The 72,089-nt window shown below is 47.2% G+C and overlaps 1 protein-coding gene and 1 long non-coding RNA gene across 2 annotated transcripts; both read right to left on the bottom strand.

The window, feature by feature from the left end:
* Positions 1-29,324: 29,324 nt before the first annotated feature.
* LOC142259174 (uncharacterized) lies at positions 29,325-29,992 on the bottom strand. Its single transcript, XR_012727934.1, has 3 exons — positions 29,879-29,992; positions 29,617-29,760; positions 29,325-29,462 (listed from the first exon to the last, which is right to left on the bottom strand). It is a non-coding gene; the product is annotated as an uncharacterized LOC142259174 (long non-coding RNA).
* A 9,517-nt stretch (positions 29,993-39,509) lies between these two features.
* On the bottom strand, positions 39,510-51,659 carry LOC142259171 (uncharacterized). The gene is made up of 4 exons (XM_075331676.1): positions 51,551-51,659; positions 51,370-51,467; positions 51,083-51,173; positions 39,510-42,481 (listed from the first exon to the last, which is right to left on the bottom strand). The coding sequence occupies exons 1-4, from the start codon at positions 51,633-51,635 to the stop codon at positions 41,613-41,615; spliced, it is 1,143 nt and encodes a 380-aa protein (XP_075187791.1). The 5' UTR covers positions 51,636-51,659; the 3' UTR covers positions 39,510-41,612.
* Positions 51,660-72,089: the final 20,430 nt, after the last annotated feature.

Below are 72,089 nucleotides of genomic sequence, written 5' to 3'. Positions count from 1 at the left end.
AATGCGGAGTCGTTGGGGTCACGGAATTCGTGACGCACATCCGGCCGCATTAGCGATGCCGTTGCGTGTGACACCGATAAGCGATTTTGCATCGTTGCAAAAACGTGCAAAATCGCTAATCGGCGACATGGGGGTCCATTCTTAAAAATCGTTACTGCAGCAGTAACAAAGTTGTTCCTCGTTCCTGCGGCAGCACACATCGCTGCGTGTGACGCCGCAGGAACGAGGAAGCTCCCCTTACCTGCCTCCCGGCTGCTATGCGGAAGGAAGGAGGTGGGTGGGATGTTACGTCCCGCTCATCTCCGCCCCTCCGCTGCTATTGGGCGGCGGTTCAGTGACGCTTCAGTGACGTCGCTGTGACGCCGCACGGACCGCCCCCTTAGAAAGGAGGCGGTTCGCCGGTCACAGCGACGTCGCCGGACAGGTAAGTACGTGTGACGGCTCTGGGCGATGTTGTGCGGCACGGTCAGCGATTTGCCCGTGTCGCGCAACAGATGGGGGCTGGTACCCACACTAGCGATATCGGGACCGATATCGCAGTGTGTAAAGTAGCCTTTATTTGTCATCCATATACAATCCGGTATTTACAGCCGCTACTAATAATTTACAAGACCATTTACAGCTTCCTCCATTACAGAACTGCAATGTACCCGTAACACAATGTCTGCTGTATGGTGGAGCTGGTGGGAACCTGATGGATTGTGCAGACACAGACCTGAATGGACGAGTCTCATCCGATTTACGGAAGGCACTAGAGGATGCTGGGATTATTCTCACACGCAGATTCTGTCAGTGAGAAAGAAAAATCCCCATCTGCACTGCCACATCCAATAACAATGGTCTGAGGACGAGACGTTGTGTTATTTTATGGACAGCACTGAAAATACAGTGGTGTGAACGAGAACTAAAAGGAACCAAAGCTCTTATCTCTCCTAATCCTGCCATCTCCACCGCTCTCATCAGGATCGGATTGCGGTGTCTGGGGCCCAACAGGGGAATTGACTCTAGGGGCTCACCCTACAGCTAAAAATAAACACCCATTAGTGTTATCCCTGTTATAGTGGAGCGCTGACTGTTTACATGTGATGCCCTGGCAAAACCAGGAGTCACAGATTAGGCCCCCGCATAACACCATCCCTCACAGGGTTACAACGAAGTCAATTAAACTCCTAGTCACCCCCCCTTAGAACCAGACAGACACACCAGTGGGCGGGACCAGGTGGTTAGGGCACGCCCACCTAGGGGTCTAGACAGCTCGGGGCGGGAAAGTCTATATTACGTACCGGTAATGGGATTTTCCTGAGTCGACGACAGCACCCACGAGAGAGGGATCCGCCCCCTTCAGGACAGGAAACCTACAGATAAAAAGGGGCGGTCCCCCTCCCTCATCAGTTGGTTGCAGAGACCGGGAGAGGAACTGCCAAAGAATTAGTAAATAACACAGACCAATCCCAGGACACCGAAGCGCGAGAAAAAACAAACAAAGAAAGGGCAGTGGTGTAAAGGGTGCTGTCGTCAACTCAGGAAAATCCCATTACCGGTACGTAATATAGACTTTTCCTTTCGTCACGACAGCACCCACGAGAGACTTAGAGAGAAGACACACTGAGGGCGGGACAACCACGGGAAGAGCCAAGCTGCCAAACAGAAGGTCAGTGGAAGAACCAAAGGTCAGCCGGCAGAGCCCAGAAAGTGGAAGGAGAAGACCAGGACACAGTCCCACCAAACCGTCGAGGAGACATCCGCCACAGCCACCAAGTAGGAGGCCACCTCGCAGGAGAACGATCCGTCACCGGGGAGGACAGGAGAACAGGCTGCACCACCGACGCGAGGGAAACCGAAGCCCACAGCCATCGGGGCAAAGGACGGCACGACACCAGAGGAGCACAGCCGGAACCCTGAAAGACAAAAAACAAAAAGACCCATCCAGGCGCCAAGGGGCCACCGAGCGACCCGGGGTGGGGGGGGGGGGGGTGGACAGCGCCCCCCCCCCAAGCAAGGACGCGAAAGGAAGGGAGAAAGAGCACACGACAGAGAGGGGCAAAAAGGGCGCAAAGGGGAGGGCGTCCCACCCCAGAGCAAGACCCCCGGGAGGAGGGCCGGTAGACGGACTGGCTGGCAGTGGCCCCCAGTCGGAAGGAAGCGCACAACCCCACAGAACCCGCAAGACGGGACGTAAACAGGGCGCCCAGGGCAGAAACTGTCACCCGGAGGGGACCGACCGAGAGACCCAAAACCCCACCCGACAGGAGAATGGCAGAACAGAGGACAACTGAATACAGCAGACGAGGAGGTAGGAAGAGAGGCCAGGAAGAGCAACCACAGCCGACCACAAGGTTGAGTGCGGACAGGCGGCCCACAACGCAGCATCAGCAACGCCCCGACAAAAACACACCAGCAAGGGAAGGCCCGTGACGCGGGGGGGGAGGAAGGGACTCCGCGACAGGAGGGCTGGCCGGGACGGAAAAACCCAGGGGCCCGGAACAAGCACGCCACCAGGAGGGAGAACCAGGGACGGCAGGGCAGGAAGGGAGCAGAAAGGAACACCGGAAGCGAAGTACGAAGCCCGAGGCGTCAGGGCCGGCGCAAGGCCAGGGAGGCGCAAGGCGGCAGAGGCAGAAGCCAGAACACAGGCCCCGGCGGTCCAAAGGCCACCGAGGCCCGGAGGCCCAGAGGCCAAGAGACCCAGAGGCCAAGAGGGACAGAGGCCAAGAGGCACAGATGCCAAGAGGCACAGAGGCCAAGAGGCACAGAGGGCAGGAGGCCAGGAGACACAGAGGGCAGGAGACACAGAGGCCCGAGGCCAGGAGGCCCAGAAGCAGGAGGCCAGGAGGCACAGAGGCACGGGGCCCCGAGGCCCAAGGCTGGGAGGGCCAGAGGCCAGGAAGCCACAGAGGCCCAGAAGCCACAAAGGCCATAAAGGCCAGGAGGCCCAGAGACCGGGAAGGCCGGAGGCCAGGAGGCAAGGAAGCACAGAGGCCAGGAGGCAACAGAGGCATGCGGCCAGGAAGCACAAGGCACAGAGGCCCGAGGCCAGGAGGCACCGAGGCCAGGAGGCAGAGAAACCCGAGGCCAGGAGGCAGAGAAGCCTGAAGCCAGGAGGTACAGAGGCCCGAGGCCAGGAGGCACAGAGGCCCAAGGCCAGGAGGCACAGAGGCCCAAGGCCAAGAGGCACCGAGGGACAGAGGCACGAGGACAGGAAGCACGAGGCCAGGAAGCACGAAGCCAAGGAGCACGAGACCAGGAGGCACCGAGGACCGAGGCCCCGAAGCACCGAAGCCCGGAGGCACAGAGGCCAAGAGGCACAGAGGCCAAGAGGCACAGAGGCCCAGAGGCCCAGAGGCAACACGGGCGCAGAGGCCACACGGGCGCAGAGGCCACACGGGCGCAGCGGCCACACGGGCGCAGAGGCCACACGGGCGCAGCGGCCACACGGGCGCAGCGGCCACACGGGCGCAGCGGCCACACAGGCGCAGAGGTCACACAGGCGCAGAGGCCAAACAGGCGCAGAGGCCAACAGGCACAGAGGCCAAACAGGCACAGAAGCCACACAGGCACAGAGGCCAAACAGGCACAGAAGTCACACAGGCCAAACAGGCACAGAGGCCAAACAGGCACAGAGCCAAACAGGCACAGAGGCCAAACAGGCACAGAGGCCAAACAGGCACAGAGGCCAAACCGGCACAGAGGCCAAACCGGCACAGAGGCCAAACAGGCACAGAGGCCAACCCGGCACCGAGGCAAACAGGCACCGAGGCAAACAGGCACCGAGGCAAACAGGCATAAGGGCCACAGAAACCAGGAGGCCCCGAGGCCACAAAAGCCAGGAGGCCACAGAAGCCAGGAGGCCACAGAAGCCAGGAGGCCAGGAGGCCACAGAAGCCAGGAGGCCCGAGGCCACAGAAGCCCAGAGTCCACAGAAGCCAAGAGGCCCGGAGCCACAGAATCCAAGAGTCCCGGAGGCCACAGAAGGCAAGAGGCCCGGAGGCCACACAGGCCCGGAGGCCACAGAGGCCAGGATGCCACCGGGGTCAGGCAACCACAGAGGCCAGGAGGACACAGAGGCCAGGAGGACACAGAGGCCAGGAGGACACAGAGGCCAGGAGGACACAGAGGCCAGGCGGCCACAGGGGCCAGGAGGCCACAGGGGCCAGGTTCTACCGAGGCCAGGAGGCCACAGGGGCCCAGGAGCTCAGAGGCAGGAGGCACAGAGGCCACCGAGTACAGACCAAGAGGGCACCCCGGCTCACACTCCAGGGCAGACACCACCAGGACGCCGGCCACAGCACAGCAGGAGGGACGCCGACGGCAGAGGGACTGACCTAGAAGGGGAGCAACCCCGGACAGAAGGGCAGGGGGAAGGGCTGGCAGAGATCGACAGCCGAGCCCCCCCTGAACCGCAGAAGCAGGAGCACAGCTTTCGGGTCACCGACGCGGAGACAGACCGCGGACGCGGCAGGCCCAGGACACCGTCCCACGTGCACACGCCGTGCAGCGGCGAAGACGCAGGCACGCGTCAGGGAGAGGCTCCGGCCCGACCGCCATAGACTCACCAGCACCGCGCAGAGGCCACACAGGCAGCGTCCGGCCAGGATGGAGGGGACCACGGGCTTCACTAGGAACCTTCCCGGCCGCTCCCCCGGAAGCGCTCCTGCACACTTCCGGGTCACTGCAGCAGGGAAGCGTGCACTGTCGACGCGGCAGGGCCCCCCCCGCCGCGCACACGATCCGGTAGAAGCACACCCTGCTGCAGGCGTCATATCCCTGGAGGCAAAGCCGGACCAGGAGAAAGAGGACGAGGTGCATCGGAGGACGGAGTCCACGAGGGGAGCTCCACCGACCGTGCTTCCAGATCCAGAGCTCCGCCGTTCCCTAGGAGACCGCACGGACTCAACAGGACCCAGGCACTGTAGGTTCCGATCCCAGCAGGACAGGAAACCAACTGATGAGGGAGGGGGACCGCCCCTTTTTATCTGTAGGTTTCCTGTCCTGAAGGGGGCGGATCCCTCTCTCGTGGGTGCTGTCGTGACGAAAGGAAAAAACAGTTAGTTTTAAGCCGGGACACAGAAGGTGTCAGTCAGTGAGGAGTCAAGTGAGCAGTTTAAGTCGACAGGTGCCAGGGTTGGAGCCCTGGTACGTTGGCTAGGTGGCAGACGGTCTCCGTCTGCAGGAGACGTGAAGACGGCAGCCGGAGATCCGAGGTGGACCAGAGAAGGGTTGTAGCCCGCCGGTGTAGACACCAGAGAGACCCGACCCCGAAACCGTGCACAGAGGGGGTACTCGTACCCTGAAGCCAGGAACGGAACTGATGGCATAAATAATTAACCGATTGAGGGCAGGATTACAGGTACTGTCCCAGCCAAAGTCCCAAAATCAGACAACCACCCACAAAAAGGGAAAGGGCCACCGCCAGGGCCATAGAATCCCACGGGTCAGCGTCAGCGGGCACGGCTCCTCAGGTACACAGCCAACCGGGAGCGAACTCCCGTGTTCCAGACCAGGAAGTCCAAATCTACGGAAACACAGTGCAGAGGCGAAAGACGGCGACCACCAGCCCGGGTGGGGGACCAGAGTACAACCGGCCACGGCAGCCGGCCACCGGCACCCTTGGTTTACTAAAATACTCATGTGGTTCAGTGACTGTGAGTAACAAACTGTCCCCTGATACGTTCGGGCGCGCAGCCCCCTGTCATCGCCATACCCTGCACAGAGACACTGGGCCCCGGGGCAACCATCCCTACCCACGGAGGGGTTAACATCCAGCTGCCACTACATCTCCCCCAGGTGCCCCACAACAGCAGCAGTGGTGTCCCACTTCACCACACACCATGGGTGGTGTCATGAACCGAGTACGGCCAAGCCTGTACAACTACGTCCCTCTTTTATTTGGCGTGTCCGCGTGACCCCTGGGTCCGGAGGATCCCTCGAGCCACGTAGCGGGTCCGGATCTGAGCAGCCAGGCTGCTACAGGCGTGGGGGCGACACATACACAGGCGGATCCTGCACATCTATATTGTGCACCATAACTGGGATGTACAATTACAGTAGTTTGCAGTAATGGGGTCTTTGGTGAAAATAAGTTATCACTGATCTACAGGTTCGGTTGGTGATAACTTATTGATCGGTGGAACCAGACCAGTGGAAACCGCACCGATCGGAAGATTGGGGAACTTTTTGCAGCGGCAGGTGGGGTGTGTGACCGCAGCTCCATTCATCCTCTGTGGGGTGGGATGTGTGACCGCAGCTCCATTCATCATCTGTGGGGTGGGGTGTGTGACCGCAGCTCCATTCATCATCTGTGGGGTGGGGTGTGTGACCGCAGCTCCATACATCCTCTGTGGGGTGGGATGTGTGACCGCAGCTCCATTCATCCTCTGTGGAGCAGCCAGATAATAACAAGCCCAGCGCTCGCAGCCACTGAGGGAATGAACGGATCAGGGGTCGAGTCGGACACGAGCTCCAGTGTAATGGGGGATAAAAGTTGCACGATCGGAGCAGGTCCCAGCAATCAGACCCCACTGATGAATAAGTTATCACTTATCCTTAGGCCATGTTCAGTGTTTGGTCAGTATCTTACATCAGTATTTGTAGCCAAAACCAGCAGTGGGTAATAAATACAGAAGTGGTGCCCGTATTTCTATTACACTTTTTCTCTGATTTTACGGCTCCTGGTTTTGGCTTAAAATATTGGGGTAAAAAACTCACTGAATACTCAGTGTGTGCACGTGGCCTTAGTAAAGGTGATTACTTGTTTTCACTGGAGTGCCTCTGCATATGTGCTGCAGTGTAATAGTCACAGGACAGGGAGGAGGTAAATGTTTAAGTATTTAATTTCTATTGGAAATAATCTCCCCCTTATAGAGAGAAAAAGTGACCTCCATACACAACACAACCAATAATTCCACATACAAGGGAGAAATACCGCCACACCGTGACCAGACCGTATATTACCACCAAACAGTGACCAAATACAGCCACATACAAGGGAGAAATACCACCACACTGTGACCAGACCGCAAAGTGACTGAATAATACCACATACAAGGGAGAAATACCGCGACACTATGACCAGATAACATACTACCAACACATAGTGATCAAAAGCAACCACATACCAGAGAGTAATACTACTACACCATAATTAGACTACATAGTAACCGAATATTACCACATACAAGGGAGAAATACCGCAACACTTTAACCACACCACATACTGACCAAATAATACCGCACATGAGACAAATATCAGTACAACATGACCACAGAACATATTACTACCACACAAGGACATATAATACTACAATAATGATCAGGAATAAAAACTACAATGCTAATAACACTAATATTATCATCAGTGCCATAATGCACAGGAATTCTGTATATAGTGTATAGGTAATACAGTGCTCACCAGTGACATTATACACAGGAGCTCTGTAAATAGTGTTAAGTATAGTGTGTGTGTGTGTGTGTGTGTGTGTGTGTGTGTGTGTGTGTGTGTGTGTTCTCGTTCATGTAACACACTGACTTACCACTGACGTCACTAGCTGACTTTATTCATCTTCATATTTTCTCTTCATCCGGCGCTGACCGCCATCACTTCTTCCTGCCATGACGCGACTCTGCAGAAAATAACAGTCACCTATAGCCGATCACTCCCAGAGCACATTCCTCACTATTTCCCTAATTTCTACACTACATCAGACTCTTGTTCCCCCCCATGGAAGACAATATCCTCAAAATTAACCTATATGTCACCAGTAATAATGTCCCCTTATTTGCCCCTACAGTAATTATGCCCCACGTGCCACCATAAACTAATAATGTATGTTTCTCATTCTGGCCCCTTTTATTTAATGTCTGGGGAAACAAGTGGAATCAGAAGGGGATGTTAATTGCTTCCTGCACAAGATATCCCCCACACACTGCTCCTCTCCAAAATAGCCCCACAAAGAGCCCCTTTCCAAAATGTCCCCCAAAAATTTTCTCTTTCTAAAATATCTCCCCCATACTAAATCCCTGTATAAATCCCTCCCTCCTCATTATACTACGCTGCCTTCCTGAATCCTTGATGCCTCATAATGTCCCACACTGCCCTATAATGTCCCAATTTGCTTCATAATGTCCTCCATTACCCTATAATGTCCCCCACTGCCCTATAATGTTCCAAACTGCCTTATAATGTCCCCACTGTCCTATAATGTCCCCCACTGCCCTATAATGTCCCCCACTGCCCTATAATATCCCCCACTGCCCTATAATATCCCCCACTGCCCTATAATGTCCCCCACTGCCCTATTATGTCCCCCACTGCCCTATTATGTCCCCCACTGACCCATAATATGATCCATAAAGTCCCCAACCGCTTCTTTATGCCCCTTGTAAAATAACACCGTCCCTCCCCCACCCGCAGCCCCTCATGTAAAATTATTGTACATCTTCGGCTCCTCTGGAGCGCTTACCTGTGCCTGCACGTCCTCCTCTTCATCCCTGCAGCTGCGGCCTGGTGATGATGATGTCGGTGCAGAACTGAGGCGCGCTCCTCTGCCTCAGTCCTGTCGCATCCTCCTCCTCTGGTGATGACGTCCCGTTGCGGTGCGGGCTGTGCAGCGCTGCTCTGCCTCCTGTCACTGGCCGCACTGTACAAATGTATGCGCGCCTGAAAGACGCGCATACATTTGAATACCGGCGCAGTCTCCAGGCCTGCACACCTCATCGGTTCAGGCCTGGGGACTCCCGCAGTGCACCGCTAGGACCTTTGGTGAGTCACATGACATATGTGATGTCACTAAAAGTCATGCAACTGCAGAAACGTTAGTGATCGTACAGAACTTGTACGATCACTGAAGTTAATGATTGAAAGGCTTTGGGCCCCTTAGAGCGTGGGGGCCCTGGATGAGCTGCTGAGTCTGCCCACCAATAAACGCCGGCTCTGAGACACAGGCGGCCCCGCGGCCCTGTAGAGCGATTCCCCGCTACCCTGGTGGGCCAGACCAACCCTGGCTCTCATTACACAAGTATAACACATATAATACTGGAGGATAAAACAAGACTGAGCACAAGACCTTCACAGCGTCTACACATCATAGGGAGATTTCATGGCCCCTTCTCTCCATCTACCTGATGATCCTGAGGAACATCGGGATCTTCTTGTTTACAGTCCTGTGGGAGAAGAGGACGGGGACATCTCTCTGGTGTTGTCCTCTTACTGGATAGACCTGGAGGAGACACATACAGGGACTGAATTCATTCCTTACATACAGATAATTATAGGCCGTGTGTATTTAGTCCTGTCTATTACCTGGTGATGTGAGGGGCTGGGGAACCTCCATCATGACGTCCTTGTACAGATCTTTGTGTCCTTCTAAATACTCCCACTCCTCCATGGAGAAATAGACGGTGACGTCCTGACACCTTATAGGAACCTGACACATACAATGATACCGTCACCCCCGATCCCTTCATAGCGTTACTGTATAATGTCCCAGCATTCCCAGCAGTGTCACCTCTCCAGTCAGCAGCTCAATCATCTTGTAGGTGAGTTCTAGGATCTTCTGGTCATTGATGTCCTCATGTATCGGGGGGTGAGGTGGAGGCCCCGTGATTGGGCTCAGGGGTCTTCCCCATCCCTCAGACACAGGGGCCTGACAGCGCTCACTAGAGGTCTTCTTCACTACTGTGTAATCCTGGTTATGGAGAGACACAGTAATAAATCTCACTACAGACATTTCCAGAGTCCTCACCTCTCCAGTTCTGTCCATCTGTTATTCCCATAGATAAGAATGATGTAATGTGACGTCATCAGAATCTCTCACCTCTCCAGTAAGCCGGAAGAGGATCTCTAGGGTGAGGTGTAATATCCTCTCCGCCATCTTGTCCCTGTCCATATCCATCCTTCACGGGGCAATCAGGAGAATTCTCTTCTATAGAAGATCTCCACTGAGAGGATCCGATATTATAAGGCCCTGAATGGGGAGAAGATGACGATGTAACATCATAGAGAATCCGCTGTAATAATACAATTACTGGAGAGAATAAGGGGAAACATATGATGAGAACATTCTGGGGGAACATTATACTGTAGGGGGCAGAAAGGGGCCGAGGACCGGGGACAGAAAGGGGCCGAGGACTGAGGGCGGGAAGGGGCCGAGGGCAGAAAGGGACTGAGGGCGGAAAGGGGCCGAGGACTGAGGGCGGAAAGGGTCCGAGGACAGAAAGGGGCTGGGGACTGAGGGCAGAAAGGGGCCGAGGACTGAGGGCAGAAAGGGGCCGAGGACTGAGGGCAGACGGGTTTCCTCACTTCCGGCCTCTCATAGTTGGGGTGTTTGTATCTATCAGAGGAAAAAGAATAAAAACCTCACGATTCATAGAAATCAGAGAGAGAAAAACTCCAAGAAAGTTTAAGAGCTGAAGGGGTTAATGCCGCCTGCCCCAGTAATGGGGAATCTCCACACACCTCCACCTGCAGAGCCGCACACTAGATATATAATACCCTGCACCTACCTCCACCTGCAGAGCCGCACACTAGATATATAATACCCTGCACCTACCTCCACCTGCAGAGCCGCACACTAGATATATAATACCCTGCACCTACCTCCTCCTGCAGAGCCGCACACTAGATATATAATACCCTGCACCTACCTCCACCTGCAGAGCCGCACACTAGATATATAATACCCTGCACCTACCTCCTCCTGCAGAGCCGCACACTAGATATATAATACCCTGCACCTACCTCCACCTGCAGAGCCGCACACTAGATATATAATACCCTGCACCTACCTCCACCTGCAGAGCCGCACACTAGATATATAATACCCTGCACCTACCTCCACCTGCAGAGCCGCACACTAGATATATAATACCCTGCACCTACCTCCACCTGCAGAGCCGCACACTAGATATATAATACCCTGCACCTACCTCCACCTGCAGAGCCGCACACTAGATATATAATACCCTGCACCTACCTCCACCTGCAGAGCCGCACACTAGATATATAATACCCTGCACCTACCTCCACCTGCAGAGCCGCACACTAGATATATAATAACCTGCACCTACCTCCACCTGCAGAGCCGCACACTAGATATATAATACCCTGCACCTACCTCCACCTGCAGAGCCGCACACTAGATATATAATACCCTGCACCTACCTCCACCTGCAGAGCCGCACACAGATATATAATACCCTGCACCTACCTCCACCTGCAGAGCCGCACACAGATATATAATACCCTGCACCTACCTCCACCTGCAGAGCCGCACACTAGATATATAATACCCTGCACCTACCTCCACCTGCAGAGCCGCACACTAGATATATAATACCCTGCACCTACCTCCTCCTGCAGAGCCGCACACTAGATATATAATACCCTGCACCTACCTCCTCCTGCAGAGCCGCACACTAGATATATAATACCCTGCACCTACCTCCACCTGCAGAGCCGCACACTAGATATATAATACCCTGCACCTACCTCCACCTGCAGAGCCGCACACTAGATATATAATACCCTGCACCTACCTCCACCTGCAGAGCCGCACACTAGATATATAATACCCTGCACCTACCTCCACCTGCAGAGCCGCACACTAGATATATAATACCCTGCACCTACCTCCACCTGCAGAGCCGCACACTAGATATATAATACCCTGCACCTACCTCCACCTGCAGAGCCGCACACTAGATATATAATACCCTGCACCTACCTCCACCTGCAGAGCCGCACACTAGATATATAATACCCTGCACCTACCTCCTCCTGCAGAGCCGCACACTAGATATATAATACCGTGCACCTACCTCCACCTGCAGAGCCGCACACTAGATATATAATACCCTGCACCTACCTCCACCTGCAGAGCCGCACACTAGATATATAATACCCTGCACCTACCTCCACCTGCAGAGCCGCACACTAGATATATAATAACCTGCACCTACCTCCACCTGCAGAGCCGCACACTAGATATATAATAACCTGCACCTACCTCCACCTGCAGAGCCGCACACTAGATATATAATAACCTGCACCTACCTCCACCTGCAGAGCCGCACACTAGATATATAATACCCTGCACCTACCTCCACCTGCAGAGCCGCACACTAGATATATAATACCCTGCACCTACCTCCACCTGCAGAGCCGCACACTAGATATATAATAACCTGCACCTACCTCCACCTGCAGAGCCGCACACTAGATATATAATACCCTGCACCTACCTCCACCTGCAGAGCCGCACACTAGATATATAATACCCTGCACCTACCTCCACCTGCAGAGCCGCACACTAGATATATAATAACCTGCACCTACCTCCTCCTGCAGAGCCGCACACTAGATATATAATAACCTGCACCTACCTCCACCTGCAGAGCCGCACACTAGATATATAATACCCTGCACCTACCTCCACCTGCAGAGCCGCACACTAGATATATAATACCCTGCACCTACCTCCACCTGCAGAGCCGCACACTAGATATATAATACCCTGCACCTACCTCCACCTGCAGAGCCGCACACTAGATATATAATACCCTGCACCTACCTCCACCTGCAGAGCCGCACACTAGATATATAATACCCTGCACCTACCTCCACCTGCAGAGCCGCACACTAGATATATAATACCCTGCACCTACCTCCACCTGCAGAGCCGCACACTAGATATATAATACCCTGCACCTACCTCCACCTGCAGAGCCGCACACTAGATATATAATACCCTGCACCTACCTCCACCTGCAGAGCCGCACACTAGATATATAATACCCTGCACCTACCTCCACCTGCAGAGCCGCACACTAGATATATAATACCCTGCACCTACCTCCACCTGCAGAGCCGCACACTAGATATATAATACCCTGCACCTACCTCCACCTGCAGAGCCTCACACAGATATATAATACCCTGCACCTACCTCCACCTGCAGAGCCGCACACTAGATATATAATACCCTGCACCTACCTCCACCTGCAGAGCCGCACACTAGATATATAATACCCTGCACCTACCTCCACCTGCAGAGCCGCACACTAGATATATAATACCCTGCACCTACCTCCACCTGCAGAGCCGCACACTAGATATATAATACCCTGCACCTACCTCCACCTGCAGAGCCGCACACTAGATATATAATACCCTGCACCTACCTCCACCTGCAGAGCCGCACACTAGATATATAATACCCTGCACCTACCTCCACCTGCAGAGCCGCACACTAGATATATAATAACCTGCACCTACCTCCACCTGCAGAGCCGCACACTAGATATATAATACCCTGCACCTACCTCCTCCTGCAGAGCCGCACACTAGATATATAATACCCTGCACCTACCTCCACCTGCAGAGCCGCACACTAGATATATAATACCCTGCACCTACCTCCACCTGCAGAGCCGCACACTAGATATATAATACCCTGCACCTACCTCCTCCTGCAGAGCCGCACACTAGATATATAATACCCTGCACCTACCTCCACCTGCAGAGCCGCACACTAGATATATAATACCCTGCACCTACCTCCCCCTGCAGAGCCGCACACTAGATATATAATACCCTGCACCTACCTCCACCTGCAGAGCCGCACACTAGATATATAATACCCTGCACCTACCTCCACCTGCAGAGCCGCACACTAGATATATAATACCCTGCACCTACCTCCACCTGCAGAGCCGCACACTAGATATATAATACCCTGCACCTACCTCCTCCTGCAGAGCCACACACTAGATATATAATACCCTGCACCTACCTCCACCTGCAGAGCCGCACACTAGATATATAATACCCTGCACCTACCTCCTCCTGCAGAGCCGCACACTAGATATATAATACCCTGCACCTACCTCCACCTGCAGAGCCGCACACTAGATATATAATACCCTGCACCTACCTCCTCCTGCAGAGCCGCACACTAGATATATAATACCCTGCACCTACCTCCACCTGCAGAGCCGCACACTAGATATATAATACCCTGCACCTACCTCCACCTGCAGAGCCGCACACTAGATATATAATACCCCGCACCTACCTCCTCCTGCAGAGCCGCACACTAGATATATAATAACCTGCACCTACCTCCTCCTGCAGAGCCGCACACTAGATATATAATAACCTGCACCTACCTCCACCTGCAGAGCCGCACACTAGATATATAATACCCTGCACCTACCTCCACCTGCAGAGCCGCACACTAGATATATAATACCCTGCACCTACCTCCACCTGCAGAGCCGCACACTAGATATATAATACCCTGCACCTACCTCCACCTGCAGAGCCGCACACTAGATATATAATACCCTGCACCTACCTCCACCTGCAGAGCCGCACACTAGATATATAATACCCTGCACCTACCTCCACCTGCAGAGCCGCACACTAGATATATAATACCCTGCACCTACCTCCACCTGCAGAGCCGCACACTAGATATATAATACCCTGCACCTACCTCCACCTGCAGAGCCGCACACTAGATATATAATACCCTGCACCTACCTCCACCTGCAGAGCCGCACACTAGATATATAATACCCTGCACCTACCTCCACCTGCAGAGCCGCACACTAGATATATAATACCCTGCACCTACCTCCACCTGCAGAGCCGCACACTAGATATATAATACCCTGCACCTACCTCCACCTGCAGAGCCTCACACAGATATATAATACCCTGCACCTACCTCCACCTGCAGAGCCGCACACTAGATATATAATACCCTGCACCTACCTCCACCTGCAGAGCCGCACACTAGATATATAATACCCTGCACCTACCTCCACCTGCAGAGCCGCACACTAGATATATAATACCCTGCACCTACCTCCACCTGCAGAGCCGCACACTAGATATATAATACCCTGCACCTACCTGCACCTGCAGAGCCGCACACTAGATATATAATACCCTGCACCTACCTCCACCTGCAGAGCCGCACACTAGATATATAATACCCTGCACCTACCTCCACCTGCAGAGCCGCACACTAGATATATAATAACCTGCACCTACCTCCACCTGCAGAGCCGCACACTAGATATATAATACCCTGCACCTACCTCCTCCTGCAGAGCCGCACACTAGATATATAATACCCTGCACCTACCTCCACCTGCAGAGCCGCACACTAGATATATAATACCCTGCACCTACCTCCACCTGCAGAGCCGCACACTAGATATATAATACCCTGCACCTACCTCCTCCTGCAGAGCCGCACACTAGATATATAATACCCTGCACCTACCTCCACCTGCAGAGCCGCACACTAGATATATAATACCCTGCACCTACCTCCCCCTGCAGAGCCGCACACTAGATATATAATACCCTGCACCTACCTCCACCTGCAGAGCCGCACACTAGATATATAATACCCTGCACCTACCTCCACCTGCAGAGCCGCACACTAGATATATAATACCCTGCACCTACCTCCACCTGCAGAGCCGCACACTAGATATATAATACCCTGCACCTACCTCCTCCTGCAGAGCCACACACTAGATATATAATACCCTGCACCTACCTCCACCTGCAGAGCCGCACACTAGATATATAATACCCTGCACCTACCTCCTCCTGCAGAGCCGCACACTAGATATATAATACCCTGCACCTACCTCCACCTGCAGAGCCGCACACTAGATATATAATACCCTGCACCTACCTCCTCCTGCAGAGCCGCACACTAGATATATAATACCCTGCACCTACCTCCACCTGCAGAGCCGCACACTAGATATATAATACCCCGCACCTACCTCCACCTGCAGAGCCGCACACTAGATATATAATACCCCGCACCTACCTCCTCCTGCAGAGCCGCACACTAGATATATAATAACCTGCACCTACCTCCACCTGCAGAGCCGCACACTAGATATATAATACCCTGCACCTACCTCCACCTGCAGAGCCGCACACTAGATATATAATACCCTGCACCTACCTCCACCTGCAGAGCCGCACACTAGATATATAATACCCTGCACCTACCTCCACCTGCAGAGCCGCACACTAGATATATAATACCCTGCACCTACCTCCACCTGCAGAGCCGCACACTAGATATATAATACCCTGCACCTACCTCCTCCTGCAGAGCCGCACACTAGATATATAATAACCTGCACCTACCTCCTCCTGCAGAGCCGCACACTAGATATATAATACCCTGCACCTACCTCCACCTGCAGAGCCGCACACTAGATATATAATACCCTGCACCTACCTCCACCTGCAGAGCCGCACACTAGATATATAATACCCTGCACCTACCTCCACCTGCAGAGCCGCACACTAGATATATAATACCCTGCACCTACCTCCACCTGCAGAGCCGCACACTAGATATATAATACCCTGCACCTACCTCCACCTGCAGAGCCGCACACTAGATATATAATACCCTGCACCTACCTCCACCTGCAGAGCCGCACACTAGATATATAATACCCTGCACCTACCTCCACCTGCAGAGCCGCACACTAGATATATAATACCCTGCACCTACCTCCACCTGCAGAGCCGCACACTAGATATATAATAACCTGCACCTACCTCCACCTGCAGAGCCGCACACTAGATATATAATACCCTGCACCTACCTCCTCCTGCAGAGCCGCACACTAGATATATAATACCCTGCACCTACCTCCACCTGCAGAGCCGCACACTAGATATATAATACCCTGCACCTACCTCCACCTGCAGAGCCGCACACTAGATATATAATACCCTGCACCTACCTCCTCCTGCAGAGCCGCACACTAGATATACGGCTGCTCTGTGCTTACAGGACCTGTGATGATGTCACATGGAGGGGAGGAGTCAGGGGTCACATGATCAGCTCCTCAGTGTAGTCCTATATTGGCGTGCACACACTGGATGAGGTGCGGTGTCAGTGGACGGTTATAGAAAACCACTGTTGCGTATGTATGTGACCCCTGTTGCGTATGTTTGTGACCCCTTCAAATTCATTTCAATCTTTGCTTAAAAGAACAGAGAGTCCTCAGTGGTTGATACCTTTTAATGGCTAACTGAAAAGATGGTAATAATTGCAAGCTTTCGAGACTACTCAGGTCTCTTCATCAGGCATGGTATAACACAAAATCTGAAGAGTCACGTATTTATACACAACAGGACTTAGAATAGTGCAGTAAAAAAAAAAAAAAAAAAAAAAAAAGAACAAGTTATATGAAACAGAACTATCTCTATGGCAGGGGGACAAGCTGTTCTAGCCATAAATACTGCTGCAGTTCAGTGTGAAAGTTTTATTGTCCTTTGATAAGGGTCTGGTCCAGGCTGTGACACGCTCAGATGGTCAGAGGAGCACATCTTTTAACTGATGTAAAAAGACATGAATCCATGAGACACATTCATTCCTTCTCTGAATGTGTCAAAGGTCATCATAAGTTTGTACTCCCATAGTCTCCTGTCTCTCTGGGACTTGAAGTTTCCTTTCAATACCAGCAATTTCATGTCCATGATGCTGTGGTCTGGGTTACAAAAATGTTTGGCCACAGGTAGATCCATCCTTTTTTCTCTAATTGTGTGGCGGTGAGAATTCATCCTTGTCCTGAGCTGTTGTCCTGTCTCCCCTACATACAGACCCCCAGTTGGACATTTGGTACATATAATTAAGTACACCACATTGGTTGTGGTGCAGCTGAACGTACCTGGGATCTTGTAGTCCTGATGTGATCTGGGAATCTTTATCTTGTCCGTTGTCAATATTAATGGACAGGTCTTGCATTTTTTCTGGTTGCAGGGAAATGTTCCTGTTGGTGTTGGAGAGGACAGGGAGCTTCTGACAATGATGCTTCTTAGATTTGGGGGCTGTCTAAAACACAGAAGTGGGGGGTAAATTCCTGTATATTCTTTAAACACTGCCTATTTTCGGATTAAATATATAAAAATTTAAGAGTTTCTTTCCTTATGCTTTATATACGAATCCAAAACCCCGAAGGGCCTTATGCTATCTGAAACGGGTTCCCAGCTACCTGTAGAAAGTCTGGGTGGTGGCAGCGTAATTGTTATTGCATAGAATTATTGGAGTGCTATCATTAAGGGTACCGAGGTATATAAATATTCCATTAGCAGGAATCAGAGATATACATTTACCCTTGCTGTGAGACCTCCAATATTTGGCATTATCAGCTCAGCAGCCTCATCTTATGCATTGTCCTGCAGTACCAAAAGTGGCCTGCAGACAAGGGGGGCGCTAGAGAGTAGTCGTGTGTAACAAATCAGTGAACAGCTGCGGATTTCTGAGGGACTTCCCCGGCTGTTCGTGACACCGGTGAGTCCAAGAATAGGCACATTCTACATGCTTCCCAAAATTCACAAATCTGGAAACCCAGGAAGACCTATCATTTCATGTGTGGGCACCCTCACTGAACAAGTCTCTGGATGGGTAGAGGGTATCCTTAAACCCTTGGTAAGGGATACAACCAGCTACATCCAGGACACTACTGACCTATTGAAAAAACTATCAGCAATAGGTCCTCTTCCAGAGGGAACCATCCTTGCCACCATGGATGTGGAATCCTTGTACTCGAATATTCCACACCAGGATGGATTAAATGCTTGCAAAATTTTCCTGGAAAATACAGGAACTGATGCCAATTCTGTGGTGAAGCTTACAAAATTTATCCTCACCCATAATTACTTTGAATTTGACAATGACATATATCTACAGGAGACTGGGACTGCAATGGGAAGCAAAATGGCACCACAATATGCAAATCTTTTCATGGCCAAGCTTGAGAGTGACTTTTTATCCTCTTGTCCTATCAGGCCTCTGGCCTACTACCGTTACATTGATGATATTTTAATCATCTGGACAGAGTCTGAGGAGCAGCTGAAGACCTTCCATGAACAATTTAATCAGTTTCATCCCACCATCAACCTAACACTCAACTACTCCTGCACGGAAATCAACTTCTTGGACACCATCATTAAACTACGGAACAATGAAATACAGACATCCCTGTACAAGAAGCCAATTGACCGTCCAACATACCTGAAATGGGACAGTTTTCATCCAAAACACATAAAAAACTCTATTGTATACAGCCAGGCTATCAGGTACAATCGGATATGTTCCAACAGTACAGATAGAGACAATCACCTTGAGGGCCTCAGAAAAACCTTTTTGAATCAAGGCTACCACCCAAGAACAATTGAAAACCAGATTATAAGAGCCACCAGAATATCAAGAAACTATCTTCTACATTATAAAACCAAAGAAGAGAACAACCGGGTCCCTCTTGTAGTCACCTACAATCCACATCTGGAGGTGTTTAGAGGAGCTGCACGGAAACTACAACCATTACTGCAAAAAGATGCCCGGTTAAAATCTATTTTTCCAGACCCCCCACTTCTGTGTTTTAGACAGCCCCCAAATCTAAGAAGCATCATTGTCAGAAGCTCCCTGTCCTCTCCAACACCAACAGGAACATTTCCCTGCAACCAGAAAAAATGCAAGACCTGTCCATTAATATTGACAACGGACAAGATAAAGATTCCCAGATCACATCAGGACTACAAGATCCCAGGTACGTTCAGCTGCACCACAACCAATGTGGTGTACTTAATTATATGTACCAAATGTCCAACTGGGGGTCTGTATGTAGGGGAGACAGGACAACAGCTCAGGACAAGGATGAATTCTCACCGCCACACAATTAGAGAAAAAAGGATGGATCTACCTGTGGCCAAACATTTTTGTAACCCAGACCACAGCATCATGGACATGAAATTGCTGGTATTGAAAGGAAACTTCAAGTCCCAGAGAGACAGGAGACTATGGGAGTACAAACTTATGATGACCTTTGACACATTCAGAGAAGGAATGAATGTGTCTCATGGATTCATGTCTTTTTACATCAGTTAAAAGATGTGCTCCTCTGACCATCCGAGCGTGTCACAGCCCTGGACCAGACCCTTATCAAAGGACAATAAAACTTTCACACTGAACTGCAGCAGTATTTATGGCTAGAACAGCTTGTCCCCCTGCCATAGAGATAGTTCTGTTTCATATAACTTGTTCTTTTTTTTTTTTTTTTTTTTACTGCACTATTCTAAGTCCTGTTGTGTATAAATACGTGACTCTTCAGATTTTGTGTTATACCATGCCTGATGAAGAGACCTGAGTAGTCTCGAAAGCTTGCAATTATTACCATCTTTTCAGTTAGCCATTAAAAGGTATCAACCACTGAGGACTCTCTGTTCTTTTAAACAATTTTTTTATCTCTACTGGCTAACACGGTACAAAGATATATTTTACTTGTTTCAATCTTTGCTAAATTGAATTCTTTATTGATGAGTTCAGGTGAGGAGAAGATTTATTGAGCGACTTTAGAAAAAAAAACATTTGGACCTGATCGGTCTTGATCACAATTTGCTGAAAATGTGTGTACGACGTATATGGAGCAGAGCCGCATGTGTACGATGTGTATTGAACAGTGCTATGTGTAGTAGTGGAGCTGTGTATGTAGCGGAGCCGGGGGTGCACAATGTATATGTAGCGGAGACATGTGTACACAGTGTATGTAGCGGATACCCGCTTTTACCACTTTATTAATCCCCAAAACACCTGTGCAAGTCCAACATAATCCACACGAGATTACACAACGATTCAAGCTCTGCTACATGTAGTCACAGCACGTGATCATGGCACATGACCACCCGCTGTGAGGTTCAGGCAGAAACTGAGCAGCGATCAGTGGTGACGTCACTCAGGTTAGCCGTGGCCACAGCTGGAGGTTCCCACGGTCCCACACTTGTGACAGCAGGTAACTTGACCTCAGGTGACTTCAGACTTCACCGCTCATCACGCAACTCACTCAGTCTCTGCCTAAACATCACAGTGTACGTAGGAAATACTGTGGATAGAAGCGCAGGACAGGGTCTTACCTTGGCTTATCTGTTACCTTACCTGGTAATTTCATTAACCTATAAGGGTTGTGCCAGTCACAACTCCTAAATGCACATAAAGGATGGTGGAAGCGAAAGCGAATTCAGACGTAACGGGGGAAAGATCGGGTGTATGCCGCGCTATCACCAGAAAATCAGATGTTGATTATTTCATCTTCTTATGCTGTTATTCAGGTCGACGCGTTTCAGAGAACTCAGTCTCCTTCATCAGGACATCAAGGAAAAATCAACAGTCTACTACAGAGGAAAGAACATATATATATATATATATATATATATATATATATATATATATACATACATACATACATACAGATACGTCAGAGGATCGGCCGCTGTATGTCAAATACTGGCGGGACAATTGTTAAAAATAGGATTTGACGTATATTATGCTTAGCCAGTATATAATGATTGAAGAGAAATATAGGTGCAAACCATATGTGGGTTTATTCAATAAAGGTTAAAAAATCATTACAGGAAAATAATGCTTGGCTTTAGTTAGAATTGAGTTAAGAGAGAAAAAGATAGAGAAAGAGTCCATTATCTTACATAGCTGTGATGTTATGCAGGCAGTCTTCCATCTGGTTGAGAATGGTCCGCATTCCAAACTCTATGAAATGTGGTCAAGCTAAAATACATTTCAACACACCCTCCTTTCCTCACTTGTGTCTTTACATGGCTTTAAACATGTCTTCAAAAACCTAATATAACTCATTCTCAGTTTTAGCCCATGCATTAAGTCATTGTCACGTGGTCCTAAATCTGCACACGTAGTGTCCTGCGCAGAACAGGTTTTCCAAAACCAGCTAGTTGACCTTTCACCTAAAGAATGTATAGAAGGCTTTGAGGCTAGTTGACCTTTGACCTAAAGTAATGCTTAGAAGGGCTTCAATGCTAATTCCAGTCCATCGCTAAGAAACTGTTATGGACAAGATTATGAGTATATAAGAATTATATGGAGATATTCATAAAGAACAGGATTTAAGATGCTGTTTCAGACTGTGTACCCCCACCTAGTTCTGCATTTGGACATAAAACTCAGACAGTCTGGGCTATTCATGTGACGAGTGAATCATGCTGACATTGCTTAATATAAATGAGGAACCAAGCACATTACAGTAAATTGTATATCACAGAATAAGCTGTTCTACTTTATCCAATAGGAGACGTGTTACGTATTCTTGGCACCTAGCCAAGAAGTCCGGTTAAATATCTGTACAATCTTCCGGAATAAAGGAGTCTTGCTTTCTATTCATATCTGAGTACGTCTCTAGTGTGAGTGAAAGAGAGTGGTTATGCATGCTACCATGGGTGACTCATAATTTGGACTGCAGACAGTTTAAGAGGGATGCACGACTGAATGGCATCAACCTAAATTAAGGCCTTATCAAAACCACATAGAAAAATAGCACTGAGTTGTCAGCCAGGTTTGATTTAATCATGTCAGATGCTAGCTAGAAGTTCTCCAACCTCACAAACACACTTCATACAAGCTAAGGCCTGTGATTACTATACATACATTATAAGAATGTATGTAGAGATGTTATGGAATAAATATTCATAACTCATTATTTTACAACAATCGACTTATCATATAACGGCAACAAGATTTAAAACATAATGTATTAAAAGACAACTTAAAAGTCCTGGACGTGTAACAAATATCGCAACAATATAGAAATTACAAAACAAAAAGAAAAAAGAGAAAAAGAATAATACAAAAATATTTCTTGGAAATATAACAGAATGCTGAGAGTCTAGAACTGTGGAATTTACTGGGGATCGTAGTAATGCACTGGCTGGAAGCTCTATCCACAGCCCTATATAGGGGATCATGATAAACAATGGGGAGAGAAGAAAGGTTATGGTATTTATTGTGTTAAAAAATGGGAGAGGTTGTGTTGAAAAACTAAATTGATGATGATATTACAGAGATAGAAAAAAAAAAAAAGAAAAATAATTAAAAATTTTGAATCTCACAATCATGTATTATTTCTCAAAAGGGAAAAGGCGAAAACTGAAGAAAAATAAAAAATTGCGTGTGTATAGTGACGGGTTGTGTAAAAATTGATATGCAGTGCGAATGTTCAGAGACCACGAGCAGGAAAGCCCTTACGGGTAAGAAGTGTTGAGAGGTTTCATATAGTAGTGCAGACATTATATACAGTGTGTGTGCAGAGACCGCGTGCGGCAATCGTACATATGAGGTTAACGAACTAGAAGGAGTTCATATAAGCAAAAAAAGCAATATGGGTGAACATTTAAAAAATTTCTTTTTGTATAAGGGCCCTAAACAGACCCAGTTAGAAGCCATGGAGGTGGCGGTGCGCCTGCGGGTTTTCATGTTGTGCAAATACAGATGAAGCTGCTCAGGAAGCAATGAAGAAAAATCCATGGAGGAAAGTAATTAATGAACATTTCTTCAGTTTTAAAAACAAAAAGGAATGTTGAAATAATGAATTTTAATTGAATTATATAATATTAGTTATTGGTGGGGAGTGTGGATGTGCACCATATATTTGTATTCCTTAGTATAATGATTCTAGCTGTGAAGGTTCAGAAAGCGAGTGCCAGAGCAAAGCAGGAGTGCGCATGCGTGAGGGGAACAGGAGTTCAGGTCCGTGGGAGAGAACCACACCGCGCATGTGTGGGGGTTAATAGAGTTCAGACCGTGGGAATTACCTCATTGCGTCTGCGCAGATTACGGAAAGTTCACAAGCTTCAAACGAGAAGCCCTCCCACATGACTAGTACGAAGGACAATGCCGGCATAACCACACACAGGACCCCATAATCACGCACCCCACCCCTCAATTAGAAATATGAACCATTAGCATCAATCATATACAATTTATAGTTACAGCTACAGGGCTACAGCTATCTCGGATTACCCCTGCCTCCTTCATGTTCCTCAACATGTCTTTGGCACACTGGTAATTTGCAGGTGGTATTGGCCTATACCTCTCCTCGATGGGTGGATGTGCACCTGTGGGAATGTGATGCTGGACCCCTTTGATCCTCCCAAAATCGAATGGGTGTTTTCTGAAGACCTGTTCGTAGTCTTGTACTACCCTGTAGATCCCCTGCTTGTGGTGTGGAGGTGTGGAGTCAGTGCCTACATGTAATTCCTCACACCACTCCTCTGACTGGCTTGGTGAGTCTTCACTGACTGTGGTAGGGGTGTAGGCTTAGTGGGGGCTGCTGCTTGGATGGCATGTGTGTCTACTGTGAACAGCTTGGAAATAGTGGCATATCTAGGTAGCCTAACCTCCTCCTCTCCGCAATTCATCACTCTCACGGGCACTCTCCCCTTCCGGACATCAATCACCCCTCTGGCTGCCAAAACTGTGGGCCAGTGTTCTGAAGGCAGGGGCTCCACCACTGACTGATAATCCTGTCCTTGGGTACCTACAGCTGCCCTACACCAAATCATCATCTCACTCCGCAGAGGCACAACAAGAGGTGATGCATCCATCACTCGCACACTGTCTCTCCACCAGACAGGTTCACCTGTTGCCGCTGCAGAAGGGGCCCAGATCTCACGTTGCAAAGCCCTCTGCCGGCCCACTCCTGCGGTTGCAGACAGCTGCTGAAGCTGCTTCCCCCATGCAATTCTCAATTACATTGGTCCCTACGACCATTTTCGGGTTACGGTCACTTGGGTCCTTCTGCACCACTATGAGTCCTTGGTGTTCTAACTCCAACTTTCCCACCTTAAGAGTCACTTCCTTGAACCCCACTTGGGTCATAAGGAGTCCATTGGCTGCAATGATAGTCAGGCCAGAATCTGGTGGGGTAAGGTCAGCATCAGACCAGTAGCACTTGTACAATACTTGAGGTAGTCGTTACCTGTGAGCCGGTGTCCAGGAGCGGGAACGTCGGGATCCCATCCACGGTAAGGGAGATGATGGGGCAGCCTCTGACATACCGCTCCCACCAATCAGCTGGGCCTTGTTGGTCTATTCCTAAGGATTAGCCCTTGGTCTCAGGGGTGGCCCGTTCAAAGGGCACCGACGGGATAATGGCCAGTCTGGTTGCACCTGTAACCAACGGTTTGTCCATACTGGTTGTTGTTTCGTCTTTGCATCCAGGGGACGTCTTCAGGGCTGTCGGTGAGCTGGATCTTCTCCGGTGGCTTGGGCTTTGGCTTTAGCTGCATGGCCTCGAGGATCCTGGCGACGTCCTTGGCTCAGCTGCTGAACTTGGGAAGTCAGATCTCTGGGAATTCCTGGGGGGTCTGTGGGCACTGCAGGCACTGGTAAAGCCAGGAGAGGGGGCTTCATCAGCAAGTGGGAGGTGCCTGCCGGCCAGGATGATGATGTAGGGTCACTGGTTTCAGGGGCCTGCAGAGCCTTTATGGCTCTGTCCTTTAGAACTGCAAAGTCTATGTCTGTTTGCAGTCCTCTGCCGACCCCAGCCCCTGCAAGAACTGTTCTACCAGCATTTTGTTGCTCTCCGGCTCGTTGATCGGATCAACGAGTCTTAGGGTACGCAGAGCGGTTTGTAGTCTCAGAGCGTAGTCCCAGATGCTGTCCTGGGGACACTGCTTGCAGTTATAAAAGTTAATTCGTAGCTCCGCCTCCGTACGGGTTTCGAAGGCAACTTGTAGCTTATCAAATATGGTGGGTACAGAGGCCCAATCCTCATCAGTCCATTTCTCCTGTCAGCTGTCCGAGCACCACGGACGCACGCTGCCTGCCGGTCATTGCATACATGTCGAGGACAGTACATATTTTTTTTTGGAAGACCTGCAGGGCGTCAGGTCGGCCATCATACTGGGGCATCCAGGCGGCACTGGGCACATAAGGCAAAGTAATCGGCATGACTTGCGTGACTGCCAGGATTGCGGGGTCCGCCGCTCTTGCGACCGGAGCGGGTCCTGCTGCGTCTCAGTCATCCTGTACGGCAGCGGGAGCCGCGGCTCCACCATCACTATTGGGCGCCGACATCTTTCCGTTCTTTCCCCCTTGGTTTTCAACAGCAGTCTCGCGGGACCCACTGTCCTTTGCGCTTCCTGTCTTGGGAGTCACCAGCTTCCGCCCGCGTTCTAAGGGGGCGGAGCATCAGCTTCGCGCCTTTTTTGGGGAAGATGATATTGTTGTTTTGGCGCCAAAGATGGCGGGCAAGATGGTGGCAGTCCAAAATTTTGGAACGTTTCACGGATTTCAAAGCAAGGCACACGGCATCTACTGATGGGGTAAGAACCCTGTTCGTGACGCCAGGTTTTGTGTTGTCGCGGACAGGTGCCGCCTCTGCTGCGGCAACCGGGGCTGCTCGAGTGGCGCTTGGGTCCGGGATCGTGTCTGGGGCTCGAGTGGTGACCGGACCCGGGGCTAGCGCAACCGCCCATCCACACACATAGTGAAAGAGGGGGTATTTACAGGGGAGATTGTCAGTGACACCACCCGTGGGTTGCGGTGATGGGATGGTGGCACCGCCGCTGTCTCTCAGGGCCGCCGTCCGGGGCCGGTCATGTAGGGGGGCAGCAAGGTGGTTCCCCCTCCACGGGTAGGGGTTGTCTGTAGTCCCGGGGCCAGGTGTGGGTAAGAAGCAGGGCTGGGGAGTTTGTCGGCAGGTTGGACCGGGTGACACCGGTGTACTCACAATTATGAATGATCCACACAGAGTACGTACTGTAAACCAAGGCAGGATGCCGGTTGCCTCTGGAGGGGTGTGCTGGTCCCGAAAACAGGGGTTGACAATGTAGGGGCCCTTCCTCCTGCACTTGTGTCTTTTGGTGTGTGGATTAACCCCGCTTGGAACGGGAAAAATCCGCTCCCCTGCATCTTTGGACTCAGAGGGAGCCGTTGCCCACAGACGCTGACCCGTGGGACTTCAGTGGGTTCTTGGCGGACACCCTGTCTCCCGTGTTAGAGCAGACCGGCAGCCCATCTGGGCTTCTCTCCTCGGGAACAAGGCCTGGTACCTTGTCCTGCTGGTCAATTAACAAGGGGCTTGAAGCTTGCCTCGTCCTAGGGTCCAGGTACCCCGCCCGTGCACGGTCTCTGGACCGGATTCCCTCTGTCGGTACTGGCGAGCTACGACCCTGCCCCGGTCCACTTCGGGTTTTCCGCGACCAAGTCGCGGTCTTCTATGGCCCTACAGAGCCGTCTGCCACCTAGTCGGTTTTCCCGTGATCCCAGGGCTCCAACCCTGACCCCACTGCACTCTGACTTCCACTCAACTCCAACCTCCACACTTCACCGACTGAGCTTCCAGACTCCACTGACTGACTGTTCCCACCCCCTGTCACCTCAAGACCCCTAGGTGGGCGTTCCCATCCACCTGGTCCCGCCCACTGGTTTGTCCAGTGTGTCATGGGGGGTGACTAGGATTTGTGGCTGATGTTCCCCTGTGTTTGATGTGTGGTGTTAATTCCCAAGGAGGAGGAGATTCCTGTACCCCTTGGTGGGGGGGTACAGTCATCTGTGACTACCTGGTTTTGTCAGGGCGTCACATATTACCTGTTTGAAAGTAACGCCAATCACCCTTACTGTAGTACAGCACTTTAATTGTGACGTCCAGATGATTCTCAAAAACTGCAATATCGCTAAAGCTTACTAGCTGACTCTCGGGGATGCTCAGGGCTGTGTGTATGCTTTTAGCGCGGCTCAATAAGACGACGTCACTGAGTGTGTCAGCCATCAGTGCACACACGCTAACAGCAAAAAACAGATTTGTGCTGTAGTTGTTAAAGTCGTACAGCCAGCGTCTCTTTTGTTTAATGATCTGGCTGCTCGCTATAGATTTCAACCATCTTTTCACACCCCCGCGTCTGTTTTTAATAATTGTCACGAGTAATTTCAGGGAATTGGATGCTATGCATTCTGCATTACTTTGCAGAGCACGAGCAACAGAATTTAAAAATTATTCAGAACTAAAATCCTCCCGTGTTTGTTTTGTAGTGAAAATAGAGCCTAAGGTGTCACCGCCTTCAAGTCTTAACTGAACAAAGTCACCAGGCTCAATGTCTCTGATGATTCTGTCCAGTAATGATTGAATGGAATCATGGACAACATTCAGGGCCTCTACAAATGAATGTATTTCGCTCTAAATTTACATATTTAAAATGACCGCTATGCATGTGTGTGTTGAAATTGCGGAGCTGTCTTTCATGGTGATAAAAATAGTGTAAAACGACAGGATTATCAGTGACCCATACATTGTCGCTACTAGCATTAACGCCCTGTACATTATTACCTTCAGCATTATCAGCAATATCACCAGCGCCATCATGGTCATGTACATTTTCAGCATGTGTTTCAATATGTGAGTCACTTTGTGAACTTGGAAACGCAATGTTGCTGTCATCTACTGCTATATTTTGGGATGGTAAAGACTGGTTTGGGTGGTTTATCGGGGCCTGTGGATCTTGTGTAGTTATTGTGGCCTCTTTGCACCTTCTCACCGCTAGTGAGTGTCTAGCATTCATTAATAGCTTTACAGCTCGTTTTATAACTCTAGACCTATTAGACCTATGTAACGTAATTTTAGGCAATTTATGCATTCCATATCCAACAATTTTTAGTCACATCGATTTATTTGAATCATCAGATGGTACATCTCCATACTGCTTTGTGAAAGCATGTAACTCGGCAACATTTTCACGTGTTGGGGGTGCTGATAATAACCTATCATAGGTATCACAGAAAAAAAATTATCTGGCATCGTACGTTTCTGTATTCAACGTACTTTCCCGCCATTTTAATTTCTTCTCCGTACCAACCAACGGAACCTATGCATGTTTCCGCTGCGTTAAGTTTTTGTTTTTTACTTTTACTATGTCCTGAACGTCGCCTCTTCAAGGGCTTCACAATATTAAAATCATGACGCACTGTCTTACCATCAGCTAACTGGTCGATTTCTCTATCGAGTGCTTCCCGATCCGCTTGAGTCTTGCGAGTTGTTGGTATGCTCTGTGTTGTTGGCGCAACACATTCTGCTTGTATCAGGTCAATCGTGGTTGTGCTCTGTGTTATTGTGGGTTATGGTGTTGTTGCGGTCTTGATTAAGCGTTGCTCGAATTTACGGGGCATCGGTATTGGACATGTCTTTTCACGATGTTTGGCTGGCACAGCGCTTCCTTCTTGTCCTTCCACACAAAGCGGTGATAGAGGATGTGTTCACACACTCCTGTTAGTCGCGTGTACTTCGACTCGCACTGTAGTACTGTTAGCATCATGCTCCGCTAGTGGTTGTAGAACCGCACTAGCTGTTTTTTTCTGGACAGCGTGTGTAGCTAAAAGAAAAGAGTTATAGTTGTGTCAGAAACATGTGAAACAATGTGAAGATTGCATGTATAAAGACAGTATACAAATATCTAAATATATACTTATAGCTGTGAGGCGGTGAAGTGATAGTTGTCACCATATTAGTTGCTGCAGCAGCGGCTGCTGTTGTGGGAATACTTGCTTTCCTAGGGGAGGTGGGTGCATTTTCTTTTGAAAATAAGCTTTTCTTCCACATCAGTTTATGGTCTATGAATAAAATATATAACCATTAGTCTGTGGCAAAAATTCATTTCTTTTGCCCACGACCATTACTGAGTACTCATTACATTTTCTATTCGCTGGGATCAGGTGTAGTGGCGTATGGCACATACATACACACACACACACACACACAACTGACCGGCGATAGCCTGTAGTAAATTAATATTGCTTGTAGCAGCACTAGAATTAGCACCAGTCCGTGCCCCTGCCACCATCATGTTGCTGGCATCACACTCCATAGCGCTTAATAACATAGGGTCAAGATCAAAATCCATAAAGTCATCTTAAGAAAGAAAGAAATAATATAAAAATAATATTCAAAGCAAACCCGACAGATACATAATGAATTAGTATTTACTCCACCACACATATATAAATATATAGCTATATATGCAGCTTACCGCACATAGTCTGCTGTAAATTAGTCCCGCTTGCTCACAGACTAGTATTAGCATCAGTTACCACCGCTGCACCCGCATCAGCACCAACATCATCACTCATAGCACGTAAAAATACATCGGAAAAACTGCAGTCCATAAAGTGTCATCTTAAACAAGAAAGAGATACATATAAAAGTAGTATACTATGCAATTTTTCAACCAGGATGATGTAACATTTACAGTTCTATTCAGAATAATACATACCAAATTGTTGGGCATTGGGAAGGCTATCATCAAATTCATCCATAAAATATTGAACTTCCATCTAAAATATTAAGCCTGTGTGAATTTTCCATAGTATTTCATGCAAATCTATACCAAAGGACAAATAGACTTTATATGCTATATAATAAACATTCATATATCTATAATGTTGACGTTGTACCTATGCAATATATTAGACAGTTGGATAGATTAAATAGATCCAAATGTTGTTATACATCATCTAAATTATTGCCAATTACATAACTAGTGTAATGTTAAACACACCAAACATCAAATCACTAGAAACCATACTATGGGATGATAATTAAATAATGTAGGAGAACACAAACACCCTCAGACAGTATAAACAATTGTGCAAATTAAATGAGAACAATTATTAACTAATATATTGAATATATGACTAAATTATAAATAAACTACATTTTAGGTGCTACGAATTACAACTACTACTGTTATAAATATAAATACTATAGAAAAAGAAAGTCCAGCTCACCGTGCTGCCTTGCTGAAATAATCCAACTCCTGCGCAAGGATATGGTTTGGCAACCAATCAATATGGAAGAGAAAAAAGGAGTATATCCAGCGCCAGGAGGGAGAATTAAAAGTCCATTTTATTAGAGTAAATTAATCATAAAAAGTCCAGCAAGAAGAGGCATAAGTCGGATGACCAACAGAACAACGCGTTTCGACGTTATGTCTTACTCATGTTCTGGTAGCAAATGCATTCAGCTTCCCTTTGTCCAAACTCTCCGCTTCCTACAATCAGACACACATGTGTTAGTTACTCAGGGCAACTCCCAACAAAATAGTTGTAGGATATCCAGCAGAGAGGAAAGAAAAAGGGAAGACTGGAGTGGATAAAAACATACAATGACACACATGTTAAAATATAAAAATCAAGACAACAATCATTACAAAATAGTGGGAGAACAGGATGTATATGTACTCCTTAATTCTACACATAGGACATATAATAAATAGCCATTTTATATTTAGGCAATAGACATATAAATATTAAATCAATAGAGAACATGTCAATAGTACAATCCAAGAATTAAGATTAAATAGAATAACATGTATAAATGTCATTATAAAGTTCTCCATAAATATAAGACAGAGACAGAACACAAGTCAAATGCATATGAATCACATAGAATAAAAATTTGTTATAAAAATGATCCAGAATAGATAAATCTATAACCTCTGGAAACATAAATACATCTACAATTCCATTGTGTGAGGACAATCATCCTATGCATTAATTAAATAACGGGACCATCAGGAAACCATACGGACTAAAAAGGAATTATTTGAAATAATTCAATTAAAAAAATACCCACATGGTTAATATTGTAGAATTAAATCCTGACGATTATTTAGGCCATTAGGGTGTCTGGTGCCAGGGGTGAAGATCCAGAAGGATTCCCTGTTGAGGAGTTTCCTTCTGTAATCTCCACCCTGGACTGGTCTATGAACCTGTTCTACACCCATAAAGACAGGTAGGCCCAACTCCTTGGAAAGGGTTTTGTACCCCTTGCCAGCCTTGTGACCCTCCACAATCTTGTCTCTGATGGCCTTGGAATGCTCCTTTATCTTTCCCATGCTGACCATGTATGAGTGCTGTTCACAAGTTTGGGGAGGGTCTTAATTAGTCAGAAAAGGCTGGAAAAAGAGATAATTAATCCAAACATGTGAAGCTCATTGTTCTTTGTGCCTGAAATACTTCTTAATACTTTAGGGGAACCAAACAGAATTCTGGTGGTTTGAGGGATTGAATAATAAATGACCCTCTGAATAAACTTTTCACAATTTAAAAAAAAAAAGAGAAATAACATTCTTTTTAGCTGCAGTGCATTTCACACTTCCAGGCTGATCTACAGTCCAAATGTCACAATGCCAAGTTAATTCCGAATGTGTAAACCTGCTAAATCTGCAGGGGGTTGAATACTACTTGTAGGCACTGTATGTCTTTGACGCATGTTTCTGGACGTTTTAAATCTCATCATGCTCTGGCGATAGATCGTGAAGAATTTATGGCCGGGTTCACATTGTTTGCATTTGATTTATCACCAAATCAAAATCCTGGTGGTCGTTTCTCGCTCGTTAAATCGAGTAACCTGCATGCTGAAGTGCGGTTTGCGCTACCTACCCCGCATACTGTAAATATGATAGTATATGCCCTCAACACAACTATACTTCAAATCAACCACAGAAGAGAAGTATTATTTGATTACATCTAATTATGGATAACTTCCATCTCACAAACCTGTTGAAGTCTGATCGTTATGCAGAATGCATATTTGCTGGTGTGTTTCTGTGTGATTTGCTACCGGCATATAGAGTGACCCAGAGACCCGCTGCCTACATTCTGAATACAGACAGTTCCGGTCAAAGTGGGAGACATTGGATATTGATTGTACTTTGGGATGATAAGAAGGCAATATTCTTTGACAGTTACGGGTGTTCACCGACAAGTGTTTTATTTCTTGACGAGTTTGTAACCTTCTTAAATAGAAACAGTGAACTATATCCTTTTCAATCCATTCAGATTCAGGACACATTTAGCAAAGTATCTAGACATTACTGTGTTTACGTTTTGTACCATATAGCGCGGGGAGTGTCATTCAATAAAATATTACAATGCTTTAGTAATGATTTAAAAGCAAATGACAATATTGTGTCTGATTTTGTCGCGTCTCTTTTACTTGAGCATTCGATCAATTCAGGATGTGTTTATAAGCAGCTTTGTATGCCCCTATGCCAAGTAGTCAGAAGTGATCATTGATCATGTCTTAAAAAAGTTAATATATGTTGATTAAATGGGTTTATCTATAAGCAGCTATAGATATTTCTCTGTTTCAAAAAGACAACATATGTATGGCATCTGGCTATGAGCAGCTTTGAGAGCGAGAGTCTCATTGTATTGGTAAGGGTGTGTGAAGTATGTGAAGAAGGTTGTGATCAGATATGAGGTCCTCTTTGTATCTAAATTAACAGGTTTGATACACTTATTGTAATTGTAAGAAACTTGTCGTGTTGGTAAGGCTGTAATGTGCAACTGAATGTAATTAAATTCTGAGCAATAAGCTTTTTACATTTTGATATTGTGTCGGTCTTTCATTTTATACACAGTATAAACACAAACTTTCTACATGGGTGCTATAAGAAATGCTTTACACTATCAGAATTAGTGTTATAAGAAATGCTTTATAGCATAAGACGCGTAATAGTATAATTGGCCATATACATAATATGCCCAATCAAATCAATTACACTATCAGAACGACTTCTGCATCAAAACCTCAGTGAATAAAATGGCAAGATTCCAATCAATTACACTAAATCAGATTTCTGTATCATAATCAGTGAATAAAATGGTGTGATCCTAATCATTTACACTATCAGGATTGCAGTATCAAATTCCTAATCAAAAGCCTATAACATACAGGGAATGTAGAAATCAGATAGCACTTGGAATGTTAGGGGAGGGAAGGGTGTGTGTTTAATACACTTAGATAGGGGCGGGGCACCTGTCAGATTTCTTTTTGACGAGACATATGTACCCCTTACTACTGCTTCCTCACACTTTTTCCCCTTCCTCTTCTTCTGTTACCCAGCTACCTACTTCTGGGTCTTGAACTTCCCCACCTTCACCCTCCTCCATAATACTGGCCCCAGCCAGAGAAAGCTCAGTGAGCTCTAAACTCCTCTCCAGGTTTGCAATGCTCCTGAGTGTTGTGAGCTGCATATTTAGATCAGTAACCTGGGCTTCCAAATATATAAGACACTGACATCGGGCGCAGACATATTCACCCTTGAATGGCTGTTCAAGGCATGCAACATCTCACAAGACGCACATGTGGTAGCATTGTCCATCGAGCACATACTAAATGGGGATAAACAGAACAGATAAAAACAATGGAAAACTATAAAAAGTAACATCAAACTATGCTTGTGTCAAACTATGATATTGTGTTCAACTGTGTTATATACTAAAGGCCGCTTTACACGCTGCAATATCGTGACCGATATCGCTAGCGTGGGTACCCGCCCCCATCGGTTGTGCGACATGGGCAAATGGCTGCCCGTGGCGCACAACATCGCCCAGACCCGTCACACTACTTACCTGCCCTGCGACGTAGCTGTGACCGGCGAACCGCCTCCTTTCTAAGGGGGCGGTTCGTTCAGCGTCACAGCGACGTCACAGCTGCGTCACTAATCCGGCGCCCAATACAAGCGGAGGGGCAGAGATGAGCGGGACGTAACATCCCACCCACCTCCTTCCTTCCGCATTGCGGGCGGGAGGTAGGTAAGGAGAAGTTCCTCGTTCCTGCGGTGTCACACGTACCGATGTGTGCTGCCGCAGGAACGAGGAACAACTTCATTACTGCTGCAGTAACGATATTAGAGAATGAACCCCCATGTCACCGATGAGCGACTTTGCACGTTTTTGCAACGATGCAAAATCGCTCAAAGGTGTCACACGCAACGGCATCGCTAAAGCAACTGGATGTGCGTCACAAATTCCGTGACCCCAACGAGTTCGCTTGAGCGATGTCGCAGCGTGTAAAGCGGCCTTTAGTTTGTAGCCAGCACTTAAATTGCAACCTTAAAAGGCTCAGCAGCCCTCGCTTGGTGTGACCGGCATTTGTAATTCTCTAAGCAGCTAGCAATGCAAATAATGAATCACCTGACACAAATCACAAGACGTCCTCCTTTTGTTTACCTTTCACAGTAAGAGATATTGCAGATATATAATACCCCAGATAATTTAAATAGTTACACAGTTATCCCAATTATGATATTGTATTCTATTATTATATGCACTTGCTTTGCAGCCAGCACTTAAATTGCAGCCCTACCCGCTCATGAGCCCTTGATTGGTGTGACTATAGAAGAAAACATTTTTTATTAAATTCCAATTTTGGATTATATTTTGGTGCACAACACTATACTACAGGTCAATTATAGGTATATAAAGCCGGAAGTGCAGCCCCTGCCCACTGCACTTGTAATTCATTAGCAGACAATTTCAACTATGGATTTCTCTAAAAAAAAAAAATATTAATTTCTACTAGAAAGTAGTTATTCAAAATAACCGTCACTTGGTATACAGGTCATTACATTGGCGTATAAAATACTGATGACATTCTCTTTAAAGTGCAAATTTTGGGTGTCAGGTTATTGGGATAATTTAGTAAGTATTTAAAATCAAAGTCCCCTTAGAACCTATAATCTGTGTATTATGGAATAGAGAAGGGGGTCAGTTCCCGATGATTATGAGAAAACTACTAAACTTAGCGAAAAGTGATTTTAGAAACTCGATCACATCAGATGTTCCCACAAAGAAGGAATGGATCGTTGATGGAAATAGTAATTTGTAATATGAACATATTTATTATTGTAGTATAGAGAAGTTACAGACATTGGTCAGACATGGAGATTGTGCGCTGAAAGTAACTGTAATGAATGGCAGATCGCTGAGATTGGGAGTTAGGAAGAAGAGAGAGAAGGAATGTTGGGTAGTTTTGGGAAAGGTTGTAATACTCTTGTCGGTATACTGAATATATAAATATATAACAACTAGAAGGTGGCCCGATTCTACGCATCGGGTATTCTAGAATTTACGTATTGTGTAGTTCATGTATGATTTTTGTTATATATATATATATATATATATATATATATATATATATATATATATATATAGATGTTGTTGTGTGTAGTTACCAAGTGTTTGTGTAGGGGCTGTACATGTTCTGGGTGTTGTCTGGGTGTGACGGGGGGTGAGAGCGGTGTTGTATGTGTGTTGCGTGTGTTGAGTTGTTTGTGGAGCGCTGTGTGTCTGTAGCGTTGTGTGTGTGTTGCGCGGTTTGTGTGTGTGTGGTGTGTTTTGGGGGGAGGTATGTTTTGTGCAATGTGTGTGTTGTGCGGTATGTGCGTATATTTGTGTGTGCCGCAGTGTTTGTGTGTTGGGTGTTGTGTGTGTGCAGCGTTGTCTGTGTGTGTGGGTGTCTGTGTAGGGCAGTTGTTTGTGGTTCCCAGTGTGTGTGTGTGTGGTGTGTAGTGTGTTGTGTAGTGTGTTGTGCAGTGCGCGTGTGTGTGTGTGTGTGTGTGTGTGTTGGGGGGAGGTGCGCACTCCCAAACGTGCTCCATCCCCCATGCAGCGCACTCCCCATCGTGCTCCATCCCCCATGCAGCGCACTCCCCATCGTGCTCCATCCCCTATGCTGCGCACCCCCCATCGTGCTCCATCTCCCATGCTGCGCACTCCCAAACGTGCTCCATCCGCCATGCTGCGCACTCCCAAACGTGCTCCATCCGCCATGCTGCGCACTCCCAAACGTGCTCCATCCGCCATACTCCGCACTCCCCATCGTGCTCCATCCCCCATGCAGCGCACTCCCCATCGTGCTCCATCCCCTATGCTGCGCACCCCCCATCGTGCTCCATCTCCCATGCTGCGCACTCCCAAACGTGCTCCACCCGCCATGCTGCGCACTCCCAAACGTGCTCCATCCGCCATGCTGCGCACTCCCAAACGTGCTCCATCCGCCATACTCCGCACTCCCCATCGTGCTCCATCCCCCATGCAGCGCACTCCCCATCGTGCTCCATCCCCTATGCTGCGCACCCCCCATCGTGCTCCATCTCCCATGCTGCGCACTCCCAAACGTGCTCCACCCGCCATGCTGCGCACTCCCAAACGTGCTCCATCCCCCATGCTGTGAACTCCCCATCGTGCTCCATCCCCGATGCTGCGCACCCCCCCATCATGCTCCATCCCCGATGCTGCGCACACCCCCATCGTGCTCCATCCCCCATGCTGCACCAGCATCAGCCTCTCTGCCCCCAGCATCAGCTTCTCTGCCCCCAGCATCAGCCTCTCTCCTCCCAGCATCAGCCTCTCTCCTCCCAGCATCAGCCTCTCTCCTCCCAGCATCAGCCTCTCTCCTCCCAGCATCAGCCTCTCCTCTCTGTCCCCAGCATCAGCCTCTCTCCTCCCAGCCTTCCCCAGCATCAGCCTCTCTCCTCCCAGCCTCCCTCCTCCCACCCTCCCCCAGCATCAGCCTCCCTCTCCCAGCCTCCCCCAGCATCAGCCTCCCCCAGCATCAGCCTCTTTTCTCTCAGCTTACCTCTCCCAGCCTCCCTCCTCCCAGCCTCCCTCAGCATCAGCCTCCCTCTCCCAGCCTCCCCAAGCATCAGCCTCCACCAGCATCAGACTCTCTCCTTCCAGCCTCCCCCAGCATCAGCCTCCGCCAGCATCAGCCTCTCTCCTTCCAGCCTCCTCCAGCATCAGCCTCCCTCTCCCAGCCTTCCCCAGGATCAGCCTCTCTCCTCCCAGCCTCCGTCCTTCCAGCCTTCCCCAGCATCAGCTTTCCCCTCCCAGCCTCCCTCAGCATCAGCCTTCCCCAGCATCAGCCTCTCTCCTCCCAGCCTCAGCCTCTCTCCTTCCAGCCTCCCCCAGCATCAGCCTCTCTCCTTCCAGCCTCCCTCAGCATCAGCCTCCCTTTCCCAGCCTTCCCCAGGATCAGCCTCTCTCCTCCCAGCCTCCTTCCTCCCAGCCTCCCCCTCCCAGCCTCCCTCAGCATCAGCCTTCCGCTCCCAGTCTCCCCCAGCATCAGCCTCCCCAAGCATCAGCCTCCACCAGCATCAGCCTCTCTCCTTCCAGCCTCCCCCAGCATCAGCCTCTCTCCTTCCAGCCTCCCTCAGCATCAGCCTCCCGTTCCCAGCCTTCCCCAGGATCAGCCTCTCTCCTCCCAGCCTCCTTCCTCCCAGCCTCCCCCTCCCAGCCTTCCTCAGCATCAGCCTTCCCCTCCCAGTCTCCCCCAGCATCAGCCTCCCCAAGCATAAGCCTCCACCAGCATCAGCCTCTCTCCTTCCAGCCTCCCCCAGCATCAGCCTCCCCAAGCATCAGCCTCCACCAGCATCAGCCTCCCTCGTCCCAGCCTCCCCCAGCATCAGCCTCTCTCCTCCCAGCATCAGCCTCTCTCATCCCAGCATCAGCCTCTCTCATCCCAGCATCAGCCTCTCTCCTCTCTGTCCCCAGCATCAGCCTCTCTCCTCCCAGCCTTCCCCAGCATCAGCCTCTCTCCTCCCAGCCTCCCCCAGCATCAGCCTCCCCCAGCATCAGCCTCTCTTCTTCCAGCCTTCCCCAGCATCAGCCTCTCTCCTTCCAGCCTCCCCCAGCATCAGCCTCCCTCTCCCAGCCTTCCCCAGGATCAGCCTCTCTCCTCCCAGCCTCCGTCCTCCCAGCCTTCCCCAGCATCAGCTTTCTCCTCCAAGCCTCCCTCAGCATCAGCCTTCCCCAGCATCAGCCTCTCTCCTCCCAGCCTCAGCCTCTCTCCTTTCAGCCTCCCCCAGCATCAGCCTCTCTCCTTCCAGCCTCCCTCAGCATCAGCCTCCCCTTCCCAGCCTTCCCCAGGATCAGCCTCTGTCCTCCCAGCCTCCTTCCTCCCAGCCTCCCCCAGCATCAGCCTCCCCCTCCCAGCCTTCCCCATGATCAGCCTCTCTGCTCCCAGCCTCCTCCAGCACGCCGTGCTCCTCTGCCGACACTCACACACCCGATCGCATCCACTCACACACACCCGATCGCATCCACTCACACACACCCGATCGCATACACTCACACACACCCGATCGCATACACTCACACACACCCGATCGCATACACTCACACACACCCGATCGCATACACTCACACACACAGACACTGACGATATCGCACATACGCGCTCACAGTCACAACATCCGGAGATACCACATGCTTCTGGCCATGTGATCCTCCGGCAGGTCCTAGAAGCTCACAGCACAGTATCGAGGCCGAGAAGCAAGCGATATCGCCGGATGCTGTGAGTGTGTGGATGCGATGTGTGTGTGAGGTGTGTGTGAGGTGTTTGTGAGAGTGAGTGCGATCTGATGTGTGTGTGTATGCGTGTGTGTGTGCTGTTATGTTTGTGCGTGTGGAAGTCCCGCCGCTGCAGGACCTTGATTTACTGGTAACTATGCAAGCATGGTTACCAGCGCAACACGTCCCCCGCTCGCACGGGAGCCCACACCAGCATACGGCGGCGGCGTACGCTGATGTGGGCTCCCGTTGGTGAGGGTGGAAAGGGGGGGGGGGGAGTACAGTACTCACCTGGGAATTGGTGGCTCCGTGACCGTGTCAGTTCGGGCAATGCGGGGGGGGGGTGAGAGCTAACGTCTATTGCGTGAGGGGGGCGGGGCGTGGCGTGGGCGAGTTGCCAATGCCTGCAGGGTGCCGGGGCGAGAGGCCAATCTGTGGGGGGGGGCAGAGCCTGGGCGAGCGGCTGGCCAATCCGTGTGGGGGCGCAGCCGGGGCGAGAGGCCAATCCGTGTGGGGGGGCGGGGCCATGGCGAACCCAGCGGCCAATCAGCTTTGTGTCACCGTAATGACATGTCACGGTGACACAATGTCACCGTGACACAATTTTGGAGCATGACAGACAGACAGACAGAATAAGGCAATTATATATATAGATGTGAAATGTTCAATGTACATGGAATATGGATTTTTATTTGATTTTTAGAAAACATAGTTACTTACATAGTTACTAAGGTTGAAAAAAGACCTTGGTCCATCTAGTTCAACCTTCCTCCACCAGTTCTACATTTGGTCACTAAGTCATTTATAACCAACAATGTTGTGTGTACTGAGGAAATCATCCAGCCCTTTTTTAAAAGCTGTTATAGTATCTGCCATTACTACCTCTTGTGGTAGGGCATTCCACAGTCTGACTGCTCTAACTGTAAAGAACCCTTTCCTGTTTAGCTGTCGGAATCGCTTTTCTTCCACTCGCAGTGAGTGCCCCCTAGTCCTTAGTATTGTCTTTGGAAGAAATAAGTCATGTGCCAGTCCTTTATAGTGACCACACATGTACACACGTCTATTAGTAACTGAATATATATTTTAATCCTAATGTAACTTCTAACGCGCTTTTCCTTTCTTGTTTACTTACTTGCCTTTACTTTGACTATCTCTTTTGTGTTTACTTCTGCAGTTTGTCAAATATATGTTTTCTCCCCATATGAAATTTTCTTACTGGTCAACAAATTACAATTTTCAAGTAAAATATTTCTAAACTTGTAGGTATGATAATGGCTTCTACCAGTGTGAATTTTTTGATCTTCACAAAGATGTGTGTAAAATATTTCTCACATTCTAAACATGAAAAGTGTTTTCCCCTGTGTGAGTTCTGTATTGTGTGAGAAGATTTGATTTATTTGCAAAATATTTCCCAGATTCTGAACATTAACCCTTTAACGTCCCAGTGGTCATATTGTTAATCTCCCGCTGCTGCCGCCATTGATTTATACGGCCGAGATGTGTGCCTGCTAGGCACGAGCGGAATTGTTATCCGCCCATGCTGTTTAATCCCTTCAAAGGCGATGTCAATAAGTGACATCATTATAATCGTGATAAAAATTTAACTCACTACCGATAACGGAAGTCACGTGACGTGATCATGTGACTTCCAGTGGTTGTCATGATAGCACAGGGTCATTTGATGACTTCTGTAGCTCACGTGACTCACTTACTGTTTCACCCGGCCGAGGGCTGGGTGAGACAGGAAATGAGCATATCTGCTGCTCACAGCTGTGTAGCTGTGAGCAGCAGATATGGAAGTGATCAGATTGCTGATCCATAGAATCCCCTAGGGGACCTAGTAAAATAAAATAAGTTTAAAAAAATAAAAAAACCTAAACAATCAAATCACCTTCCTTTCGCCCCTTTGAAAATTAAGGGGTAAAAAAAAAAAAAAAAATTATACACACATTTCGTATCACTGTGTTCAGAAACGCACGATCTATCAAAATATAAAATCACTTAATTTGATCGGTAAACTGTGTAGCGGGCAAAAAATTCCAAACGCCAAAATTAAATTGTTTGGTCGCTACAAATTTTGCGCTAAATGCAATAACAGGCAATCAAAACGTAGCATCTGTGCAAAAGTAGTACCGTTAAAAACGTCAGCCTGAGACGCACAAAATAAGCAGTAACTGAGCCATAGATCCCAAAAATTGAGAACGCTACGGGTCACGGAATATGGCATAAAACGTACACCACTTTTTTCGAACAAACGTTAGATTTTTTTTTAACCCCTTAGATAAAAGTAAAGCTATATGTTTGGTGTCTACGAACTCGCACCTACCTAAGGCATCACGCCGACACATCAGTGTTACCATATAGTAAACAGTGTGAATAAAATATCTCAAAAACAATAATGCTATTGCCCTTTTTTTGCAATTTTTCCGCATTTGGAATTTTTTTTTCCATTTTCCAGTACACTAGATGGTAAAACTTATGGTTTTATTTAAAAATACTACTTATTCTGCAAAAAAAGAGACCTCACATGACCATATTGACTGAAAAATAAAAAAGTTACGACTATCGGAAGAAGTATCGCGAAAAAAACGGAAAATGCAAAATTGGCCAGTCGTGAAGGGGTTAAAATGGCTTCTTCACTGTGTGAATTTCTTGGTGAATAACAAGATGACATTTCTGTTTAAAACATTTCCCACATTCTGAACAGGAGTATGGCTTCTCACCTGTGTGAAGTCTCTGGTGTCTAACAACTTGTGATCTAGTTGTAAAACATTTCCCACATTCTGAACATGAATATGGCTTCTCCCCTGTGTGAGTTCTGTGATGTGTGGCAAGATTTGATTTACCTGCAAAACATTTTCCACATTCTGAACAACAAAAAGGCTTTTCCCCTGTGTGAAGTTTCTGGTGAGCAACAAGACTTGACTTATCTCTAAAACATTTCCCACATTCTGTACATGAATATGGCTTTTCACCTGTGTGAATTTTTTCATGATTAACAAGATTTGATTTCCAGGTAAAATGTTTCCCACATTTTGAACATGAAAATGGCTTCTCCCCCGTGTGAGTTCTCTGATGTCCAACAAAAACTGATTTCTGTAAATAACATTTCCCACATTCTGAACATGAATATTTTTTCTCCCCTGTGTGAGTTTTCTGGAAATTAACAGACTCTGAAGAAACTCCTATATCCCATGTGTGAATTTTTTGATGGATTTTTTTAAATTCTATAGTTAAAAATGGCTTCTTTGCTGTAAGAGCACCTTGATTTATAATGATCCTTTTGCCACATTCATTTTTCTTAATAGTCTGTGATGAATCAGAAGGTAAGACTTGTTTAAAACAATCAGATGATAGATCTTTCCTGTGAAGGGAAGATGGTATATCTGGAATAATGGCATTCACTTCAGTTATATCTTGTATGATGTTAAGGTCATCTGATGTAAACGTTGAAGATGTCAGTTGTGTTTCTGATCCCCTGGTACAGACATCTGGCAAGAATAAAAATTGTTTTTAATAATACATAAAAAAATGTAAGTATATAATTTGTAAAATAGCTGAAGAAATTGTGAGTTATTTAGCAAAGTATGATAATTTACTGAAACAAAAATCATTCACAATCTAACAGTGGACGTCAGAGCAGGAACCAGTAGACCATGATGTTCAACCCTTTTTGTTAATTTTGCCTCCCAAATATTGAAATAATAATCCACCAAATAATGTTTTCTAGGCCAAATTTTTACCAAAAAACTACTATTCCATCAGTGGAAAAACAGAGTGTTTTCACATTGGTTGTATCGGAAAGACTATTGAAAAGAGATATGGCCTCATAATCCTATCCAGCAAAATCTGTCCTCTCAAAGCCAAATGTCTTTGATGTTTCTCAGCCTTGCAGTGGCCCAAACACTGTTAGTATCCACATGTTTGTCATTTCCACAGGGAAGAAACCACATAAATATTTACAGTTCGCGTGTCTCCTGGAGCACAAGCCGGGCACTATGTATTGGGCAATAAAATGACATATTTACTATTTTCACTATGCAACATCTACTCCATGCTAATTTCCAGTAACTGCTTGTAGAGTCAAAATACCATGTTTTCCCAAAAATATGACACTGTTATATTTGTCTTTGCCCTGAAAAATGCACTAGGGCTCATTTCCATCTTACGGCTTATTCTCCGTTGGGGAAATCCCCCCCACCCCCCCAAAAAAAAACTAAAAAAAAAAACAAAACAGACCCCCACCTTCCCATGATAATTATGCTTTTCAGATTCCGGACGTCTGCGTGGCTCCCAGGTCCTCTTGTGATCTTCAGCATGTGCTTCCAGCAGGTATGCTCCGTGTGGTCCTTCCCTGCTCTGGCAGACACTCACATACACACATCGCGCGCACACACGCACATTCACCTCATCCAGAGATACTGATTGCTTCTGGAAAGCAGAAAATCCTGGGACGCAGTGCAATGGTGCGCAAGTGTAGTGCCCCTGAGCCACTCAGGGCTCTACTAGATACTGCATCTTCACAAGGATGCAGGGCCTACCCCCTAAACCTGGAACACCAGTGCCTGTAACATCTACACACACACACACACACTAAAATCCTAGTTTCCACGACACACCAGGGGGCCTGGACTAGTCAGACACTGGGCAATGGCCACCTAGAGGGCGGAGCCAGACCAGGCGACTAGACAGCCTGGTGGGAGTGGACAAGACAGAACAGTAGTGCACAGTGAAGGAGAGTGAGGTGCCTTGAGCTGGGTCATGTAACAGTGACCCGGGGGCACAGGAGAGTGGTTGCCTGGGCAGGTACACTAGAGTACCGCTGGGACCAGAGCACCGACGGGGCACAGATCCCTAGGTCAGGCGATAGTTTCATACGGCCTGGCAAATACCTGCACAGTGAGCGGACCTTTAAGGACCTCACTGCCCCACAGATCCAGGGGCACCAGCAGTAAAGCAGGACACAGACCAGCCCTACAGGATCCACACTGCCCGCCATATGGACAAGGAGACTGGCACAATAAGGGACAGTTGGCCCCCAAAACGCTTCAAGGTACGGGGACCCAAAACACAGTGAGGGTGCCGGGAACAGAGCAAATGAGTCATCAAGCTGGCACTGGAAATACAGGGACCTGAACCAGCTGTTCAAGGGTCCAAGAGTGAGTAGAGACTGTGAATTACAACCCTGGTGTGGCCTCCTTTACTCCGGCGCGTCTACCATATAGCTCCCTGGGCTGAGCCCTACCTGCGGAGGGCCTACCACCACAGCTGCCATTGCCACCAGCCCTAGGGATAGCCAACCCAGCAGCGGCGGTTCCATCGTCCTAACTGCAACCCGCAGGTGGCGTCACGCTAATGACTAATTTTCCCTGTAAATATTCCCCTTTTAAAAAGCCCCCAGGGCACGGGACCAGCCAGCGGCCACCAAAGTGACATTCCCCAGTGATACACCTCCCGGGACTGAGTACCCCATTCCCTGGGCAACACACAAGGACCTGTGGGTCCTCCATGTGTTCCACCACAGGTCCTCACGCTTCACTGCACTGCATCTCAGGACTGTCTGCCGGCCAGATGCAATCAGTATCGCCGGATGTGGTGTGAGAGTGTGTGTGTGTGTGTGTGTGTGTGTGTGTATGATCTGATGTGTCTGTACGTTTCACTGCAGATCCTCCCGTTTGGCATTTATTGGGTTTGATTGTGGGTCTTCTTTCTTCTCTCTTTTGTGGGGTGTCTGCTCTCTATAATGAAGTGTCCTGCAGTATTAGGCTATGTGCCCACGTAGCATATTTTCATGCATTTTTATTGATTTTCAAAGAAAGCAAACACTCTTTTACATGTTGCATGAAGCCTTCATGAATATACAAAGTTGAGTGAATGAAAATAGACATAAACCTTTTAGAGATAACTTGCAAGGAAAGAGAATTAGAAGAAAAAAAGAGTGAAGAAAGAAGGGAGGGATCAAACCTAGAAAGAAAGAAGAAGGGATAGAGGAACTCTGAGCATGGGAATCTACTGACATTAATACAGGGAACCGCCAATAGGGGCATAGAAATCAGGGCACTTATTTCTCCGCTATCTTAGTACCGTCTGTTACACTGGAGAGGAGAGGAAGGCCTCCCAATGGAACCATTTGGTTGCAACAGAACACTACTCCTGATGAGACTGGGCTACCAATGTCTCCATGCGATGGGACAGGGAGATCTCTGAAAACCATTCCTCGAGTGGGGGGAGGGGGGGTTCAGTGGATTGCCAATGACGGGGGAATTCTTGTTTTGCCTTCTTGTAGCATATGTCGTAATATAGATTTTTTTATATGCCACCTTCGACATTGGGAACATGAAGAGGAGCACCGCCTCTGGTGAGGCTGGTACTGAGACATCTGTTACAGCTTTCACCACCCTGAGCACACCCTTCTAGAAGGCCTTCAGAATCTGACACGACAACCAGATGTGGGTCATCATCCCCTCCTCCAATTCACATTTCAAGCACAGACTAGACACCCCTGGGAACCACCTCTGCAAGGCCACTGGATCACGGTACCACCTGGAGGCAATGTTGAAGCTCGTCTTTTGAGATTTTGTTGCCATTATGGATTTGTGAGACAAAAAGAAACACATCACATTGGTTTTGTGTAAACGGGCTATTGAGCTCCAGCTCCCAACAATATTGTAGGGCTCTCCAGGCCCTACAATAGGAGGGGGGAGGTGGGCGGGGGGCTAGTTCCCTATAGCTCCGCAGTCAAAAGCGCATAGATGATCGAGATAGTGTGTGACGGCATTGAAGGGGCAATACACAGTTCCTCGAACCCTGAGAGAGGGCGCTAAAAGACAGTTTTATCTACAAGCCTGAAGAAAGTGTTTTTGCTGAATGTATTCAAAGACATGTTGGGCCAATGCAGGATGATCTCCTAAGATAGACTGTAAAGGAAGAAGGGTACCTCTAGGACAGTGATGGCGAACCTATGGCACGCGTGCCACCAGGGGCACGCAGAGCCCATTCTGCTGGCACGCGTGCTGTCGCCTGATCCTGCCGGTTTGATCTGCTGGTGCAGTCGCACCGGCAGATCAAAACTGTGTTGGAGTGGAGGAGACATTTCTCCTCGCTCTGACACTCCTCCTCCCCCAGGCTGCAGGTGTGTTGCCTAGGAGATGGAGGAGCGTCAGCGAGCGGCGCTGGCGTAATGACGTCTTCTGGCCACGTGGGAACTGAGGACCCAGCGGCGCGCAGCGGGGGAGCAGGTGCAGGAAGGTGAGTTGTGTGGGTTTTTTTTGTTTTTATTTTTATAACGCGTGTGCGGCTGTGCCAAGGTGGGGATGGGGGGCCCAGTGCCAGCGCCAGCATGGCGTGAGGGGGGGGGGGGAAAACACACATGCCAGCATGGGGTGGGGGAGGGGGAACGCACATGACAGCATGGGGTGGGGGCGGGGGAACGTACATGACAGCATGGGGTGGGGGTACGCACATGCCAGCATGGGGTGGGGGTACGCACATGCCAGCATGGGGTGGGGGACCGCATATGCCAGCATGGGGGGGATGACATGCATGCCAGGATGGGGAACAATGCATGCCAGGATGGAGGAAACATGCATGCCAGGATGGAGGAAACATGCATGCCAGGATGGAGGAAACATGCATGCCAGGATGGTAAAAACATGTATGCCAGGATGGTGAAAACATGCATGCCAGGATGGAGGAAACATGCATGTCAGGATGGGGGAAACATGCATGCCAGGATGGAGGAAACATGCATGTCAGGATGGAGGAAACATGCCCAGGATGGGGGGGAAACATGCATGCCAGGATGGGGGGGGAAACATGCATGCCAGGATGGGGGGGAAACATGCATGCCAGGATGGGGGGGAAACATGCATGCCAGGATGGGGGGGAAACATGCATGCCAGGATGGGGGGGAAACATGCATGCCAGGATGGGGGGGAAACATGCATGCCAGGATGGGGGGGGAAACATGCATGCCAGGATGGGGGGGAAACATGCATGCCAGGATGGGGGGGAAACATGCATGCCAGGATGGAGGGGAAACATGCATGCCAGGATGGAGGGGAAACATGCATGCCAGGATGGAGGGGAAACATGCATGCCAGGATGGAGGGGAAACATGCATGCCAGGATGGAGGAAACATGCATGCCAGGATGGAGGAAACATGCATGCCAGGATGGAGGAAACATGCATGCCAGGATGGAGGAAACATGCATGCCAGGATGGAGGAAACATGCATGCCAGGATGGAGGAAACATGCATGCCAGGATGGAGGAAACATGCATGCCAGGATGGAGGAAACATGCATGCCAGGATGGAGGAAACATGCCACGATAGGGTACATTTACCAGGAAGGGGAACATTTACCAGGAAGGGGTACATGCTAGGAAGGGGGACATTTACCTGGATGGGGGTAAATTAACCAGGATTGGGAACATTTACCAGGATGGAGGACATTTACCAGGATGAGGTATATTTACCAGGATGGGGCCATGATGGGGACAAATATACCAGAATGTAGGAAATATATATCAGGATGGGGGACATGTTTACCAGGAAGTGGCCATCAAAACATGATCAGGAGCTCGGATGCATGGTGGAGCGATACATTTTCAATGTTCAACTCCGCAAACTGGTTTAAGGGAATAGGAGGATGGTTAATGGGGATACTGCAATCAGTATTCCAAGTGCTACTCTGTCTATTAGTGGCCTATGTAGTATTTAAATTGTTAATGGCTCTGTTTTCCTGCTGCGTGAAAAAATGCAAAGATAGTAATTATTCAGCGCCAATATGAACTTTTTAACATATACTCTTTTCTACTCTTTCACATCATAATACGCCAAAGTGATTCTATGGGACTCTTGTCGGGAGGTATGCAGGCTCATTACCCGGAGGACGGATGTGGATTTGAAGACTTCACAACCCCAGGCAACCCGCGGCTTGGACAGCATCCGGTGACCAGCCTGCTATTCCAGCTTCTCAATAGGATCCAGTCCCATCACGCATGCCAAAGGGGGGATTGTGAGGAAAGAGTAAACTAAACTGGAGTAGATAGTCACCCACACCATTTCCAAAAATACAAACTGACCCATCTACGCTCTAGATGGGTGGGCAAGAGCCCAGGACAAATTAATTATCGAAACTATGAACTACTCTTTGCAGAGAAACGAAATTTACCCTTATGCATACGAAACAGCTACGCCCAAATTAGCTTGATAAAAACCTGTATGTGTAATAAACTTCAATTCAGTTCAGAGCACACTCTTGCTTTATGTGCAGATACCAGTCTCTGTCTGTATCTCATTAAGGTTGAAAGAAGCTGAGGGGGTGACTGGGACCCTCTCCACATTCGGTCATCGCTGGCAACAGTTGGGACCTATTTAGGGGTCAACATAACAGAGCTGAATTCATAGTTGTAGAAAGTGAATTGCTGTGGAAGCTGACTGATTGTAGGTGACAGTACACTTCTCTCTTTGTGGAGATTTCAGACACTGCTATATTCTGATGGAATAAAAGCTAGTCTAATGTAACTTGCAGGACATCTGACCTCCTACTTGGTATATCTGCAACAAAACTTGCAACAAAGCAGGTCAGTGCTGAGTCAGGTAAAAGTTCAAAATTGTTTTGATTTTAGGCCTCTTGCACACTGTAATTTTAGAGTGGTTTCACACTTGTGTTTGGGGCCGGCAGAGGTCACTCCGCTCTGGATCTGACATCCAGCTGACCCCGGGGCAATGCTGGCGGAATGCTGGCATTCCGCTTGCATTGCCTATAGAAGTGAACGGCTGGGTTCCGCGATCTGCAGTCGCTCGTTCGCTTTCATAATGCCGCATTCCGCTATCAGTGTCAGAACAAAAAGAAGAGCATTTTCTTCTTTTCGTTCCGCTGCAGGTTAGCGGAATGGCGGCATTACAGAAGCGAACGGGCGGCCTGTAGTGCATATGTAGCGGAAGTGTGAAAGCACCCTGATGCTGCCATTGTTTTAGAACTCCAAAGCACTTGCTTTACTGTCATTTTTGAGAGCGCTTTTGTGAGCGCTCTCGGTAATGACCCTTAAGATACAGGCTATTGATGAACGCTAAGTGCTCAAAAATAGCTCATGTAATAAAATTAAAAAAAAGAGCTGGCCGAAACAACACCTCGCTTTTCTAGCCATTGACTTATATATTCAAAATTGGCAATCTTCTTAGCGATTTTCCAGTGCTTAGCACTTGGGTAAGTGCCTACTGTGAAAGAGGTCTTAGGGCTAAAACACAAGGCCGAAATTCTCTGCCTAATTTGGGGCCGAAACATCTGGGGGCAAAAAGCTGGGGGTGAAATATCCATGGGTGAACTGCTGTTGGCGAAATGTGTGGAGGTGAAATGGGCGAAACATCCTGGGGGCGAAATGCTGGGGGTGAAATGTTCGGGTGCGAAGTGTACCTGGGGGCAAACTGCTGGGGACGAAATGTTGAGGGCGAAACTTCCAACTCCCCCTCCATGTACCCACTGTGGGATAATCCTAACATCCCTCATATGTTACAGTTAAGGTCCAGTCACACATAACGAGATAGTTAACGAGATCGTTACTACGTCACAGTTTCCGGATCGTTGTTAAATCGTTGGTGAGATCGTTGGTGAGATGTCACACAGTCATTTTCCCAACAACTTTAGTAACGATGTAGCGACCTGTATAACGATCTCGTTGGTCGATGGGACCCTGTCACACAGCAGCTATGTAACGATTCTGACCTCGAATAGGGGCGTAGTGTTTGACGCTGTAAGCCACGTAGGCGTGCATATGCGTTGCCTTTTCCACACCCCTCCGCTCCGATTGCTGGCCAATACTGCGTTCTGATTAGGCGGCCGGCCTAGAACGCAACTTTGTATCGCTTCATCCTTTGTCCCTTTTTGAGCCTTGCTTTGAGGATAGAACCTGCGACTTCAGCTTCAATCCGAAAAGCAAGCAAGCAATCGGGAACAAAGTACCAATGAATCTGGGTGTAGTCGCAGGTTCTATCCTCAAAGCAAGGCTCAAAAAGGAACGAAGCATGAAGCGATACCCAATCAGAACGCAGTACTGTTCTCTGCCCAACTAATTGGTGCAGAGTGGGCGCAGAAAAGGTGACGCAACTACACGCCTACGTGTCACACTTTAAGTTCTCATCTAGGTCGTTAATGAGATCGTTGGTAGGTGTCAAACATACAGATCCATCCGGCCCAACAGGACTCCAACGAGCCAAAAATGGCCCAGGACATTCAGCAACGACCAACGATCTCACAGCAGGGGGCGGATCGTTGGTGCATGTCAAACATAACGAGATCGCTGGTGAAGTCGTTGTTTCGTCACAGAAACTGTGACGTAACAACGATGTCGTTAGCGATCTCGTTATGTGTGAAGTGGCCTTTACCCTGTGCTGAACTTTGGATAAAAACGCCCCTATCAGCACATTCATCAGAAGGGAGAGAAGGAAGATCCATCAATAAGATGCCGAGATTCTAGAAAGATGGATTCATTGCTCTCAGTGGAGAAACAATAAGAATCTTGTAGTTATGATACTTATTAATGGAGAACAAAAATAAAATAAATGATGTTACAGAGCAAGCTTTCCAGACTACTGAGGTCTCATCAACTACAAGATTATTATTTAGTTTCTCCCACTGAGAGCAATCAATCTTTATTCACCTGGTGAACACGGCACCAAACTAAGAATCTAGGACGTCACCAGCATCATTACCCTCCTCTTTCTCATAGGCGTCCACCATACTGATTAGATTCTTCTTCCCATGATTTCTAAATTGTTTGTACATTCTATGTACGCTGTCATTTGGCTTTACAGATTAGAGATCTGGGCAGCGAAGGGTCAACATCTTCTAATTTCAGGGGATAGGGTGGATCCTACCTGTAAGATCTGACTGATACAGATCTCACTCCAACAGAAGGGCGTCCAATGCCCAAAATAATGAGGACAGTTTTGGGTGGAGGAGCATGTGGTGGTCTAGCAGCAGAATGGTGACCATTTGATATGGCCCGACTACAACCCTGATAAAGCAGCCACATCCGGTGACTGAGAAGAATCTGTGACTACTCTATATTTAGTGGTCACTACTCACCTGGGCGGTTATCTGTAGGAATCTCCTCTTTACTCCGCTCATCACCCCTCACATATGTCTCTGTAGTATTAATATGGGGCAGATCTTCCCCCTGAAACAAATATTGTAAAAGTCACAGACAGATGGAGAAGTCCAATCTATGATCAGCTCTAATCCTGCCATCTCCACCGCTCTCATTACACAAGTATAACACATATAATACTGGAGGATAAAACAAGACTGAGCACAAGACCTTCACAGCCGTCTACACATCATAGGAGATTTCATGGCCCCTTCTCTCCATCTACCTGATGATCCTGAGGAACATCGGGATCTTCTTGGTTACAATCCTGTGGGAGAAGAGGACGGGGACATCTCTCTGGTGTTGTCCTCTTACTGGATAGAACTGGAGGAGACACATACAGGGACTGAATTCATTCCTTACATACAGATAATTATAGGCCGTGTGTATTTAGTCCTGTCTATTACCTGGTGATGTGAGGGGCTGGGGAACCACCATCATGACGTCCTTGTACAGATCTTTGTGTCCTTCTAAATACTCCCACTCCTCCATGGAGAAATAGACGGTGACGTCCTGACACCTTATAGGAACCTGACACATACAATAATACCGTCACCCCCGATCCCTTCATAGCATTACTGTATAATGTCCCAGCATTCCCAGCAGTGTCACCTCTCCAGTCAGCAGCTCAATCATCTTGTAGGTGAGTTCTAGGATCTTCTGGTCATTGATGTCCTCATGTATCGGGGGGTGGGGTGGAGGCCCCGTGATTGGGCTCAGGGGTCTTCCCCATCCCTCAGACACAGGGGCCTGACAGCGCTCACTAGAGGTCTTCTTCACTACTGTGTAATCCTGGTTATGGAGAGACACAGTAATAAATCTCACTCCAGACATTTCCAGAGTCCTCACCTCTCCAGTTCTGTCCATCTGTTATTCCCATAGATAAGAATGGTGTAATGTGACATCATCAGAATCTCTCACCTCTCCAGTAAGCCAGAAGAGGATCTCTAGGGTGAGGTGTAATATCCTCTCCGCCATCTTGTCCATATCCATCCTTCACGGGGCAATCAGGAGAATTCTCTTCTATAGCACAGAGTTCACCAACTCCAGTCCTCAAGGCCCACCAACAGTGCAGGTTTTTGGGATTTCCTTAGTATTGCACAGGTGTTAATGTAATTACCTACCCAGGTGCTGGTTCCAACAGCAGTGCAATGCTAAGGAAATCCTGAAAACATGCACTGTTGGTGGGCCTTGAGGACTGGAGTTGGGGAACCCTGCTATAGAAGATCTCCACTGAGAGGATCCGATATTGTAGGGACCTGAATGGGGAGAAGATGACGATGTAACATTATAAAGAATCCGCTGTAATAATACAATTACTGGAGAGAATAAGGGGAAACATATAATGAGAACATTCTGGGGAAACATTATACTGTGGGGAGAGAAAGGGGCCGAGGACCGGGGGCAGAAAGGGGCCAGGGACCGAGGGCAGAAAGGGGCCAGGGACCGAGGGCAGAAAGGGGCCAGGGACCGAGGGCAGAAAGGGGCAGAGGACCGAGGGCAGAAAGGGGCAGAGGACCGAGGGCGGAAAGGGGCAGAGGACCGAGGGCGGAAAGGGGCCAGGGACCGAGGGCGGAAAGGGGCAGAGGACCGAGGGCGGAAAGGGGCAGAGGACCGAGGGCGGAAAGGGGCAGAGGACCGAGGGCGGAAAGGGGCAGAGGACCGAGGGCGGAAAGGGGCAGAGGACCGAGGGCGGAAAGGGGCAGAGGACCGAGGGCGGAAAGGGGCAGAGGACCGAGGGCGGAAAGGGGCAGAGGACCGAGGGCGGAAAGGGGCAGAGGACCGAGGGCGGAAAGGGGCAGAGGACCGAGGGTGGAAAGGGGCAGAGGACCGAGGGCGGAAAGAGGCCGAGGACAGAGGGCGGAAAGGGGCCGAGGACGGAAAGGGGCCAGGGACCGAGGGCGGAAAGGGGCCGAGGATGGAAAGGGGCCGAGGACTGAGGGCAGAAAGGAGCGAGGACTGAGGGCAGACGGGTTTCCTCACTTCCGGCCTCTCATAGTTGGGACGTTTGTATCTATCAGAGGAAAAGGAACAAAAACCTCACGATTCATAGAAATCAGCGAGAGAAAAACTCCAAGAAAGTCTCAGAGCTGAAGGGGTTAATACCGCCTGCCCCAGTAATGGGGAATCTCCACACACCTCCACCTGCAGAGCCGCACACTAGATATATAATACCCTGCACCTACCTCCACCTGCAGAGCCGCACACTAGATATATAATACCCTGCACCTACCTCCACCTGCAGAGCCGCACACTAGATATATAATACCCTGCACCTACCTCCACCTGCAGAGCCGCACACTAGATATATAATACCCTGCACCTACCTCCACCTGCAGAGCCGCACTCTAGATATATAATACCCTGCACCTACCTCCACCTGCAGAGCCGCACACTAGATATATAATACCCTGCACCTACCTCCACCTGCAGAGCCGCACACTAGATATATAATACCCTGCACCTACCTCCACCTGCAGAGCCGCACACTAGATATATAATACCCTGCACCTACCTCCACCTGCAGAGCCGCACACTAGATATATAATACCCTGCACCTACCTCCACCTGCAGAGCCGCACACTAGATATATAATACCCTGCACCTACCTCCACCTGCAGAGCCGCACACTAGATATATAATACCCTGCACCTACCTCCACCTGCAGAGCCGCACACTAGATATATAATACCCTGCACCTACCTCCACCTGCAGAGCCGCACACTAGATATATAATACCCTGCACCTACCTCCACCTGCAGAGCCGCACACTAGATATATAATACCCTGCACCTACCTCCACCTGCAGAGCCGCACACTAGATATATAATACCCTGCACCTACCTCCACCTGCAGAGCCGCACACTAGATATATAATACCCTGCACCTACCTCCACCTGCAGAGCCGCACACTAGATATATAATACCCTGCACCTACCTCCACCTGCAGAGCCGCACACTAGATATATAATACCCTGCACCTACCTCCACCTGCAGAGCCGCACACTAGATATATAATACCCTGCACCTACCTCCACCTGCAGAGCCGCACACTAGATATATAATACCCTGCACCTACCTCCTCCTGCAGAGCCGCACACTAGATATATAATACCCTGCACCTACCTCCACCTGCAGAGCCGCACACTAGATATATAATACCCTGCACCTACCTCCACCTGCAGAGCCGCACACTAGATATATAATACCCTGCACCTACCTCCACCTGCAGAGCCGCACACTAGATATATAATACCCTGCACCTACCTCCACCTGCAGAGCCGCACACCAGATATATAATAACCTGCACCTACCTCCACCTGCAGAGCCGCACACCAGATATATAATACCCTGCACCTACCTCCACCTGCAGAGCCGCACACCAGATATATAATAACCTGCACCTACCTCCACCTGCAGAGCCGCACACCAGATATATAATACCCTGCACCTACCTCCACCTGCAGAGCCGCACACAGATATATAATACCCTGCACCTACCTCCACCTGCAGAGCCGCACACAGATATATAATAACCTGCACCTACCTCCACCTGCAGAGCCGCACACTAGATATATAATACCCTGCGCCTACCTCCTCCTGCAGAGCCGCACACTAGATATATAATACCCTGCGCCTACCTCCACCTGCAGAGCCGCACACTAGATATATAATACCCTGCGCCTACCTCCTCCTGCAGAGCCGCACACTAGATATATAATACCCTGCGCCTACCTCCACCTGCAGAGCCGCACACTAGATATATAATACCCTGCGCCTACCTCCACCTGCAGAGCCGCACACTAGATATATAATACCCTGCACCTACCTCCACCTGCAGAGCCGCACACTAGATATATAATACCCTGCGCCTACCTCCACCTGCAGAGCCGCACACTAGATATATAATACCCTGCACCTACCTCCACCTGCAGAGCCGCACACTAGATATATAATACCCTGCACCTACCTCCACCTGCAGAGCCGCACACTAGATATATAATACCCTGCACCTACCTCCACCTGCAGAGCCGCACACTAGATATATAATACCCTGCACCTACCTCCACCTGCAGAGCCGCACACTAGATATATAATACCCTGCACCTACCTCCTCCTGCAGAGCCGCACACTAGATATATAATACCCTGCACCTACCTCCACCTGCAGAGCCGCACACTAGATATATAATACCCTGCGCCTACCTCCACCTGCAGAGCCGCACACTAGATATATAATACCCTGCGCCTACCTCCACCTGCAGAGCCGCACACTAGATATATAATACCCTGCACCTACCTCCACCTGCAGAGCCGCACACTAGATATATAATACCCTGCACCTACCTCCACCTGCAGAGCCGCACACTAGATATATAATAACCTGCACCTACCTCCACCTGCAGAGCCGCACACTAGATATATAATACCCTGCACCTACCTCCACCTGCAGAGCCGCACACTAGATATATAATACCTGCACCTACCTCCACCTGCAGAGCCGCACACTAGATATATAATACCCTGCACCTACCTCCACCTGCAGAGCCGCACACTAGATATATAATACCCTGCACCTACCTCCACCTGCAGAGCCGCACACTAGATATATGGTAGAGTCTAGATCCCAGTGGCCAGAAGGACCTCTGCTGACGTCACGCCCATGTGACCGGCCTCTTGTGTGGGAGGAGCCTGTAGTTCCCGGCAGTCAGTGCACTGTTTGCCGTACAAGCAGCAGGATGTTTCCCCTCTTCCCTGTTTTTGCTGTTTTTCTACCCCGACGTTTGTGATATAACAGGAGGTAATATCTGATGGAGCTTATCATGTATCTGCCTGGGGGAAGGGGGGGAGAGAGAGAGAGGGTGCGATGCTCTGCCTGGGGGAAGGGGGGGGAGAGAGAGAGGGAGGGTGCGATGCTCTGCCTGGGGGAAGGGGGGGGGAGAGAGAGGGTGCGATGCTCTGCCTGGGGGAAGGGGGGGGAGAGGGAGGGTGCGATGCTCTGCCTGGGGGAAGGGGGGGGGGAGGGAGGGTGCGATGCTCTGCCTGGGGGAAGGGGGGGAGAGAGGGAGAGGGAGGGTGCGATGCTCTGCCTGGGGGAAGGGGGGGGGAGAGGGAGGGTGCGATGCTCGGCCTGGGGGAAGGGGGGGGAGAGAGAGGGAGGGTGCGATGCTCTGCCTGGTGGAAGGGGGGGAGAGAGAGGGAGGGTGCGATGCTCTGCCTGGGGGAAGGGGGGGAGAGAGAGGGAGGGTGCGATGCTCTGCCTGGGGGAAGGGGGGGAGAGAGGGAGAGGGAGGGTGCGATGCTCTGCCTGGGGGAAGGGGGGGGGAGAGGGAGGGTGCGATGCTCGGCCTTGGGGAAGGGGGGGGAGAGAGAGGGAGGGTGCGATGCTCTGCCTGGTGGAAGGGGGGGAGAGAGAGGGAGGGTGCGATGCTCTGCCTGGGGGAAGGGGGGGAGAGAGAGGGAGGGTGCGATGCTCTGCCTGGGGGAAGGGGGGGAGAGAGAGGGAGGGTGCGATGCTCTGCCTGTGGGAAGGGGAGGAGAGAGAGAGGGTGCAATGCTCGGCCTGGGGGAAGGGGAGGGGGGATGCAATGCTCTGTCTGTGGGGGAGTCGCAGAGCAGCACCCGGCGTCCCTGTTGTCTTTTCCCGTTAGAGGCATGGAGCGGGGGGATAGATCCAGGAGGAGGGGATTGGAGCAGTCGCTGTATATAAGGGAAGCCCATTGGATATTAAAGCTGGAGCCAGAGATCCCAAAGGGCTGAATTCCACAATGATCTGTGACTGATAGTGATGTGTTTATTAGCAGGTGATTATCAGCGCATTCATTATACACAGTTTATGGGAATTTGTGGCATTATTATTATTATTATTATTATTACTAATTATTGGTCATTTTTCTTTATAGAGTTCGGGGCAATGTCGGCTCCACAGAGAATTCTTCCTCATCCACTGAATATGAAGGTTTCATCTATTGGAGAGAATCCCACAAGTGACATAAAAGGATATCTCTGTGTATACATTCTCTGCACTGTGTATTATATGGGGTGTACTTATATATTCTCTGTGCTGTGTATTATATGGGGTGTACTTATATATTCTCTGTGCTGTGTATTATATGGGGTGTACTTATATATTCTCTGCACTGTGTATTATATGGGGTGTACTTATATATTCTCTGTGCTGTGTATTATATGGGGTGTACTTATATATTCTCTGTGCTGTGTATTATATGGGGTGTACTTATATATTCTCTGCGCTGTGTATTATATGGGGTGTACTTATATATTCTCTGCGCTGTGTATTATATGGGGTGTACTTATATATTCTCTGTGCTGTGTATTATATGGGGTGTACTTATATATTCTCTGTGCTGTGTATTATATGGGGTGTACTTATATATTCTCTGTGCTGTGTATTATATGGGGTGTACTTATATAATGTTTGTATTGATGCTTCTCTGTGTCATCTGTGTGAGACGTGGTGATGGACAGGGTGTCCTTTTTTTCCCACTGTGTTAAAAAATATACTCTTAAATATATTTTTCTTCAAATACGTAAAGCCGCATGAAAGAAAGAACTTCCAAAGATGTAAAAAATAAATGTATTTTATCTATTTAAAAATGGTTGCCAAGGTTCAGTTACAGAAAGGAAAAAAAAATAATATACTTTGATAGCTTATGTAAAAAGAGTTCATTTAGTCCATACTGAACAATGGGAAGTCTTTACCCATCTCTCTTTGGCTCCTGAACGGCAATGCAGGGGATGTCATCTCAGCGTGTCATATCTTGCAGCACTGGAGTCTTCTCACAGCAGGCAGTGTGGAGAGCGAACAGTAGCCCCCTCCATCGTGCATTATATACCAGCTGTTCAAACCATATAGGGCATTCTAGTGTAACACAGTTGAATATAGTTCCATATTACGTAACCTTCTGGAAACTTCGGAAAGCTTCGGGAAGGATTTAAATATATCCCTCCATGCTCAGCACTCAAGTATATTCAATATGGGCATATTTACCCTTATAAACTTTATTAATAACCTATGCCCTCCAACATAAACAGAACTATGAACGTATATGTCTTACTATGAAATATTTGATAACTTGATGTATTAATTTCAATCATTTTACAATTCCCCCTTGAAGTGGGTGGAGCAACCCCGAAAATTAATTAATACATCATTAAAACAACAAATCTTCTTTCCTTATTTGGCGATAATGGATTAATATCAATAGTAATGATGAATAATAATTAATTTGCATTATTCATGTTGTAAGTTCAATAATATAATATTGTGGATTCCTGTTATGACAGGCTGTGACTGATCAATCATATAAAAATGTATATAACTATACTTCGCTAGACCTAAAAAGAAATGCAAAAACCAAATCCGGTCACCATATGATGTCCTCTGAGTTGATGTCTTCTTATCTCCGATGTAATCCGGCATAAACACAGTCTCTTAGAAATAAATCCTTTGATAAAAATGGATGGTTACCAATTTATACAGTCCCATATTGCGTTTATCATTGTTAGATCAAAGTCCATAAACTTTATTTTTTATTGCAAAGTCCATAGCCAATGTTGATAAACCACAGTTCATGAGTGTAGATGAATAGCAGAAGTCTTTGATGTCTGTGCAGTGTAATTTACACTAGTCACCTTTTATCCTCCATGCTGCCTGTTGTCAAATCCTTTTGGACAGATGTTAAGACGTTCTTGGTCAGCACGACAGGGGTTAACTTTAACACGTCATTGCTCTTCTTAGTAACTTTAGGGAGGTCTTAATGCACAGACCATGTGTCATTGTCCATCCTTGGACCAAAAGATATTACGTTTCTGAGATGCAAGCACGGTAAGTGTATTTTGTATGTTACACAGTCTTATTTGAGACGTTACCTTTTGGACCTTTTTGCAGAATCCCTTTTAACTTTAGGAAAAATATAAAGTCTTTTTTATCTTCTGTAATCTTGATTGAAGACTTCATTCCCTACCTAAATACCAAATATGGCAATAACTATCACTAATAAATGTCACAGCGTATCATAACTCTAATACTATAATACCATGTCATTATTATTATCGTAGAAGTATTAATGTAATTGATATTCAGAATGATAAAATACTGCATAATGGTATAGACAATAGTATTTTCTTGTAATAACCTTTTTTGTCATTGGTGCATTACCCTTCCAAACCCATAGGTGGCAATGTGTTGAATGTAACCAAAATATAATATAAAATATGAAACAATATAATGTGGCTTTTAGTTAGATCATTTGTAAATTATAAACCAAAGCAAATAACCTTTTAGAAAAGACTGGATGATACCATCAAAACACAATAATACCCATTATAAATTATTATTGATTAAAAATATAATATATATTATTTGTAAATATAGGAAGGTAAACCTAGATGTACCTTAATCTTCCATCTTTATTACTCTAATTTAATTTATTTGATTTGTCTATTATTTATTAAATAACCTACTATAAGGAAATGTGTAACTATAAGTAATACTTCATCCTTATTGTGTTAACATACTAATATAAAAATAATGTATTACCAGAAAGTAAACAATTGTATATATGATGAAGGAAGTATCTTTTCTTCCAAAAAAGTGGAACTTTTCCCTTTTAAAATGATTCATATTTAATAAAGTAATATTCTTATATTAGATATTACTGAACTAAATATTGAAGTGTTTTCTCAATTGAGATATTTAAAATATGAAGAAAAAATAAAAATTGTATAATATAAGATTTTGATTAAAAACGTGAATATTAAATAATAATTAATATAAAAAATAGGAATAAAAAGAAAAATGAAAATCGGAATAAAAATAAAACTTGAAATAAAAATAAGGCCTTCTATGTATATAACACCTATGTCTTTAATAATACATAACCTTAATGTTACCAGATAACCTTAATATTACCAGTATCTTATAAATTACCAAACCTATCAATAACCAATAAAAATAATTAAGTCATGTAACCTTGCAAATAATACACTTCTCTTAGTATATAAATGCATTATGATATACTTTAAATATATATTTTTTTTATTCCCAATTCTTCCTTTGTACTTAAAATATTAATTATTAAAGTATCCTGTAAACACATATATTTATCAAATATAAATGTGTGTGATTGAGACCAAACCTCTCCCTTTCAATATCATGAAATATGATATTATAAAAATTAATATGTTTAGATTAAATTAAATTAAAATTTGTGTGGTATGTCTTCAAGACCATATTATAAAAATCACTTCCATATTTGAAAAGAAAAAATGATTACCAATCTGTGTATCAGTAAAAGAAGTGACTAACACAAAAGATATAAGAAAATCAAAACGTTATAACCTTATTCTAGAATGTAACTATTCAGAATAAACCCTTAATAAAAAATCCTAATATCTCTAAAGAAATATGTCTAAGAATAATATATATATATATATATATTCGGTATAAATTCCTTCATTTATACTTATGTACTATAACTTATTATCTATATAGTATACATCCATCTTATAACTTCTAAGTTAAAACAAAAATTCTCTTTTTTTTTTCTCTCTCTCTGGATCCAAATACTTTGACTTTAGCAGCTGCTCAAACAATCAATCATTCATTGACACATCTATGCACACAAGACTGTAACATATACTTTCACATAAAAACATTGACGGACACAAATCCCTGTATTCCCAATTATTCTATGCGCATTTCAAAGATTATGTTACTAATTTGAAGTACTTCTCGAAAAAAACAAATTCCAATGAATTACAGACTGTACATATGACCATGGAACAAACATTTATTTTTAGCTTTAGTACCAAGTCATGCTCTGGTTACGTGCAAGGAACACCATTCCAAAACAGCAAGCAGTTTTACTACACTTCCAAAGCTCAGATTACATTTCTAATAACTCTAAAGGAGATATATATATTCATAAAAAAAAACGTTCTAGTATACTTCTCTGACCATTGGTACCTGAGAAAATAATAATTATTATCCAATCATGCTTTCGCGAATTAACCTTACACAAGAAAATATATGTTACCTGATTGAGGACAAGAACATATGTAAAAATAAAAAGTTAATACTTCATCAATCTGTTTTACTGATAAATTCTGAGGGAAATAAAAGAATAAAATTATTATCATATTTATGATAAAAATGAAACACTTAAAATCCGTTACTTTCTCTTATTATTTTATTTTAAATATTATTATTCATATACAGAGATCAAATTATTAATTTATAACATTAAACTATCATTTGACTAAATGAAAATATGATCTTGGTTTACTATCACTACCTTTAATATATATATATATATATATATATATATATATATATATATATATATATATATGTATTGATTCACTGTATATGAATAAACATATTTATCAAACAATAAAATTAATTTACCCAGAAATCCCCTTTTATCCAGCTAAAGACCAAACCTCAATTTTTGCAAGATTCGATTTATTACAGTAATTTCCAGAAAATTGGAATTGAAGTTATTTTGTAACTCAATTTTTTTCCTTAAATGAGGAAAAATATCTTTCTCTGGAAAACCACCCAGCTGTCGCTGCCTATCAAATTCTCTGGACGACTTTTTTTCTTTCACTAGTGACCAGGGGAGAGAATCTGCACAAGACACCTGTTTCTGTCTTTCAGGGCTTTTAAAAATCGCTTGTCTGAGATAATCGGTATCAGATTTTGTGACAATTTTCTCTTTCATTGAAGGTGACAAGGAAAGAGGGGGGGTGTATGACTTATAATTCACATGAAATTTCCTGCGAATTTCATAAATTTTGTCACAAAAATATTTGGATCTGGGAGACACTGTTGGTTTTTCACAAAAACTCACCCTTTTTTGTGTTGGTTTTTCAGAATTAATTAATTTCTGTTTTGATTGACTTTGGCGATTTCTAACAAAATCGATAAATGTCGTACATTCGAATAGGGACTTTTTATTTAATGCCACCGCACAGGCTGCATTGTCAAGGAAATTAAATTTCTTGATGAATAAACGTATCATTCCATCCAATCCGACATTTGGAATAACCGCCCTATATAAACGTTCAAAAACGGACATAAATGAGAACGTACTCTCATTCTGTTCAATTTGTAATTCCTTCAACATCTCATAGTTTGGATCAGATTCATTCCTTGTACAGAATATGAGATTTTTCAGCCTTATGATGTCGTTATCATTTGAACAATCCAATGTCTCATTGCCAGAAGACTTTTTTAATGCCAATTGTCTAAAGAAATGCTGAGGTAACCACATACGGAATAACTGATTCGTCTCACTATTGGTTAAATTAAATTTCTCGATGGAACTTTCAAATATCTCTGAGTTTCTGCAAACATGTATTTTAGGATTATATGCGGGAATTAATTTGCATATGTTCAATAAATTTTTTCTAAGTGTAATCCCTAACTTAGCCTGTTCTATTTTTAGAAACTGATCGTCGCCATTTTCTCTCTCCACGTGTCCTGTCTGCACGTCTCCCACTCTGGCTCCTCCCCCTCCTGGCTTCTCTACGTCATTTCCTGCGTCTTTCCCAGTGTCCTGAAAATGACCTCGATTACGTAGCACATGTCTGCCGCCATTATCAAAATTCTGATTTACAAAATTACAGCCAACATTACAGTCAGAATTCACAATATCACTGACTGACATTCCAGGTTCTAAGCAGTCTTTGGATTTCTCTGTCACTAACTCTCCTGACCATTCAGGTTGTCTATTCCCACCATTTTTACACTTTTCTACGATTAACTTGTGAAAATCATAGACTAAATGACAGACATTTCTGATTTTCTGTTTCTCTCTATTAAAAGACCTTGCACATTCTATACGTGAATTCTCAAGTTCACACTCCCCATAAAAGCGTAACCAAATCTCTTCTACATTAGAAATATCTGGATAAGTGAACTGAAGTTTACTTTGCTTTACATATGAAGAGATAAAATCCATTTTCTTACCTGAAATGATCAGATGATCTGATGGATGATCCTGTAAGACTTGATTCACCTTGTTCAACCCGTCCAATACTTCTTATGGACTGACTCTATCTTTCTTGCTCAAAAATACGTCAAAAGTTAACTTCTGTGGCTTTATAAAGTCTTTAAAGTTCATTAAAAAAAAACATTCATGCAACTTGACTCATACGTATTTCCTAGGTTCTGCGTGATTTTTTATAAATTGTCGATTCCTGATCCTTTGCAGGAGATACTTAAAATACTTATGACTTTGATAACTTCGACCCCCCTTATGCAAAGTGAAGGAACAACAAAAACGTAAAAAATTACGAATGGGTGGCTCACCAAATGTTAAAAAATATACTCTTAAATATATTTTTCTTCAAATACGTAAAGCCGCATGAAAGAAAGAACTTCCAAAGATGTAAAAAATAAATGTATTTTATCTATTTAAAAATGGTTGCCAAGGTTCAGTTACAGAAAGGAAAAAAAAATAATATACTTTGATAGCTTATGTAAAAAGAGTTCATTTAGTCCATACTGAACAATGGGAAGTCTTTACCCATCTCTCTTTGGCTCCTGAACGGCAATGCAGGGGATGTCATCTCAGCGTGTCATATCTTGCAGCACTGGAGTCTTCTCACAGCAGGCAGTGTGGAGAGCGAACAGTAGCCCCCTCCATCGTGCATTATATACCAGCTGTTCAAACCATATAGGGCATTCTAGTGTAACACATTTGAATATAGTTCCATATTACGTAACCTTCTGGAAACTTCGGAAAGCTTCGGGAAGGATTTAAATATATCCCTCCATGCTCAGCACTCAAGTATATTCAATATGGGCATATTTACCCTTATAAACTTTATTAATAACCTATGCCCTCCAACATAAACAGAACTATGAACGTATATGTCTTACTATGAAATATTTGATAACTTGATGTATTAATTTCAATCATTTTACACACTGTCTTTAATAAAGTTTCTTTTAATTAAGCTGTTTCTGGATTTCCTCTCTTATTTGGGGTCTCATAGATGCTACCATCACTAATTTAGGACTTAGTGGCAGCTTTGGGCTGCTATTAACTCCTAATTACCCCGATTACCATCACACCAGGGCAATCAAGATGATCCAGGTAAAGTGGCGGGACTGTCGCAATCTAATGGATGCAGCGATCCGGGAGGCTGCAGGCTGATATTTTTAGGCTGGGGGAGGGGCAGCCTAATAACCATAGGCCTCCCCAGTCTGAGAATACCAGCCACCAGTTGTGAAGCTTTACCTTAGCTGGGTATCAAAATTGAGGGGACTGCACGCTGTTATTTTACTGTACAATATAGACCCACCGGCGGCTGTGATTGGTTGCAGTCAGACAGCTGTCAGTCAGTGTGGGGGTGCATCTGACTGCAACCAATCACAGCCACCAGTGGGCAGGGGAAGCCGTGAATATGTATGAGCTTAATGAGCGGCCCAGGAAGAAGAATGAGAGGCCGCAGGAGCAGTGTGACAGCCGCGCCGGTGATCGGTGAGTATGAAGTGCTTGCTCCTACCCCTTTGTGCCGGATTCTGGTCCCCATAGACTTTTTATGGGGACCAGCATCTGACCAGACACCGGGGATCAATCCCCCGCTGACCTGGAGCCAGCGGGGGATTGATCTGCCAGTCCTCCAAAACACAGAAAGAAGTGACATGCTGCTGCTCTTTCCTTCCACAAAAACTGCAAGGAACAAAGAAGCGATGTGTGCACAGCCGGTCTGAATTCTCATAGACTTTGCTGGGGAAGGCAATGCATACAGTTTTGGGCAACAAACCACCAAAAAACGTGGCAAAATACGCAGCGTGCGCACAGGGCCTAAAGATGGAATTGCTGTTCGTTAACTTCCCAGACCTGTGACCTGTGGCCAGTGTGTAATGTGTGGCAGATGGACAGGAGGTATGAGAACGGCCTCTACCGCACCACATCCTTAGCTCTTCATTGTATTACCTGGCCGGTGTGTAATGTGTGGCAGATGGACAGGAGGTATGAGAACGGCCTCTACCGCACCACATCCTTAGCTCTTCATTATATTACCTGGCCGGTGTGTAATGTGTGGCAGACGGACAGGAGGTATGAGAACGGCCTCTGACCGCACCACATCCTTAGCTCTTCATTATATTACCTGGCCGGTGTGTAATGTGTGGCAGACGGACAGGAGGTGTGAGAACGGCCTCTACCGCACCACAGCCTCAGCTCTTCATTATATTACCTGGCCGGTGTGTAATGTGTGGCAGACGGACAGGAGGTGTGAGAACGGCCTCTGACCACACCACATCCTTAGCTCTTCATTATATTACCTGGCCGGTGTGTAATGTGTGGCAGATGGACAAGAGGTATGAGAACGGCCTCTGACCGCACCACAGCCTTAGCTCTTCATTATATTACCTGGCCGGTGTGTAATGTGTGGCAGATGGACAGGAGGTATGAGAACGGCCTCTGACCGGACCACATCCTTAGCTCTTCATTGTATTACCTGGCCGGTGTGTAATGTGTGGCAGATGGACAGGAGGTGTGAGAACGGCCTCTACCGCACCACATCCTCAGCTCTTCATTGTATTACCTGGCCGGTGTGTAATGTGTGGTAGATGGACAGGAGGTGTGAGAACGGCCTCTGACCGCACCACAGCCTTAGCTCTTCATTATATTACCTGGCCGGTGTGTAATGTGTGGCAGATGGACAGGAGGTATGAGAACGGCCTCTGACCGCACCACAGCCTTAGCTCTTCATTATATTACCTGGCCGGTGTGTAATGTGTGGCAGATGGACAGGAGGTAGAGAACGGCCTCTGACCGCACCACATCCTTAGCTCTTCATTTTATTACCTGGCCGGTGTGTAATGTGTGGCAGATGGACAGGAGGTATGAAAACGGCCTCTGACCGCACCACATCCTTAGCTCTTCATTATATTACCTGGCCGGTGTGTAATGTGTGGCAGACGGACAGGAGGTATGAGAACGGCCTCTGACCGCACCACATCCTTAGCTCTTCATTGTATTACCTGGCCGGTGTGTAATGTGTGGCAGACGGACAGGAGGTGTGAGAACGGCCTCTGACCGCACCACATCCTTAGCTCTTCATTGTATTACCTGGCCGGTGTGTAATGTGTGGCAGACGGACAGGAGGTATGAGAACGGCCTCTACCGCACCACATCCTCAGCTCTTCATTATATTACCTGGCCGGTGTGTAATGTGTGGCAGATGGACAGGAGGTATGAAAACGGCCTCTGACCGCACCACATCCTTAGCTCTTCATTATATTACCTGGCCGGTGTGTAATGTGTGGCAGATGGACAGGAGGTGTGAGAACGGCCTCTGACCGCACCACATCCTTAGCTCTTCATTATATTACCTGGCCGGTGTGTAATGTGTGGCAGATGGACAGGAGGTATGAGAACGACCTCTGACCGCACCACATCCTTAGCTCTTCATTATATTACCTGGCCGGTGTGTAATGTGTGGCAGATGGACAGGAGGTATGAGAACGGCCTCTGACCGCACCACAGCCTTAGCTCTTCATTATATTACCTGGCCGGTGTGTAATGTGTGGCAGATGGACAGGAGGTATGAGAACGGCCTCTGACCGCACCACATCCTTAGCTCTTCATTGTATTACCTGGCCGGTGTGTAATGTGTGGCAGATGGACAGGAGGTAGAGAACGGCCTCTGACCGCACCACATCCTTAGCTCTTCATTTTATTACCTGGCCGGTGTGTAATGTGTGGCAGATGGACAGGAGGTATGAGAACGGCCTCTACCGCACCACATCCTCAGCTCTTCATTATATTACCTGGCCGGTGTGTAATGTGTGGCAGATGGACAGGAGGTATGAAAACGGCCTCTGACCGCACCACATCCTTAGCTCTTCATTATATTACCTGGCCGGTGTGTAATGTGTGGCAGACGGACAGGAGGTGTGAGAACGGCCTCTACCGCACCACATCCTTAGCTCTTCATTGTATTACCTGGCCGGTGTGTAATATGCGGCAGACGGACAGGAGGTATGAGAACGGCCTCTGACCGCACCACAGCCTTAGCTCTTCATTATATTACCTGGTCTGGCATAACGTTACTCACTAGTGATTGATGGCCCTGACAGAAGTTATGAAGCATTGAACGACCGCCCTATTACATGGAATACATTACAAGCTGCGGTCAGACACATTTCACCTATATGATGAATATGGCAGCATGTACATCATTGTGAATAGATTTATTTCATAAAATAACCACTTTAAAGGGAATAAACCTTACATAGCAAAGTTTGTAATAGTGAGTTGAAAGAAAAAAAAACATCTGCAAAGTTCGCCCTGCAACTAAAGGTCTTATCCTGATTAACTACTCATTAATTTTTTTTCTTTCCTTCGACTCCATGTGTAACACGACAAGAAACTTTAGTAACGTTCAGGAGTGTCTTAATCAAGACATTGGTCTGTTCCAGCCAATCACTGACCTCAGCAACTCGTTCCAGCTACATCGGATGAGCCACGGAGATCTGTGATTGGCTGCAGCAATGTTGACGTGATGTCACAGCCAAACAGCATAGAACATCACCGCAGTGAAGATGGTGCTCAATCTGGTTTGGGGGTGTACATTTACACCGCGTGCAGAATTATTAGGCAAGTTGTATTTTAGAGGATTTTTTTTATTATTGATCAACAACTATGTTCTCAATCAACCCAAAAGACTCATAAATATCAAAGCTTAATATTTTTGGCAGTTGGAGTGGGGTTTTTTTAGATTTGGCTATCTTAGGAGGATATCTGTTTGTGCAGGTAACTATTACTGTGCAGCATTATTAGGCAACTTAATAAAAACCAAATATATCCCCATCTCACTTGTTTATTTTCACCAGGTAAACCAATATAACTGCACAAAATTTAGAAATAAACATTTCTGACATGCAAAAACAAAACCCCAAAAAATGAGTGACCAATATAGCCACCTTTCTTTATAATGACACTAAGCAGCCGACCATCCATAGATGCTGTCAGTTGCTTGATCTGTTTATGATCAACATTGCGTGCAGCAGCCACCACAGCCTCCCAGACACTGTTCCGAGAGGTGCACTGTTTTCCCTCCCTGTAGATCTAACATTTTATGAGGGACCACGGGTTCTCTATGGGGTTCAGATCAGGTGAACAAGGGGGCCATGTCATTATTTTTTTCATCTTTTAGATCTTTACTGTTCAGCAACGCTGTGGAGTAGTTGGATGCATGTGATAGAGCAATGTCCTGCATGAAAATCATGTTTTTCTTGAACGATACCGACTTCTTCCTGTACCACTGCTTGAAGTTGTCTTCCAGAAACTGGCAGTAGGTCTGGGAGTTGAGCTTCACTCCATCCTCAATTCGAAAAGGTCCCACAAGTTCATCTTTGATGATACCAGCCCATACCAGTTCCCCACCTCCACCTTGCTGGCGTCTGAGTCGGAGTAGAGCGCTCTGCCCTTTACTGATCCAGCATCTGGCCCATCAAGAGTCACACTCATTTCATCAGTCCATAAAACCTTTGAAAAACCAGTCTTAAGATATTTCTTGGCCCAGTCTTGACGTTTTATCTTATGTTTCTTGTTCAGAGGTGGTGGTTTTTCAGCCTTCCTTACCTTGGCCATGTCCCTGAGTATGGCACACCTTGTTCTTTTTGATACTCCAGTAACGTTGCAGCTCTGAAATATGGCCACACTGGTGGCAAATGGCATCTTGGCAGCTTTATGCTTGATTTTCATCAATTCATGGGCAGTTATTTTGCGCCTTTTTTGCCCAGCACGCTGCTTGCGACCCTGTTGGCTATTTGACATGAAACGTTTGATTGTTCAGTGATCACACTTCAAAAGTTTGTCAGTTTCAAGACTGCTGAATCCCTCTGCAAGACAGCTCACAATTTTAGACTTTTCAGAGACCGTCAAATCTCTCTTCTGACCCATTTTGCCAAAGGAAAGGAAGTTGCCTAATAATTAAGCACACCTTATATAGGGTGTTAATGTCATTACACCGCACCCCTCCTCATTACAGAGATGCACATCACCTGATTTACTTAATTGATAGTTGGCTCTCAAGCCTATATAGCTTGGAGTAGGACAACATGTATAAAAAGCATCATGTGATCAAAATACTCATTTGCCTAATAATTCTGCACACAGTGTATTTGCACAGTCAGTGTTTGCAACGTTTTGGAAGTAGCGTGTTTGTTTGCATACAGAATGCTGCGTTCTACAGTACAAGCACAGTGGATGGATTTATAGAAATCTCTTGCCCACGGTGCTTCTTTTCTCTGCTCCGTAAACTTACATGTGGCGCGGCTTTCCAAGCTGTAGCATGTCAATTTATGTTCCTGTGCCCAGAATGTTCTCCATAGGGAGAAAAAAGCAAAAGTAGGTAGCACACTGAACCCTGATAGTAGGCACGGACTGCTGCATTCTCCTGCAGAGCACACTCACATTTCCACAGGCGGCTGACACTGCGTCAGCTGCTGTACATGCAACCTAAGAGCTTACTTTGTAGTGTTCCATATCACTTAGTCAATGTGAAAAAAAATAATGTGAACACTTTCAAATCTAGTACCACTAATATACTAATCGCATACTGATAGATGACAGACTGAACATGAGTCAACAGTGTGATGCAGCAGCAAAAAAGACCAGCACAATTGTGCAATGTATTAACAGAAGCACAGATAATAATAAGTTTTATTTCTATAGCGCCAACATATTCCACAGCGCTTTACAATTCAGAGGGGACATGTATAGACAATATGAGAATACAAAATAACAAAATTAAGATACCAGGAGGAGTGAGGGCCCTGCTCGTAAGCTTACATTCTATGAGGAAATAGGGGAGACACAAAAGGTGAATGGGGGGAGAAAAGCTTGTCATATATGGTCCAGCCATCGATCACGTGAAGTAATTATCACCCTCTACTCCTCTTTGGTCAGACCTCATCTGCAATTCTGAGCACCATGTCTTAAAAAAAGACAGCAACAAATTGGAGCAAGTTCAGAGAAGAGCAGCCAGAATGGTGACCGGTCTATAAACTGTCCGATGAGGAACGGTTACAGGATTTGGGAATGTTTAGCTTGAAAAAAAGAAAACGGAGAGGAATCTTAATAGCCGTCTGCAAATATCTCAAAGGCTGTCGAACTAGGGTTGACAAGGACAAGGAAAGAATAGAAGCAATGGAATGAAACTGATTGGGAAGCGTCACAGATTAGATTTTGGAATAAAAACCTTTTGACAGTGAGGGTGATCAATGACTGGAACCACAAGAGGTAATGAGTTCCCCTTCAATGGAAGACGTAAAAAGGAGACTGGACAGACACCTGTGTGGGATGATATAGTGAATCCTGCTGTGAGCAGGGAGTTGAACCTGATGACCCTGGAGGTCCCGTTCAACTATAACATTCTATGATTCTACTGCAGATAATCTACAGATACAGTAGAATAAAGCCCAATTGGCATGATGACATGGTTTTTAGCCAAGTGTGTCCATTTTAAAAACGCCCCTAGGGACCTGGTCCTTTAGCCCACTAGAGTTTAGCATTTTCATAGCGAGCAGGCTAAAACCCAGTGGGCAGAAGGACCTGGTCCATTAGATCACTAAGTCTTGTATTAAAACAGTTATTGGGACTTGGTCCTTTAGCCCACTAGGAATTAGCTTTTTTATGTAGAACAGGCTAAATCCTAGTGGGCAGAAGGACCTGGTCCCTCTGCTCACTGGGAAATAGCCGGCTCTGGATAGAGAAAGCTAAATCCCAGTGGAAGGAGGGACCAGGTCCTTTAGCCCACTGGGATTTAGCTTTCTCTCTATAGAGTCGGCTATTTCCCAGTGGGCAGAGGGACCAGGTCCTTCTAGCCACTGGGATTTAGCCACGACCCTAGATATATGGCTGCTCTGTGCTTCCAGGACCTGTGATGATGTCACATGGAGGGGAGGAGTCAGGGGTCACATGATCAGCTCCTCAGTGTATGCAGGACTCTGCTGTGCTGGTTGTCATGGTGCTGGATGAGGGGAAGTTTATGTGTGGGGTCAGGAGGGGTTTACAGTGTGGATGTAGCAGAGCTGTGCGTGTACGAGGCGTACGGAGCAGAGCCGTGTGTGTACGAGGTGTACGGAGCAGAGCCGTGTGTGTACGAGGTGTACGGAGCGGAGCCGTGTGTGTACGAGGTGTACGGAGCAGAGCCGTGTGTGTACGAGGTGTACGGAGCGGAGCCGTGTGTGTGCGAGGTGTACGGAGCGGAGCCGTGTGTGTACGAGGTGCACGGAGCGGAGCCGTGTGTGTACGAGGTGTACGGAGCGGAGCCGTGTGTGTACGAGGTGTAGGGAGCGGAGCCATGTGTGTACGATGTGCACGGAACGGAGCCGTGTGTGTACGAGGTGTACGGAGCGGAGCCGAGTGTGTACAAGGTGTGCGGAGCCGCGTGTGTACGAGGTGTACGGAGCGGAGCCGCGTGTGTACGAGATGTACGGAGCGGAGCCGCGTGTGTATGAGATGTACGGAGCGGAGCCGCATGTATACGAGATGTACGGAGCGGAGCCACGTGTGTACGAGGTGTACGGAACGGAGCCGTGTGTGTACGAAGTGTACGGAGCGGAGCCGTGTGTGTACGAGATGTACGGAGCAGAGCCGCGTGTGTACGAGATGTACAGAGCGGAGCCACGTGTGTACGAGGTGTACGGAGCAGAGCCGAGTGTGTACGAGGTGTACGGAGCGGAGCCATGTGTACGAGGTGTACGGAGCGGAGCCGTGTGTGTACGAGGTGTACGGAGCGGAGCCGTGTGTGTACGGAGCGGAGCCGCGTGTGTACGAGGTGTACGGAGCGGAGCCGTGTGTGTACGAGATGTACGGAGCGGAGCCACGTGTTTACGAGGTGTACGGAACGGAGCCATGTGTACGAGGTGTACGGAGCGGAGCCGTGTGTG

This window comes from Anomaloglossus baeobatrachus, assembly GCF_048569485.1.
Source record: "Anomaloglossus baeobatrachus isolate aAnoBae1 chromosome 5 unlocalized genomic scaffold, aAnoBae1.hap1 SUPER_5_unloc_3, whole genome shotgun sequence".
NCBI lineage: Eukaryota > Metazoa > Chordata > Amphibia > Anura > Aromobatidae > Anomaloglossus > Anomaloglossus baeobatrachus.
The sequence above is the reverse complement of the archived record's forward strand: the minus strand, read 5'-3'. Positions and strand labels throughout refer to the sequence as shown.

Excerpts from the sequence above, each read along its gene's own strand:
- LOC142259171 (XM_075331676.1), bottom strand. The coding sequence starts at position 51,635 with ATGGAGGAGTGGGAGTATTTAGAAGGACACAAAGATCTGTACAAGGAC. Across the intron at positions 51,468-51,550 it reads CCAGCCCCTCACATCACCAG|TTCTATCCAGTAAGAGGACA; the intron begins GTAATAGACAGG and ends TGTCTCCTCCAG. Across the intron at positions 42,482-51,082 it reads TCCTACAGATAACCGCCCAG|ATGTCTGTACCAGGGGATCA; the intron begins GTGAGTAGTGAC and ends TATTCTTGCCAG.